General features: G+C 41.1%; 1 protein-coding gene across 1 annotated transcript; it reads right to left on the reverse strand.

The window, feature by feature from the left end:
- Positions 1 to 8,106: 8,106 nt before the first annotated feature.
- LOC142162140 (uncharacterized) lies at positions 8,107 to 44,272 on the reverse strand. Its single transcript, XM_075218456.1, has 11 exons — positions 43,928 to 44,272; positions 43,629 to 43,814; positions 42,867 to 43,559; positions 42,573 to 42,710; positions 40,179 to 40,243; positions 30,825 to 31,207; positions 30,367 to 30,632; positions 29,484 to 30,265; positions 29,088 to 29,339; positions 8,552 to 8,661; positions 8,107 to 8,270 (listed from the first exon to the last, which is right to left on the reverse strand). Exons 1-11 carry the CDS (start codon positions 44,270 to 44,272, stop codon positions 8,107 to 8,109), a joined length of 3,384 nt encoding a protein of 1,127 aa, XP_075074557.1.
- Between the last annotated feature and the right edge of the window lie 27,817 nt (positions 44,273 to 72,089).

Genomic DNA, 72,089 nt, shown 5'->3' on the forward strand with positions numbered 1-72,089 from the left:
GTTGTATTCTGACAAGTGAGGTACACCCTTTGCCCCTGCATTCCTATCGAATCTGGCTTTGTTGATGAGTCCTCGAGGATCCTATCCTTGATCTATTCTCCGATCATTGCGAGGTGGGTTGCGCCTCGCGGCGTTCCTCCTATCTCTGATGTACGACTGATATTTTTCTTTGCTTAATTTTGGTTCCTTTTCCATGAGCCTGTTTGGGTATACTGAGCCCGAGGGGGCTCCCAACTGGTCATCCTTGGCCCTGATTTATGACTGGTACCGATTGTGGACATCCAACCAGGTCACAGCTGGATACTCGATCAAATTCTATTTTAGGTGTTTTGAAGCCACCGAGCTTCGTTCATTCAGACATTGAGTGAAAGCATGCACTGCCCAGTCGTCGGAGACTGGCGGTAGCTCCATCCGTTCCATTTGAAAGAGAGACACGAATTCCCACAGCATCTCGTTCTCCCTTTGCTTAATTTTGAAAACGTTGGATTTCCTCGTCGCTACTTTGATGGCATCGGCATGTGACTTTACAAAGGAGTCTGCTAGCATGGCGAATGAATCTATGGAGTTAGGAGCCAAGTTGTGATACCACATCATGGCCCCTTCGAGAGTGTTTCCCCTAACTTTTTCGGCAATTCAGACTCGATCTCATCATTCTTTATATCATTGCCCTTTACCGCGCAAGTGTAGGTGGTAACATGTTCATTGGGGTCTGAGGTCTCGTTGTACTTTGGGAGTTTTGGCATTCTGAACTTTTTGGAATGGGTTTCGAGGCCGCTTCTTCGGGGAACGGCCTTTGTATGAACTTCTTCGAATCCACACCTTTCAGGACCGGGGGTGCGCCTAGGATCTGGTCGACCCTAGAGTTGTAGGTATCGACCTTCTTATTGTTGGCTTCTATCATTTTCTCGCCCGATTTGATCCTTTTGGTGAGGTCCTCAAGCATTTTTACGATGTCAGGGTCGGCTATCGATCCGTTACTGCTCGATCTCTCAGGTACCTATTCCACTGGGGGAGATGTCCCTGGTGCTACCGTGCTGGGAGTTTTCTGGTGACTTTGCAGTTGAGCAATAGCTAGTTGTGCCTGCAACATTTCGAAAATAACATGAAGGCTAACCTCACGTTCCTCCCTAATTGGGGTTTCCCGTGCTTCTTGTTGGTCCTCTTGGTGCACGCTCCTGTCAGTGTGGGAGCTTATATCGATGTGCTGGGGGTCGCATGAGACCGCATTCACGGGGACTGGCTCCGGTGTATTCCCAGGGTTTTGTGGTGGCACAACAATGCCTAGAACAACCACGCCGTTCTCCCCATGGTCCTCAAGATAGTTACTTTCATCTATGTTTACTGAGTTAGACATTTCGACCTGAAATCGAAGATCTTGGATAAGAAAAAATGTGAAAGATAACTTGCGTTATAGGACGAAACCAGCAAGAAAATAATCACTATTATTTTTAGCCCCACGCTGGGCGCCAAACTGTTTACCATGAAAATGGTAATAATAATTAAACTTATTGATGGGACTCTAAAAATACGTGATCTATTTTTATGCTAGTTGTTAAGCAGTTGATGCTAGGTATGTGAAGTTTAAAAGACGAAATACGAGCTAAAATGGAATTATAATTAAACTGGGGGGTTTACTATTCGGGCCTCGGACTGACCGATGAGGGGCCTCGAGGCCGATGCCTGGGCTCGGGCTTGAGCTATCGGGGATAATCGAGAAAGGGATAACAGTTAGGATATGATTAAGGGAGGCTCTTTATGTCCAATGGCAATCAATAAATGAAGAACAAGTATGAAGGCAATAAATATGAGCAAGAGTGTCACAAGAATATGTTAGAGAGAAACGAGAGAGAGAGAGAGAGAGAGAGAAAGAGTTATTATTTATCTCGTGTAGAATAGTTTGAGCAACAGCAGGAGAACTTTACAAAATGGCAAGGATCCCCTTTATATAGGAGGGGAATCCCAACATAGTACAGAATGCATCAATTGTAAAGGTGTGGAGATTGGACGGCTAGACGTGACACCAGGCTTTGCCAGTGCTATCTCCTCGCCTTGGGAACTCCTTGTCCCCAGCATCGTCGTTGGGTCGGGCGTAAATGTACGTCGAGGGAGAGAACTCGACCGCAACCCGGCAGCCTCGAGATCTCGAGATGACTTCCTGAAACACCTTATTGACGAGGAATTGGACCTTCCGATTTCACCATATACAGAACGCATGCAACAATATGTAGTGAAAGTCGACACTCTGCTCACATGGTTCAGGGAATGGTCAATTACCCACGTCCCCAGAGAAGAAAATGCGGAGGCAGATGCACTAGCAAATATGAGATCATCCACGATAACAAGGCCAATGTGTATTGGAATTTCCTACTCGTACTCTGTCAAATTCTAGTATAGTTTAAGATATAGTCCCATAGAGACTGGATAATCTATGCTACGGACTTGTAATATTTTAACTACTATTTAAGAGAATCAACTTGATAAAAAGTGAGTGAGGTTTAAAACTTGTTAATTACTTAAACAAAACAAATAACTTTTGGAAGATTTATAATTTTTAAAAAGAGTTGGGAGTCATTGAATCACTTGATAAAATTGCTATAATAAAATCTCAATTTCTACTTTTATTTCTAAAGAATAATTGCTTATTTCTAATACTATTATATTTTTCTCACTAAGAAATAACCAATTAATAACACTCCATGAGAATTATGTTAATTAATCAACTTAAGACTAGTGACGTTTAAACCGAAATATTTTTCTTGCTTGAATTGTGCTAAAAGAAAGTAAAAACTTCGCAAGAATATTTTTACTGAGGATCAATAATCTTGCCTACAATAATTCCTCTGTGAGAATTAATACTGAAGTAAGAAAGATTACTGGCTTGAAATAATAGTTTACTAAAAAATTACTTTCATTCTACTATTTTATTCATCAATTATATATTAATTTTGATCCGCGAGAGTTACAAAATTAATATATGAAGAACGTAGAGATAAAATATATAGACATGATAATAGAGTAATTAAAAACCATCATTTCCGCACAGTATGAAATGTAAATAAAAGTTTCAAGCCAAGAACATATAAAACTGAGATAGTATTATAAAATATATCAAGCTTCATCAACTATCCCAACGAAAAGAGATTACTCCATTATGGAGTAAGAAAAGCTAAAAAGGATATTTTAAATACTAGAAATATTTAAAAGACTAAGAAAATATTTTTACTGCAAAGAAAGAAGACCAAGACTAGTTCTTGTCTTACAAAGATTGGATTCCGTTATACATAGAGAGCTTGATATTTATAGAAAAAGATGAGTAGCTTTTGTCATGTTCCACTTTTGCGAATGTAAAAACCATGTATGCGAAGTGACCTTTGTGTATGTAGATTCTATATCTGCATCTATGGCACTTGTGCTTCACTCTTGACTTCATGAGTTAGTCTTGCAAATATAGGTTCCATGTATGCGAATATGACCTTTGCAAATATAGATTCCACACATGCATTTATTACTCTTTTGCTTCCATTCTTGACTTCATGAGTTAGACTTGCAAATGTAGGTTCCACGTATGCAAATGTGACATTTGCGTATATAGATTCCACATATGCATCTATAACTCTTTTGCTTCCATTCATGACTTCATAGGTTAGACTTGCAAATATAGGTTCCATGTATGCAAATGTGATCTTTGCAAATATAGATTCCATACATGCATCTATGACTCTTTTGCTTCCCTTCTTGACTTCATGAGTTAGACTTGCAAATGTAGGTTCCATGTATGCAAATGTGATATTTGCGTATATAGATTCCACATATGCATCTATAGATCTTTTACTTCCATTCTTGACTTCATGAGTTAGACTTGCAAATGTAGGTTCCATGTATGCATATGTGTCCTTTGTTCCATATTTGCGAATATGAAGATGATGTTTGCAACTGTGGCTTTGCTTCATTCCCTTGTCTTTTAGCCTCTTTCCTTCTTTTTCATAATTTCTTCTTCCTACAAGATTTATTAGAAAATATGTGAGGATAGGATATTATTATTCATATTTTATTTTAAAACCTATTTTTTACATATGAAATTACATGAATAATTTATATCCATCATACGGGAATGAAGGGATCAGACTCCGGCACGGTCATGCAACTTATGCATTCGGTATTGGATGCAGACAGTTATTACGAAGTAATGTGATCAATTTGGTCTGGGACTGGAGCAATGAGATCATTGACTATCTCGAGCACGGAAAATTGCCTGAAGATCCCAAGGCATCTCGGGCGCTGCGAACTAAAGCAGCTCATTACAGCTTCAAGGGAGGTCAATTGTACAGACAATCTTTCCAAGGCCTGTTGGCCCGATGTTTGGGGGCTTCCAAAGCTAACTATGTCATGAGAGAAGTCCACGAAGGGATCTACAAAAATCACTTGGGCGCGGATTCCTTAGTATTAAAGCTAATTAGAGCAGGGTACTACTAGCCCTGGATGGAACAAGACGCTAAGGCTTATGTTCAGAAATGTGATAACTGTTAATGCCACACACCGTTGGTACATCAACTGGCAGAGCTACTGCACCCAGTGTTGTCGCCCTGGCCATTCATGAAGCGGGGACTGGATATAGTCGGTCTGCTACCTCCAACCCTAGGTAAGGTAAGATTTCTTTTGATTTTAACTGACTATTTTTCTAAGTGGGTTGAAGCAAGTCCTTACCAAAAATTTGGCGAGTATGAAGTGGTAGATTTCTTGTGGGAAAATATAATTTGCAGATTCAGGATAATAAAAGATAGTAGCATGCGACAATGGGCCACAATTTATAGGCACAAAGGTTACAAAATTCTTTGAAGACTTGAAAATCAAAAGGATCATATCATAACCTAATCACCTAGTGTAAACGGTCAAGCAAAATCAACAAACAAGGTGATTATCCAAAATCTCAAAAAGAGATTGGAAGCAGCCAATGGCCAGAAAATTTACTAGGAATACTATAGGCATATTGAACAATGGCCAAATCAAGCACAGGGGAGACTCCTTTCTCTCTTGTATACGAAATAGAAGCCCTGATCCCGGTGGAAGTAGGGGAACTTACCTTGAGATATTTTCGGGCTGATGAAGAAACAAACAACGAAGCATTGCTGGTCAAATTGGAGTTACTCGATGAACGCAAGGACTTGGCGTATATGAGGATAGCAGCCCAAAAATAGAGAATGGAAAGATATTATAATCGAAGCGCCAACCTCCATTATTTCAAGTAGGAGACTTAGTTTTAAGGATAGTAACTCAGAACACCCGGGAGCTCAACGTAAGAAACCTAGGTCTGACGTGGGAAGGCCCCTACCAGGTTTCAACTGTCACCAGGAAAGGGTCATACGAATTGGAAAATTAAGACAGAGTAAAGTTGCTGATCAACTGGAATGTGGCACACCTCAAAAGGTACGATTGTTGACGAGCATTGCCCATACTGGAAATATGTGGTGCACTTTTTCTATTCGTCCAGTTTTTGTCCTAATTAGGTTTTTCTGGCAAGGTTTTTAACAAGTAAGCAACGAAAAGCATACTACGAAGAAAACATCGTCAACAGAAGTAAGACCTCTAAACAACAAGGCATGGAAGCGGAGAACTGCTACGGGACAGTTAGATAATCTTTTGCTCGATAGAAAAGTTCCTACCGGGAAGTAAAAGTTTGCTATCGGGCAAAGGTTACCCGATCATTCACAAGCGCAAGCCTGTGAGGAATTATTAGATAATCTTTGGCTCTATAGCAAAGTTCCTGAGGGGAAGTGAAGCTTGTTATTGAACTAAAGATTATCCAATCATTCACCAGTGGAATATTCAAAGGAGCAAAACTTCTAGTGTTCAAATTTGCATTCAAACACTGGGGGGAATGATTTTAGAATACGACAACAATGACTGCAACATCGACCGGGACTATGATATTCGGCAACAAAGTTCTACATCGGGACCGGCGACTGCGCGGCCAGCCCATAGAAACAAGTTGTACAAGTTTGCCAAAAGTAATGGAAATTTCTTATTAGCACAACAAATGCTTATGTACTTTTGAAAATGGAAGGAATAAAGTAAAGTCCTTTTATTTTTATCTTGTTTCTTGTCTGAACGATGAATTAATTTTATCATTTGAAAGTTAAACAAGTACTTCAAATGCTAGTGCCGTAATAAATAAAAGACGTCCTCTTCAAGAGCACCGTAAACATAAGAGGGTCCACTCTTATGAAACCCTTACAGTAAAGGGTTGACCCCGGAAGAACTTATGCCCGTCATTCAAATGCTATAGGGGAAAAATGCACCCAAAGCCTCACATAACTCAACACAAAAATAAAAACTTGTGCAATACTTAAACGAAAAAATGCTTCAATATACAACAAACATGCCAAGCAACACAAGTACAAAAGTATGGAAAAGAAAAAACAAAGTGACAAGAAAGCAAAAAGCTAAGCTACTACAGCCTCGGAATTCGGAGAAAGAGAAGCATTCGCACCCTAGGATAAGAAGGCGGATCTACCGCTGGATCAAGATCTTGGACTTCACCATCATCCCCTTCAGGTTCTTCTTCACTTCCCGAGAACACGAAACCAGAACCAGAAGAGTCAATGGCATCAGGTTGGACCGGGAGACCCCTTCGGGCGGTTGACTCCAGCTCACGGGTCTTGGCAATTTCGGCATCAAAGTCAATGACGCCCGCTCTGGCCTTTTCCAAGGTTTTTATCCCCATGTTATACATAGAATATGTTACTTCAACAATGAGGGAAGCCGCTCGGTGCTAAAGTTCTTTCTTAAGACGGTCAACCTCGATCGAAAGTTTATCCTGCCCAGATTTAGCGGCTTGGAGGCTGACATTAAGGCCATGGATAGTAGAGTTAAAAACTTTATTATGCTCTATGACTCTCTTATGCCTCTCTTCCAACCGAGCATACTTCTCCTAGGCAGCAGCAACTTTTTTAGCTTTGGAGTTCAAGGCTGCCTCCAAATTATTCAGTCTTTCAGTAGAGGCAGCCTCACGATGGGCAGCAGCAAAAATGACATTTTGGACCTCAGCCCACTTTGCCTTAGATTCTTCAAATTATACCCCTAATAGGGCGACTTCTTGGATAAGGGTATCACTACCTCTTGCTCGCTTTACTACAACCGAGCCTCCAACTCAATGGCCTCAGCAGCTTATGCTTCCAATTCCAGGAGGCAAGCATCAATTTGATCCCGCTCGGCCAATAATTGATCTTGCTCGGATGTGAGTTTCTCCTTGTCAAGGATCAACCTCTAAAGACCCTTAGAAGCAAGGAAGTTAGCCTGCAAAATAGAAGTACAAATTAAATCCTGCCATAATAAAGATAGAAGGGACAAAGATCGTACCGCCGTTGCGCTATGCATGGCATTGTTTATCACACACTCTCCCGAGATAGATTGTATTTTCCTATCCTTTTCTGAAGCTAGAGGCTTTATATAATTAGCAAGTTCTACCAGCTCGGACAATAGATGGTATCTGGTAGAAATCGAGAGGGAAACACTCATCCTCCTCTGAGGATCTTCGAAGGGGGCAAAATAATTATGCCCCAAATTCCCGTGAATTGGGGACTGGGGAAGAGGGACATCCTCCTCTTGGATGACTGCGGTCGGTGGAGATAATGTAGCAGTTGCTGGTGGCGAAGGCGAAGTTACTGAAGATGGAGATAAAACTGATGGTGTTATAGGTTGAGAAGTAGTTGAAGCAAAAGCATTGCTAGTTATTGGTTGCTCATCAACCGAGGACGGAAAAGACCCGGTACCCAGCCTCATGGTACAGGGAAGGGTGACTGGGACTCGGAAGCGAGACTTAGCATCTTCCATTGGCATCTCTACCACTCTCTCCCCAGAGTGCCTGGACTTCGTTCTCGATTGATGTAACTAGCTCAACAGATTGAACATCATATTGAGCTGATGAAGGTCGTCGTCTTCTATGTAGAGAAGCCTCCTCATCACTGGCTACTCCATCATCATCGATCACCATCGTGTCTATGGCTAGCTCGGACGTGACACTCATTACCATAGTATCCACGGCTGGCTTAGGTGAGGCGTTCTTCGCTTTTTATTTTTGCCCTTGGTCGTGGAGGAATGTCGCCTTTTTTATTGCTTGTTCTTCGGCCAGGGACTCCGAGAGGAAGTGCTTGCACCGGAAGCAGGCCTGATGACACCCGCTCGGGTGAAAGCCACCTGCAACAACCTCACTGCATCAGCAAGATAAACCAAAATGTCCTCATCGGGGACGGTAACAGAGCCCTGCAGAAGACCTGAATTCAACAGGAAAGAAAAGTTAACCAATTTTCCTATACGAAAAGTAAAAACAAGATAAGCTCAACCGATCATGATTTTTGGCCTTCCACCCGTATTTAAAGGCCATTTCTTTCCACTTGCGGGTCTCAGGTGTAGTGAAGTCTAAAATCTTTTGAACCCACTAGTCCAAGCCTTCAACCCTTGGTGGTGTCCACCGAGTTGCTGAAATAGTGAAAGAAGAAGGATCAATAAGATGGGATATTCTTTAACTAGAAGGAAAGACAGACGATAAACTTACGAGTACGGTTCCATGATTCAGGAAAGGATGGAGTCGTGGCCGGAATGATGTCCATGGTGGAAACTGCAACGAATTGCTCCATCCATCCATGGTCGTTGTCATCATTCATGCTGGTTAGAAAAGCATGGTGACCACATTTGCTGAAGTTTATCATTCCCCCACAAAAAATCTTGGGGGAATAAAGTTCTACCAGTCGAGCTAGGGATAACTCCTCTCCCATCTCCTAGCATAGACGCCAAAGACAAGCAACCGTCCGCCACACAGAAGGGCTCACCTATTCCAAGCAGACTTGGTAACGGAAGTGAAACTCCAAGATAACAGAGTCAAGCCCCTTGATCAATGAGAACGGGCCCAAAGTGAAGGGATACGTATAAACATACATAAAACCCTTCTTGGAAAAGATCACCCGCTCTTCTAGGTCAGGTCAATGATGTTCAAATCTTGACAACCACAGTCTTCCTTCAAAAAGGTATCTTCACTCCAATCAACAATCAAAAACTTTTTAGAGAGGGTCAGAGAATTTCCCTCCAAAAAAGGTATCTTCACTAACTTTTCGGTGACACAAGGATGTGTCACCAGAAAGCAGGGGGCTATCTATATAGGGTAAAATATATTCATATTAAATGCTCACATATTAAAACGACATGTGGGGCGAAGGTTGATAGAAAACAAGGCAAATGGCAATCAGGTCCGAAGGCAACAATCATGTTTTTTTCCGAAGGGAATGATCTTCATACAGACAAAATAATTGCCTGCCACCCAGTAATATTCTATAGTATTAAGTACGTAGTCCATTACAGAGAATATGGGATTCATTGCATACCGTTACACATTCTTCAATGGCCCCCATAATTGTCATTTAAGAGGGGCTTGATCCTAGGAAGAATTATAAATAGTAAGTTCAACAGTCATTGTAAGAAGAGAATTTTCTGATAAGCTTATGCTATATACTATTCAAAGCTCAATAATATTTTATCTTCTTACTTATTAATATCGTTACTATTATCTTCGGAAGCTCTGCTCCCGAAACTAGGATTTCTGTTGTTTTATCTCGATTTCAATGCTAAGTCTTACATTCTTGTTTAATTTATTTATCATTTTAGGATCAAATCGATTCACTTGTTTATACACCACGTATAAATTCAACTATACCGTTATATATATATATACTCAATATTTGGTTGAAAGGGTCACTAACATAATAGTTAAACATAGACAAAGGCGGTGAATAAAACCGTAGAAGAACAGATATAGCATTATTAGTAGAGTCAGACTTCTCTATATCAATATCATTATATAACAGTAATTCACTATAAAAGTCAAGTTTTCCTTATAACTGATTTTTTATGTTATATTTTACCTCTCTATAATAGTTTTTTACCTATAACAACAATATCCATATTTACAGAATGCTCTTTGTAAAATTACCCCTCTATATCAATCATATAGAATCTTTAAGATTACTAATATACTTCTAAAAATATGCACACAATCTTTTTCACTGAACAAAGTTTCTATCTTGCATAAGATATAAGATTTGAAGATTTGTATTTTCCATTAGATACCTTTTTGCTGAAAATTTGGGCATGAATCTTCGCAAATTCAAGCGTTATATCGGTAGTAAAAGAATAAAATCTATGAAACAACTATAACTACAAAATTCTTCTGTCAATCTTAAAAGATTTTATTTCCCTAGTAGCTTTAATGTGTGCATTAGAGCTTAAATCTTTGTACATTTATTATGAATTTATTAATAATGTATTAGCTTTCTTCAATATTTACCTAGTGAAATATGTATATCTTTTGAGATTTTAAATTTGAATAATTTTCTTATCTTTTATATATAATATTAAAAAATTAATTTTTGGATAAGTTTTATCTAAATAGCTAAAAAATATTTAAACGCCAAATACAATTATAGATATATAAAAGTTATTCACTATAAAAGCTAAAAAATATCGGAACAACAAAACTGTTATTAAAGAAGTTTGACTGTATAACTATGTCCATGTCAAGCTACCACTGAAGAGTTATCTATTAGTTATTGAAACTGATTAGTTATCCTCAACTAGAAATTTGTTTTTTTTCCTTTTTTTGAAGTTTGAATATTACATGCTAAAATATCGTTTATAGATTCTTTTTATATTTGATTTCATAGTGAATGAGGCAATGCGTGAAATTGACAAAAGGAGCAGCATGTTGTCCGATTATTCTTTCAAAAGATGACGTGAATCATCATGAATCATTTTCGAATATTATATATCAATGACATTTTCTATAGATTACGCTCAATTTTGAATTTTAAGTTTAAACAATATTAAAACTCGTTGATTTATTTTCAATGATGTGGACTGTGGATAATGTAACACTATATACAATTCGTCAATTATTTCAATGAAGCTTTGCTAACTAACTAATTCTTTTTCCTTTTTGTGTCAGTGATTTGCAATTTGGATTTTGAATTTTTTTTAATTTTAATATTGTAATTAGGTCGGAACATTTTTGGTTGTTTGAAAAGAGGGAAAGGACAATCACATATTATGAAGAGCCTCACAAATAGCCCAAGAAAACAAACAAACAATACAAAAACATTTATTCTTCATGTAAACAAGATCATTGTTTATCTAGTTTTTCTAATGCATAATTTAGCCATAAGGTTTCTTTCAAAATTACATCACCACAAACCTGTGGTGGCTTCAAATATTCATTGTAGTTTATATTAGGTCCTTACACCCAACAACGACAAAAAATACTGAAAATTTTGCTTGAGTTCGAATTGGTTTACAAGTTCACGCCCGCACTCGATGTCATGCACTATAAAGACGTTTGTGGATAAGCAATAAACCGTAAGCTATGTGTTACGATCCAACTGGTCGTTTTGAGCAATTGCGTCCAGCTTGGCAGTTTGAGGTCTCGAGCAGCTTCATATTATATGTATCGACTTGCGTGCATGGTTGGATTCTGTTTCCGAATGATTCAGAGTCAAATTGGAAGAAGGAAACTAGTTTTGGAAGCTTAAACGGTGAAAATTTGACCGGAAATGGACTTTTGAGTAAACAGCCACGGAATGGGTCGTGGGTGATCTCAACAGCTTCGTATGGTGATTTTGGATTTAGGCGCGCGTCCGGATTCGAATTTGGAGGTCCGTAGGGTAATTTGAGGCGTTTCGGCTAATGTTGGAAAAAAGTTGAAATTTGGAAAATGGAGAAGTTTGACCCATAGTTGACTTTTGTGATATTGGGTTAGAATGCGATTCCGAGAGTTGGAACAGCTCTGTTATGTCATTTTGAACTTGTCTGCAAAATTTGGCGTCATTCCGGGTTGATTTGATAGGTTTCGGCACGAGTTTTGAAAGTTGGAAGGTTTGAAAGTTCCTAAGTTCGATTCATGGAGTGATTCGTCGTTTCGACATTGTTTGATGTGATGTGTGACCTCGAGCGAGTTCGTGTTAGGTTATATAACTTGTTTGTGTGTTTAGACATAGTCCGGAGGACCTCGGGTGTGTTCCGGGTGGGCTACGGGTCATTTTCTCATTGTTTGGACTGCTGTATTCTGCTTCTGGTGTTCCTTCTCCGCGATCGCGAACAGCCTTTCGCGTCCGCGATGTGTTGTTGTTGGTTGCCTCTTTTTTCCTTCATCGCATTTGCATAGAAACTCCCGCGATCACGAAGGTCTGCTTTCCTATGCTTCGCGTTCGCGTAAGCTCCTGCCATTGTTTATCGCGTTTGCGTCCCTTTCTTTGCGATCACGAAGGGTATTTCTTGACAGCTTTTATTCTCTTCTCCGCGATCACGACCCAATCTCCATGATCGCAATGCATAAATCCCTGGGCAGAATAAATAGTACTCTATTCCGAGGGTTAGCCATTTTAAACATTTTTGGAGTTTTAGAGCTCGGTTTTGGGCGATTCCTTGTGGGTTTTTCAAGCAAAACGATTGGGTAAGTGTTCTCCACCTAGAATTGATTTTATTCAATGAATTTGTCTTCATTTTTATTATTTAATTTGTGATTTTGGTTGAATAAAATGTTGGTTTTGAAGAAATTCCTAAAATGAAAAATGATGATTTGAGAGGTTAAATGGTATCGGAATTTAATAAATTTTGTATGGTTGAACTCATATTGGAATGGGTATTTAGTTTTTGTAAAATTTATCGGGTTCCGAGGTGCCGGCCCGGGGCCGACTATTGGATCAATTTTTGGATTTTGTTAAAGATTGAGACTTTATGATCCGGGATAGTTTCTTATGTGTTTTATCTGTGCTTTGAAGTTATTTTGGTTAGATTTGAGCCATCCGTAGGTCTTTTCACCCGAAAAGTGCATTTTAGAGTATCGGTTTGTCATCTTTGAGGTAAGTATCTTGCCTAACCTTGTGTGGGGGATTTTCCCTTAGGAATTGAGTCTTCTATACTAATTGTGGTCCATGCATGCGAGGTAACGAGTATGTGCTCGGATTTATTTGTGGGAAATTTGCCTCTAGGGTTCTTGAGGCCTTATGTAGAAAGTATCCTATTATGATTGGGTTTCCTAATTGCTTAAATTGCCTCTATATGCTCCACATGACGTTGTTAGCTTTCCTCTAATTCTTACGTGATGCATTGACCCTTAATTGCCTTAATTGAAGTAATTGTCTTCCTTATTGTTTTGATACTTCTTGATTGTGAGTTCCTCTATGACTTCGTGCAAATATGTTACATGTCCAATTGTAGTGGTTACCGGTGTAGTTATCACGTGCTTATTATGTCTTGTTGTTTTGTTGAGGTTATCGTGCTTCTTGGTTTTTCCGTGACCCTTGTTATGTACTTGTTGATTCCCTTGTCGGGACATTATTGCTTATGATATTGTTTCCCTTACCGGGATATTGTTGTTATACTATTTTTCCCTTGCCGTGATGTTATTGTTATGATATTGTCTCCCTTGCCGGGATATTATTATTATACTCTTGTTCCCTTGCCGGGATTCTTTTATAATTAGTGTTGATAAATGAAATGGGAGCAGTTGCACGCCTGCAACGGTACCATATGAAATGGGAGCGGGTTGCATGCCTCAACAAGATATATGAAATGGGAGCGGGTTGCATGCCTGCAACAAGATATATGAAATGGGAGCGGGTTGCACTCCTGCAACAAGATATATGAAATGGGAACGGGTTGCATGCCTGCAACAAGATATATAAAATGGGAGCGAGTTGCACGCCTGCAACAAGATACATGAAATGGGTGCGGGTTGCATGCCTACAATAAGATACATGAAATGGGAACGAGTTGCACGCCTGCAACAAGATACATGAAATGGGTGCGGGTTGCATGCCTACAATAAGATACATGAAATGGGAACGAGTTGCACGCCTGCAACAAGAAAGAATGAAAGTGAATACTGATTCTTATGGTGAGAACCAGGGTAAAAGCACGAAGGGTGATACCGTGTACTTTCTGTTTGCTATGCTTATTTGTTGTTACCAATTCAAGTGTTTTAACTGTTCAGATTCCTTTACCGCTGTGATCCTTTGTGAAGGAACCCCATCGTGTTTTCAATACTTCGTCGTTTTTATATACATATTTTTCAGTACTTTAAAATTTCAATAATTGTTTCATTTCAATTCATTTAGTTACTCAATTAAGTTTTCTTAAACCGTCTAAGGTTGTATTTTACTTAAAAATGGAATTTCTACTAAGTTAATTTATTAAATTCCTTGTTAAAAGTAATAATTCATTCGATGTTGTATTTTAAGTGAAAATTATACTTTTTTTATTCAAATGATTTCTAAAAATAACTTCATCTTTTCTTGCTAAGTTCTTAATTGGTTTAGAAGTTGTACTCTACTTATTGTTATGTAAATTAGACTCCTTGAACATTTTAATTGCATTGGTTATAGACCCTATGAACCGAGTAACATGAGAACATTGTTGTGTAAAGCGAGATAGAAATATGTGGGCACAAGGTGTCGGGTGTGCTAAAAGTTTGGTAATTGAGGTTATGATATGAGACATCGAGTTTGAGCTGGAAATTGTGCATCAGAAATAATATGATTTATTGAGCTGACATCGCCTTCCTTGTTTGAGTACATTTATCTTTACTTGTCGGTATTCTAGCTATGTTGGTGCTAATGTATTTGGTTATCTTCGTTTCCACCCATGTTTCTCTTTATTGTTTCTACTGATTGTAGTTTGTTTTTTCCCTGTTGTTGATATTGCTATGTCATTTTTAGATTGATAGTTTATTATCAAATCCTGTTAAATTTATTTGACCAGTAGGTGTCTGGACTATTCCTCGTCACTACCCCACTGAGGTTAGTCTTGATACTTACTGGGAACCACCATGGTGTGCTCATACTACACTTTTGTACATTTTTATGTGTACAGATCCAGGTATTTGATCGGTAGTAGTTGTGCGGGTCGTTGCGGTGAAGACTCAAGGTAAACCTGCTACAGTGGAGTAGTGATGTATTTATTTTGTATAACTACTCTTAGAAAGGCTTGTGACTTGTACCACTGATTTTGGGAATTGTGTGACGATCCGGCACGTCGTCTCATGAGTTACCGCTCTGTTTCCCCCATTTCTGCTTCTTATTTATTTGTTTTATCGATTCTATAAGTGATCGGGTTGGTTGGCTCAGATTTGGAAAAGATTTGGTAAGGTTTGAGACACTTAGTCTCTTTTGAGGAAGCTTAAGTTGGAAAAGTCAACTAGATGTTGACTTATGTTTTAGAGGGCTCAGATGTGAATTCCGGTGGTTTGGATAGCTTTGGGAGGTGATTTAGGACTTAGGAGCGTGATCGGAATGTGTTTTGGAGGTCCAGAGTAGATTTAGGCTTGAATTAGCGAAATTGAAATTTTGACATTTTCTGGTTGATAGGCGAGATTTTGATATAGGGGTTGAAATGGAATTCCGGGAGTTGTATTAGTTCCGTTGTGTCATTTGGGATGTATGTGCTAAATTTCAGGTCATTCGGACGTAGTTTGGTTGGGTTTTTAATCAAAAGTGTAATAGAAGATTTTGGAAACTTAGGCTTGAATCCGATGTGTTTTGCTTGATCCGATGTTGTTTGGGGTGTTTTGAAGATTAGTATAAATTTGGATGATGGTATATGAGGTGGCTGTGCTTTTGGTTAAGGTCCCGGGGCCTCGAGTTGACTTCGGATGGTTGACGGAAAGAATTGAACTTTGGTTTGGCAGCTGAAGAGTGAAGTCTGCTGTCATAACCGCATCTGTGGTTGGGAGGTCACAGGTGCAACCCTCGCAGATGCGGAAAAGAAGTCGCAGAAGCGGAAGAAGCTAGGAAGGCTGTGACCGCAGAAGCGGTTGGTGAACCGCACCTGCGATGGTGCAGGTGTGGCTAGTGCATCGCAGATGTGGAATTTAGTGGCTTAAGAGAAAACCATAGAAGCGGTTCAAGGACCGCAAAAGCGGTATAAGGGCCGGAGATGCGAAATGTCTGGGCCAGAACATATAAATTCATTCCTTTGCGATTTTTGAGCTATTCCACCATTTCTAAGTCAGTTTTGGAGCATTTTGGGCAATTGTGAAGAGGGAATTCAAGGGAACTTCATTGAGGTAAGGATTTTGGACCTAAAATTTGTTCCTATGGTATTATTTCACGGATTAGAGCTGTAATTAATAGAATTTAAGGGTTAAAATTGGGGAAACTAGGGCTTGGTATTGGAGACTTAGACTTGAGGATTTGAGGGACCATTTGTGGTTAGATTTTGGTACTTTTGATATGTATGAACTCGTGGGGGAGATAAGGAACCTGTTGATGTGAATTTTATCGAATTCTGAGACGTGGGCCCAGGGGTCGGGTTTTGGGGACAGACTTGGTGTAGGATGCTTTAGAAAATATGAAGGTAATTCAGGAGAGGATCCATACAGCGTAGTCGAGACAAAAGAGTTATGCTGACAAGAAGGTTCGAGATGTGTCCTACATGGTTGGTAAGAAGGTTCTGTTGAAGGTTTTGCCCATGAAGGATGTTTTGAGATTTGGAAAGAAGGGTAAATTGAGTCCTTGGTTCATTAGGCCTTTTGAGGTGCTTCGGAGGATTGGGGAGGTGGCTTATGAGCTTGCTTTTCCACCCAGCTTGTCGAGTGTGCATCCGGTATTTCATTTTTCTATGCTCCGAAAGTATATTGGGGATCCATCTCATGTTCTTAATTTCAGCACGGTTCAGTTGGATGGTGATTTGACTTATGATGTGGAGCCAGCAGCTAGTTTGGAGCGTCAGGTTCAAAAGTTGAGGTCAAAGGATATAGCTTCAGTGAAAGTGCAGTGGAGAGTTCGGCCCATGGAGGAGGCTACCTGGGAGATCGAGCAGGAGATGCGGAGCAGATATCCTCACCTGTTTGAGGCTTCAGGTATGTTTCTTGACTCGTTCGAGGACGGATGTTTGTTTAAGAGGGAGAGGATGTGATGACCCGGCCAATCGTCTCAGGAGTTACCTCTTCGTTTCTCCCATTTCTGCTTCTTATTGCTTTGTTTATCAGTTCTATGAGTGATCAGGTTGGTTGGCTCGGGTTCGGAAAGGATTTGGTAAAGTTTGAGACACTTAGTCTCTTTTGAGGAAGCTTAAGTTGGAAAAGTCAACCAGATGTTGACTTATGTGTTAGAGGTTTCAGATGTTAATTCTGATGGTTCGGATAGCTTCGGTATGTGATTTGGGACTTAGGAGCGTGATCGGAATGTATTTGGAGGTCTGAAGTAGATTTAGGCTTGAATTGGCAAAATTGGAATTTTGGCATTTTCCGGTTGATAGGCGAGATTTTGATATAGGGGTCGGAATGGAATTCCGGGAGTTGCAGTAGTTCTGTTGTGTCATTTGGGATGTTTTTGCAAAATTTTAGGTCATTCAGAAGTAGTTTGGTTGGGTTTTTGATCAAAAGCGTAATTCGGAAGATTTTGGAAACTTAGGCTTGAATCCGATGTGTTTTGGTTGATCCGATGTCGTTAGGGGTGTTTTAAAGATTGGTATAAGTTTGGATGATTGTATATGAGGTTGTTATGGTTTTGGTTGAGGTCCTAGGGGCCTCGGGGTGACTTCAGATGGTTGACGGAAAGAATGGAACTTTGGTTTAGCAGCTGAAGAGTGAAGTCTGTTGTCATAACCGCATCTGCGGTTGGGAAGCCGCAGGTGCGACCCCCGCAGATGCGGAAAAGAAGTCGCAGAAGTAGAAGAAGCTAGGAAGGCTATGACCGCAAAAGCAGTTGGTGAACCGCATCTACGATGGCGCAGATGCGGCTAGTGCATCACAGATGCGGAATTTAGTGGCTTAAAGAAAAACCGCAGAAGCGGTTCAAGGACCGCAAAAGCGGTACCACAGATGTGAAATGCCTGGGCCAGAACATATAAATTCATTCCTTCGCGATTTTTGAGCTATCCCACCATTTCTAAGTCGGTTTTGGAGCATTTGGGCGATTTTGAAGAGGGAATTCAAAGGAACTTCATTGAGGTAAGGATTTTGGACCTAAAACTCGTTCATATGGTATTATTTCATGGATTAGAGCTATAATTAATGGAATTTAAGGGTTAAAATTGGGGAAACTAGGGCTTGGTATTGGAGACCTAGACATGAGGATTTGAGGGACCATTTGTGATCGAATTTTGGTACTTTTGATATGTATGGACTCGTGGGGAGATAAGGAACCTATTTATATGAATTTTATCGAATTTCGAAACGTGGGCCTGGGGGTCGGGCTTTTGTAATTTCGGAGTTTATGCTATAAATTGATTATTTTTGCTTGGGCTTCGTTCCCTTAACATATTTTGACGTCGTGATTCTGATTTTGGATAGATTTGACGCGAGTGGAGGCTGATTCGAGGGGCAAAGGCATCGCGGGCTAGAGTTCAGACCGAATTGAGGTGAGTAATGATTCTAAATATTGTCCTGAGGGTATGAAACCCCGGATTGCACATCGTTGTGCTATATTGAGGTGACGCACACGCTAGATGACGAGCGTGGGGTCATGCACTATTGGAGATTGTGACTTAGTCCATCCCAAATGACTATTTTACCGCGTATTTGACTAAAATTTATGTGCTATCATCATGTTTTGGGCTGAATGCCATATTTGAGCCCTGTACCAACTATTTGAACCCTTAGGGAATTTTTACTGATATTTCCTTACTGTTTTGACTGTATACTTGATCTCAGTCATGCTATATTCTACTGTTTTCATATCTCTGCCATGTTTATTCTGTTTTAACAAATGTTATTTTAAATGTTATTCTGGGCTGAGAATCATGTTTTACTGTTGCCCGAGTGGTTTGTGAGATTCTGACTGAGTAAGGCCGAGGGTCTATATTGTGAGAAAACACTAATTAAGATTACGAGGCCGAGGGCCTGAGATTTGTACGCCATGAGGTGGCTTGTTGATATGAGGCTGAGAGCCTATATGATTATGCCACGAGATGGCTTGATATTATGTTTGGGCCGTAAGGGGCCCCTCCAGGAGTCTGCATACCCCCAGTGAGCGCGGGTACCCATTGTGATGTGATATAGCCCGAAGGGCTGGTGTTGTTCTATGACATTGCCCGAGGGGCGATCCTTTATGTGTTTATCTTTCCTAGTTGCTTGTCATTTGCCCGCTTAATTGTTAAAAAGACATTTTATGAAGTTTAAACTGAACTAAAATGACTTTACATATCTTCACTGATTCACTGTTTTTACTGGCTTTTACTGCTTTATTATAGCCTATAATGTGCCTTACGTGATTTCATATTTCTCAGTCTTTATTTATGATTATTACTCACTGAGTTGGAGTACTCACTTTACTCTCTGCACCCCGTGTGCAGATTCAGGCGCTGCAGATCCTGCTTGCGAGGGTTGAGATCTCCCGACAGATTTTGGAGTCCACGAGGTAGCTGCTCGGCATCCGCAGCCCCGTGCTTCTCCCCCTTTATCTCATTTCCTTTCTCTTGTTAGTGATTCTGTAATAGCTTTGTAGACGCTTCACACTTGTAGTTTATTGATAGATGCTCATGACTGGTGACACTCCGGTATCGGGCTGTGTTGGTTTTATTTTCCGCAACTGTACTGTTCCACATTATCTATTTGGGATATTTATTATGTTTAAGACTTACCTGCATTATCTTAACTGCTTAAAGATGAATTTGGGAATGTGTCGGCTGGCCTTTTCTTCACGAGAGGCGCTATCACGATCGGGTTGGGGTTTAGGGTCGTGACAAGTTGGTATCAGAGCCTAGGTTACATAGGTCTCACGAGTCATGAGCAGGTTTAGTAGAGTCTTGGGGATCGGTACGGAGACGTCTGTATTTATCCTCGAGAAGTTGCAGAACCTTTAGGAAAAACTTCATATTCTTGAAATTCTTGTCGTGCGAATTTATTGATCCGAGTACTAAACTTCTATTATTCTATTCTCTCACAGATGGTGAGGACACACGATACCGGTTAGGATGGACGACCACAAGTACTACCAACTGTGGCCACTAGAGGCCGAGGACATGATCGTCGTCGCGGTAGGGGCAGAGGTGTGGCTCGCACAGTAGCTAGGGTAGCACCTACAGATCCACCAACCGCCCCAGTTCAGGATCAGGTCCCAGTTGTGGATGCTCCAGTAGCACCAGCTCAGGAACCAACTGTGCCTATTGTGATTCCGGGTCTTCAGGAGGCCCTGACTTAGATTCTATCAGTTTGCACTGGCCTAACTTAGGCGGTTTCAGTCACTACAGTCGTAGCTACTTCTCAGGATGGGGGAGTCAATTAGACTCCCGCCGCTCGCACACCTGAGCAGGTCGTGTAAGCACTTCAGATGTCGAGGGCACATCCAGCCCAGCCGGTTGCAGCTGCTCAAGACTATGTAGTTCCTACCATGCTAGAGGACGAGCAGCGTAGGTTGGAGAGGTTTGTTAGACTTCAGCCTCTGACCTTCAGTGATGCAGAGGGCGAGGATGCCCAGGGTTTCTTGGATAAGTGTCAGAGGATGCTTCGTACAACGAGTATTTTGGAGATCAACGGGGTCACTTTCACTACTTATCAGTTTTCTGGAGCTGCCTTCACTTGGTGGGAGACTTTTGAGAGGCGTAGGCCTGTTGGTGCAGCACCTCTTACCTGACAGCAGTTCTCCATTCTCTTTTTGGAGAAGTATGTGCTGCAGTCTTGCAGAGAGGAGCTGCGCAGGCAGTTTGAGTGGTTGTGTCAGGGAGAGATGACTATGACGCAAATATGAGATGAGGTTCTCAGAGTTATCTCATCATGCTATTTGGTTGGTTTTGACAGATAGAGAGAGGATTAGGAGGTTTATTGATGGCCTCACTTATCAGCTTCGTATTCTTACGACCAGGGAGAGGGTGACTGGTTCTACTTTTGAGGAGGTGGTAGACATTGCTCATGAGATTGAGTCTATTCGTCGCTAGGAGCAAGAGGAGAGGGAGGCCAAGAGGCCTCGAGGAACTGGTAGTTATAGTGGTGCCCCTTCGAGAGGTCAGTTTCAGCATGGCAGAGGTCGTCCATTCAGGCACGCTTAGCCAGCTTGCCCAGGTTATCGTGGGGCGTCATCGGGTCATGGTTCTCACAGTTCTCATCCGAGCCAGTCATCACTTAGTTCCCTTCCAGCTAGAGTTCATCCCGTGCTCCATCAATTCAGGGCTCTTCTATGCTAGGTGCATCTGCTAGTCATTCTGGTATGAGGGGTTCCCATCAGTCCCCTTCTCTAGCACCTGGGAGTTGCTATGAGTGTGGAGAGATGGGTCATATGTGGAGGCAGTGTCCTCATCATCTCGCAGGTCCATCTCAATCGAGGAATCAATCATCGGCTTCAATGCCAATTACTTCTTCATCACCCACCTAGCCAGCTAGGGCTGGAGGTCAGTCAGCTAGGGGTCGTCCTAGAGGGGGAGCTTGATCAGGTGGCAGTCAGGCCCATTTTTATGCACTTTCAGCTAGACCCGATGCTATTGCTTTCGATGTTGTTATCACAGGTATTGTTTTAGTCTACCATAGAGATGCCTCTGTATTATTTGATCCCGGTTCCACCTTTTTTTATGTGTCATCATACTTTGCTGGTTATTTAGGTATGCCCCATGAGTCTCTTGTTTCACCTGTTCATGTATCTACCCCGGTAGGCGATACTGATGTTATAGACCGTGTGTACCAGTTGTGTGTGGTGACTATTGGGGTCTGGAAACCCGAGTGGATCTTTTATTATTGTGTATGGTGGATTTCGATGTTATTTTGAGTATGGATTGGCTATCTCCGTGTCGTGCTATTATGGACTATCATGCTAAGATAATGACATTGGCTATACCGGGTGTGCCACGGATTGAGTGGTGAGGTTTGACTGATTATGTCCCCAGTAGGGTAATCTCGTTCTTGAAGGCCCAACATATGGTTGGGAAGGGTTGTCTTTCATATCTAGCTTTTGTGAGGGATGTCAGTGCAGAGACTCCCAGTATTGATTATGTTCCAGTTGTAAGGGATTTTCCTGATATGTTTCCTGCAAACCTGTCGGGCATGCTACTAGATAGGGATATTGACTTTGGTATTGATCTGGTGCCGAGTACTCAGCCTATTTCTATTCTGCCGTATCGCATGGCACCAACGGAGTTGAAGAAGTTAAAGGAGCAGCTTCAGGAACTCCTTGATAAGGGGTTCATTCGGCCTAGTGTGTCACCTTGGGGTGCGTCGGTTCTATTTGTGAAGAAGAAGGATGGCACTATGAGGATGTGCATTGATTATAGGCAATTGAACAAAGTAACAGTTAAGAACAAGTATCCTTTGCCTCGTATTGATGATTTATTCGACCAGCTTCAGGGAGCGAGAGTGTTTTCCAAGATTGATCTCCGTTCAGGTTATCATCAGTTGAAGATCAGGAATTTGGATATTCTTAAGACAGCTTTCAGGACCCGATATGGTCATTATGAGTTCTTGGTGATGTCTTTTGGGCTGACCAATATCTCAGCAGCGTTCATGCATTTGATGAATAGTGTGTTCTGGCCTTATCTCGACTCATTTGTCATAGTCTTCATTGATGATATTCTGGTATATTCACGTAGTCAGGAGGAGCATGTAGAGCATTTGAGAGTTGTGTTGCTGAGATTGAAGGAGGAGAAGCTTTATGCAAAATTCTCCAAGTGTGAGTTTTGGCTCAGTTCAGTGGCTTTCTTGGGGCATGTGGTGTCCAGTAAGGGTATTCAGGTTGATCCGAAGAAGATAGAGGCGGTTTAGAGTTGGCCCAGACCATTCTCAGCCATAGAGATTCGCAATTTTCTTGGTTTGGCAGGTTATTATCGCCGGTTTGTTTAGGGTTTCTCATCTATTGCATCGCCCTTGACCAAGTTGACTTAGAAGGGTGCTTCATTTGTATGGTCGGATGAGTGTGAGGAGAATTATTAGAAGCTCAAGACAGCTTTGACCATGGCTCTAGTGTTAGTTTTGCCATCAGATTCAGGTTCATACACCATGTATTGTGATGCTTTGAGAGTTGGTATTGGTTGTGTATTGATGTAGGAGAGTAGAGTTATTGCTTATGCTTCTCGTCAGTTGAAGCCCCATGAGAAGAACTACCCCGTTCATGATTTGGAGTTGGCTGCCATAGTTCACGCGTTGAAGATTTGGAGGCATTACTTGTATGGTGTGTCTTGTGAGGTGTTTACTGATCATCGTAGCCTCCAGCACTTTTTCAAGCAGAAGGATCTTAATTTGAGGCAGTGGAGGTGGTTGGAGTTGCTAAAGGATTATGATATTACTATTTTGTATCATCCGGGAAAGGCCAATGTGGTGGCCGATGCTTTAAGCCGAAAGGCGGTGAGTTTGGGGAGTTTGGCATATATTCCAGTTGGGGAGAGACCTTTTGTAGTTGATGTTCAGGCTTTGGCCAATCGGTTCGTGAGGTTAGATATTTCGGAGCCCAGTCGGATATTGGCTTGTGTGGTTTCTCGGTCTTCCGTATATGATCGCATCAGAGAGCGCCAGTATGATGATCCGCATTTGCTTGTCCTTAAGGACAGAGTTTAGCATGATGATACCAGAGAGGTGACCATTGGTGATGATGGGGTGTTGAGGATGTAGTGCCGGATTTGTGTGCCCAATGTAGATGGGCTTCGGGAGTTGATTCTGGAGGAGGCCCATAGCTCGCGGTATTCCATTCATCCAGGTGTTGCGAAGATGTATCAGGATTTGAGGCAACATTATTGGTGGTGGAGAATGAAGAAAGACATTGTGGGATTCGTAGCTCGGTGTCTCAATTGTCAGCAGGTGAAATATGAGCATCAGATATCGGGTGGCTTGCTTCAGCAGATGGATATTCCAGAGTGGAAGTGGAAGCGGATCACCATGGACTTTGTAGTTGGACTCTCACGGACTTTGAATAAGTTCGATGCTATTTGGGTGATTATGGATCGGCTAACCAAGTCCGCGCACTTCATTCCTGTGTGTACTACTTATTTTTTAGAGCGGCTGGCAGAGATCTATATCCGGGAGATTGTTCGATTGCATGGTGTCCCAGTTTCCATCATTTCAGATAGGGGCACTTAGTTTACTTTGCAGTTTTGGAGGTCTGTGTAGTGAGAGTTGGGTACTCAAGTTGAGTTGAGCACAGCTTTTTACCCTCAGACGGACGGGCAGTCCGAGCGCACTATTCAGATATTGGAGGACATGTTGCGTTCTTGTGTCATTGATTTCGGAGGGTCATGGGATCCGTTTCTACCGCTTGCAGAGATTGCTTATAACAACAACTACCAGTCGAGTTTAGCTCTATATGAAGCTTTGTATGGGAGGCGGTGTAGATCTCCAATTGGTTGGTTTGAGCCGGGTGAGGCTAGGCTATTGGGGACAGACTTGGTGTAGGATGCTTTAGAAAATATGAAGGTAATTCAGGAGAGGATCCATACAGCGTAGTCGAGACAAAAGAGTTATGCTGACAAGAAGGTTCGAGATGTGTCCTACATGGTTGGTAAGAAGGTTCTGTTGAAGGTTTTGCCCATGAAGGATGTTTTGAGATTTGGAAAGAAGGGTAAATTGAGTCCTTGGTTCATTAGGCCTTTTGAGGTGCTTCGGAGGATTGGGGAGGTGGCTTATGAGCTTGCTTTTCCACCCAGCTTGTCGAGTGTGCATCCGGTATTTCATTTTTCTATGCTCCGAAAGTATATTGGGGATCCATCTCATGTTCTTAATTTCAGCACGGTTCAGTTGGATGGTGATTTGACTTATGATGTGGAGCCAGCAGCTAGTTTGGAGCGTCAGGTTCAAAAGTTGAGGTCAAAGGATATAGCTTCAGTGAAAGTGCAGTGGAGAGTTCGGCCCATGGAGGAGGCTACCTGGGAGATCGAGCAGGAGATGCGGAGCAGATATCCTCACCTGTTTGAGGCTTCAGGTATGTTTCTTGACTCGTTCGAGGACGGATGTTTGTTTAAGAGGGAGAGGATGTGATGACCCGGCCAATCGTCTCAGGAGTTACCTCTTTGTTTCTCCCATTTCTGCTTCTTATTGCTTTGTTTATCAGTTCTATGAGTGATCAGGTTGGTTGGCTCGGGTTCGGAAAGGATTTGGTAAAGTTTGAGACACTTAGTCTCTTTTGAGGAAGCTTAAGTTGGAAAAGTCAACCAGATGTTGACTTATGTGTTAGAGGTTTCAGATGTTAATTCTGATGGTTCGGATAGCTTCGGGATGTGATTTGGGACTTAGGAGCGTGATCGGAATGTATTTGGAGGTCTGAAGTAGATTTAGGCTTGAATTGGCAAAATTGGAATTTTGGCATTTTCCGGTTGATAGGCGAGATTTTGATATAGGGGTCGGAATGGAATTCCGGGAGTTGCAGTAGTTCTGTTGTGTCATTTGGGATGTTTTTGCAAAATTTTAGGTCATTCGGAAGTAGTTTGGTTGGGTTTTTGATCAAAAGCGTAATTCGGAAGATTTTGGAAACTTAGGCTTGAATCCAATGTGTTTTGGTTGATCCGATGTCGTTAGGGGTGTTTTAAAGATTGGTATAAGTTTGGATGATTGTATATGAGGTTGTTATGCTTTTGGTTGAGGTCCTAGGGGCCTCGGGGTGACTTCGGATGGTTGACGGAAAGAATGGAACTTTGGTTTAGCAGCTGAAGAGTGAAGTCTGTTGTCATAACCGCATCTGCGGTTGGGAAGCCGCAGGTGCGACCCCCGCAGATGCGGAAAAGAAGTCGCAGAAGTAGAAGAAGCTAGGAAGGCTATGACCGCAAAAGCAGTTGGTGAACCGCATCTACGATGGCGCAGATGCGGCTAGTGCATCACAGATGCGGAATTTAGTGGCTTAAAGAAAAACCGCAGAAGCGGTTCAAGGACCGCAAAAGCGGTACCACAGATGTGAAATGCCTGGGCCAGAACATATAAATTCATTCCTTCGCTATTTTTGAGCTATCCCACCATTTCTAAGTCGGTTTTGGAGCATTTGGGCGATTTTGAAGAGGGAACTCAAAGGAACTTCATTGAGGCAAGGATTTTGGACCTAAAACTCGTTCCTATGGTATTATTTCATGGATTAGAGCTATAATTAATGGAATTTAAGGGTTAAAATTGGGGAAACTAGGGCTTGTTATTGGAGACCTAGACATGAGGATTTGAGGGACCATTTGTGATCGAATTTTGGTACTTTTGATATGTATGGACTCGTGGGGAGATAAGGAACCTATTGATGTGAATTTTATCGAATTCCGAGACGTGGGCCTGGGGGTCGGGCTTTTGTAATTTCGGAGTTTTGCTATAAATTGATTATTTTTGCTTGGGCTTCGTTCCCTTAACATATTTTGACGTCGTGATTCTGATTTTGGATAGATTTGACGCGAGTGGAGGCTGATTCGAGGGGCAAAGGCATCGCGGGCTAGAGTTCAGACCGAATTGAGGTGAGTAATGATTCTAAATATTGTCCTGAGGGTATGAAACCCCGGATTGCACATCGTTGTGCTATATTGAGGTGACGCACACACTAGATGACGAGCGTGGGGTCATGCACTATTGGGGATTGTGACTTAGTCCATCCCAAATGGCTGTTTTACCGCGTATTTGATTGAAAATTATTTGCTATCATCATGTTTTGGGCTGAATGTCATATTTGGGCCTTGTACCAACTATTTGAACCCTTAGGAAATTTTTACTGATATTTCCTCATTGTTTTGACTGTATACTTGAACTCAATCATGCTATATTCTACTGTTTTCATAACTCAGCCATGTTTACTTTATTTTAACACTTAAATGTTATTTTAAATGATATTCTGGGCTGAGCATCATGTTTTACTATTGTCCGAGTGGCTTGTGAGATTCTGACTGAGTAAGGCCGAGGGTCTATGTTGTGAGGAAACACTGATTAAGATTACGAGGCCGAGGGCCTGAGATTTGTACGTCTGTGTATGTATTTAATTTTTCTTTGTAACCACAGTTAGTTTAGCTATCTTAGTTAGTTAATCATAGTTAGCTAGTAGTTAGCTGTGTCCTAGCTGTCAAGTTAGTTGGAATTAGTTAGTGGAGTGGTACCCCACGTGTATATATGTACTATCAGAGTTTGCAATACAATACATGCTCTTATTCTCTTTTCCAAATCGATTTCCTTCTTCTTGTAGTTCATGTGAAGGTTCTAGAGATCATCAATGGAGTCTCTAACAAATGGTGAAGTTTGAGATTCCAAAGCCACAACTTGACAATATGTCAAAATAAATAGAGTGCCCTAAATATATGAATTATTAAGCAAACTAAAGCGAACTTTTTCATCTTCCGTAAAATAAAAAAGTAAAGAGAAAATAATATAATTAACATCAAAGAAAATATTGCATGAGCTTTACTATTATAGACAACAATATTTTAGCTCCACGCCATTTAAGGCTTTCTTCTTTTATGCGCAAGAAATACTATAAAAAGAAAGGGACATACACTATAATTTTGATCATTAATTAGATAAATAACATAGAAAGTGCAAAAGAAAGATAATTTCTCAAGTAGAGAGAGAATACCTTGACGCATAATCAGTCGGCTATATTTGAAACTTGGACTAAATTAAGCAATAGACTTTTCACCAAATCATATATAATTAAAAGACCATATAATAGAAAATGTTCCCTTGAATACCTTAAAATTTTAACACCAAAGGACAGCCAAAAATTTATATTTTTCATACTTTATATTTCATAAGATAGTTCTTATAGATCTATGATGTCATCACAATATGAATAGAAACAAACATAAGCTTACAAGTAATAACACCAATTATGGAAGTACCTTTCTAATACAATTAGGATAAACTTTGTAGGGTCAGTGTATGTGTAGTTTAAATAAAAAAAAATTAATCATTAGGCAAATTACAATTATAATATCATTTTTAATTATTACATAATTATATTTAATTAATTATAAGGCTATTTTGGTAATTCAACTTTTTAATTAAAGGTTTCCCACTTTTATAATAGTATAGATAGATAGATAGATAGATAAATAGATAGATAGATAGATAGATAGATAGATAGATAGATAGATAGATAGATAGATAGATAAATAGATGTAGATATAGATAGATAAATAGATAGATAGATAGATAGATAGATAGATAGATAGATAGATAGATAGATAGATATATTTTCGGGAACATCCAATAAAATTAAAACTATAAATAGAAGATCAGCGCGCAAGAATGACTAAAAGATAGTGTCACGACCCAACAATCCCTCCGAAGGAGTCGTGATGACACCTAGTCTCTAAACTAGGTAAGCCTAACATTAACTGAGATAACATTTATATTTTCTAACTTTAATTTAAATAACTCTTAACAATTTGCAATTTGTCATGACCCTAAACCTGAACCCGGTTCTGATGGTGCCTGTGAAGACAAGGCCAACCGACACATTTTCAAATTCATCTTTAAGCAGTTAAGATAATGCAGGTAAGTCTTAAACATAATAAATATCCCAAATAGATAATGTGGAACAATACAATTGCTGAAAATAAAACCAACACAGCCCGATACCGGAGTGTCACCAGTCATGAGCATCTATCAATAAACTACAAGTGTGAAGCGTCTACAAAGCTATTACAGAATCACTAACAAGATAAAGGAAATGAGATAAAGGGGGAGAAGCACGGGGCTACGGACGCCGAGCAACTACCTCGTGGACTCCAAAATCTGTCGGGAGCTCTCAACCCTCGCAAGCAGGATCTGCAGCACCTGAATCTGCACACGGGGTGCAGGGAGTAAAGTGAGTACTCCAACTCAGTGAGTAATAATCATAAATAAAGACTGAGAAATATGAAATCACGTAAGACACATTACAAGCTATAATAAAGCAGTAAAAGCCAGTAAAAACAGTGAATCAGTGAAGATATGTAAAGTCATTTTAGTTCAGTTTAAACTTCATAAAATGTCTTTTTAACAATTAAGCGGGTAACTGACAGGCAACTAGGAAAGATAAACACATAAAGGATCGCCCCTCGGGCAATGTCATAGAACAACACCAGCCCCTCGGGCTATATCTCACATCACAATGGGTACCCGCGCTCACTGGGGGTGTGCAGACTCCTGTAGGGGCCCCTTTCGCCCCCCCCCCCAAGTTGGAGATAAGGTTCTCACACCTAACTTGGTCAATATCGCAGAATGGTTGACACCAGTAAGAGCTTTAGTGAGTACATCTGCTAATTGTGCACCTGTACCAATATGATGAAGAGAAATCAACTTTTCTTGGAGTTTATCGCGCACAAAGTAACAATCAACCACGATGTGTTTTGTCCGTTCATGAAAAACAGGGTTGCAAGCTATATGTAGAGCAGATTGACTATCACAAAATACTGAGACAGGTATAGGATAGGGAATAGTGAGCTCATCGAACAATCTGCAAAGCCAAGTTAGTTCACCAACAATTTTCCTCAAGGATCTGTATTCTGTTTCTGCTGAAGATAGGGACACTGTTTCTTGCTTTTTGTACTTCTAACAAATTGGGCTATTTCCCAGCAGGACTATGTAGCTAGTAACTGACCTCCTAGAATCTGGACAAGAAACCCAGTTTGAGTCGCAATAACCCTTCAGAGTGCAGTCATGATCATTGGACAGAAAAACTCCTAGAGTTGGATCACTCTTCAGGTTTCTAAGTAAGTGAAAAGCTACCTTCAAATGTGGCTCCCTGGGGTCTTGCATGAACTGGCCGAGGTGTTGCACACTAAAGGCTATGTCAAGTCTGGTATTAGTGAGAAAGTTTAACGTGCCTACCAATTTTTTGTAGTAAGTAGGATTTGGCAGAGCTGCTCCTTCCTTGGCTCGGAGGTTTTCACTTAGATCAAGGGGAGAAGACAAGCTTCTATAAGAAAGACAATCATATTCTTTCAGTAAATCCAGTGCAAACCTTCTTTGAGATATTATCACTCCATCACTGGTATAAAGAACCTCTAAACCAAGAAAATAGTGTAGTTTCCCCAGGTCTTTTATTTTGAATTGATCATGCAGGAAGCATTTAACTTGTGCAATCTCTGAGATGTCTGTTCTAGTGATGATAACATCATCTACATACACAGCTGTGTAGATGGTAGAATATTCTGTTTTCTTGTAGAAGAGTGAGTAATCATTTAGAGAACATACATAGCCCGTTGAACAAAGTGCCTCAATCAACCTAGAGTACCAATGCCTGCTTGCCTGCTTAAGACCATATAAGGACTTATTTAACTTGCAAACTAAACTTGTAGAGCTGACTTCTAATCCTGGTGGTATTTGCATATAAACTTCTTCATGCAAGTCTCCATGTAAGAATGCATTATTCACATCCAACTGAAAGATGTGCCACTACTTCTTCACTGCAGTAGCTATGAGAGCTCTCAATGTTGTCATCTTCACTACAGGACTGAAAGTCTCTATATAATCTATGCTACTTGCTGAGTGTATCCCTTCACTACTAGCATATCCTTAAACCTTTCTACTGTTCTATCAACTCTGTGTTTAATTTTTTGTACCCACCTACAACCAATTTCCTGCTTTCCACTTGTCAAAGGCATTATGTCCCAGATGTGATTTGCATGCAGGGCTTCAAACTCCTGTGTCATTGCTGCTTGCCAGGCAAGATTGAGAGCAGTTTCCTCATTTGAAGATGGTTCAGAAACATTGCAAACATTCATTATAAGTAACTGACTATCATGGACTAAAGAGTCGGCAGGAACATGACTATGTAAAGAAAATAAAGCATCAAGGGAAGTTGGAGTGGTTGATGGGTTAGTAGATAGAGGAGTAGATGTTGGTTTCAACTAAGGTATGGAACAGATGTAGTCCTGCAGGTGTGCAGGTAACTTATGTTCTCTACCAAATCTCCTAGGCTCTAAGATAAGAGACTTACTTTGTGATGTGGAATCAAGAGGATTTTCTGGCAAAGCTTCAGGAGAGTGAGATTGTATTTCTGGAGAACCAGGTGAAAAATGGCTAACAGGTGAATGATCAGATAAGGGGTGATCATGTTCTGTCTCAGGAGTGCTTGGGCTTAGTGGACTGCCTGTTGTTGATTGAGATGTAGTAGTGTACAGGTCAGAGATGAAAGGTGGTAAAATTGGGAAAGAGGAGCCTGTGACAGGTGATACGGCAAAAGGAAAGACATTTTCATGAAAGGTTACATCTTTGGATATGTGAATTTTTCTGGTCTGCAAGTTCAGTACTTTATATCCTTTAGTTTCAAAGGGATATCCAATAAGCACATGAGGCATAGCTCTGGGATCAAACTTGTCCCTGTGAATTTTTGGTGTAGTGGGGAAACATATGCAATCAAAACTTCTCAAATGGGAGTAATTTGGTTTCTTTTTGTATAGGATTTCAAAAGGACATTTGTTGTTGAGGTATATAGTAGGGAGTCTATTGATAATGTAGGTGGCTATCATAACACACTCACCCCATTACCTTATACGTAGTCTTGATTGAAACAAAAGTGCTCTAGCTGTTTCTAGAAGATATCTATGTTTTCTTTCAACTACACCATTTTGCTGTGGTGTGTATGGACAAGTTCTTTAATGGATAATTACTTGAGTTTGAAAGAAGGAATTTGCTTCTGTACTGGTGAATTCCAAGCTATTATCTGATCTTTCTGACTTGATAGTCAGGTGAAACTAAGTTTTTACAAAGGATATGAAGGCTTTAAGGATCTGCAGGGCATTACCTTCACTGGACAAAAGGTGAGTCCATGTAGACCTACTATAATCATCTACCATGATTAAGAAGTACTTATAATTGTCATGTGTGGGGGCATGATAGGGTCCCCACAGATCAACATGTAAAAGATCAAAAACTTGTTTAGTGTTGCTGGTTTTGCTAGGAAAGGGTAATCTGGACTGTCTGGCCATGGGGCATATAGAACATAGAAAGGGTTGTTTATTATAGAAGGTAACAGGTATACTAGTGATATTTCTCATCTTTGCAAATGTCACGACCCTAAACCCGGACTCAATCGTGAAGGCGTCTCTCGTGAAGACAAGGTCAGCCGACACATTTCCAATTCTATTTTAAGCAATTAAACAATAAGCGTTTAGTCTTAAACATGATATAAATCCACAAGTAAGCAGTGACAATACAAACAATTTGTGGAATACAACCCAACACAGCCCGATACCGGGGTGTCACTAGTTACGAGCATCTACCAATTCTAACACAAGTTTGAAAAGTCTACAAAGCTATTACAAAGCCACTAATAAGGGAAAAGAAATGAGATAAAGGGGGAGAAGCACGGGACTGCGAACGCCAAGTAGCTACCTCGTGAACTCTGAAGTCTGCCGGGAGCTCTCAACTCGCACTAGCAGGATCCGCAATGCCTGAATCTGCACATGGGGTGCAGGGAGTAAAGTGAATACTCCAACTCAGTGAGTAATAATCGTAAATAAAGACTGAAAGCAAAAAATCGCGTAAGGCACATTACAGGATATAATGAAGCAGTAAAAGCTGGTAAAATAGTGAAGCAGTAAAGATGTGCAAAATTACCGAGTCAGTTTAAAACTTCATAAAAGTCCTTTTTAACAATTAAGCAAGTAAATGACAAGCAATAAGGAAGATAAGCACATAATGGTTCACCCCTTAGGCACAATGTCAACAAATCTGTCCCTCGGGTAATATCTCATAATAATACCAGCCCTCGGGCTATATCTCACATCAAAATGGGTACCCGCGCTCACTGGGGTATGCAGACTCTTGGAGGGGCCCCTTACGGCCCAAGCGCAATATCAAGCCATCTTGTGGCATTATCACTAGGCTCTCGGCCTCATATCAACATGCCACCTCGTGTCGTACATATCTCAAGCCCTCGGCCTCATAATCATAATCAGTGTTTCGTCACAATATAGGCCCTTGGCCTTACTCAGTCAAAATTCTCGCAAGCCACACGGGCAATAGTAAACGTGATTATCAGCCCAAAATATCATTTAAAAGATCATTTAAGTGTTAAAACAGGGTAAACATGGCTGAGTAATGAAAACAATGTAATATAGCATGACTGAGTTCAAGTATAAAGTCAAAACAGTGAGGAAATATCAATAAAAATCCCCTAAGGGTTCAAATAGTTGGAACGAGGCCCAAATATGGCATTCAACCCAAAACATGATGATAACAAATAGATTTCAGTCAAATACACGGTAAAATAGTCATTCGGGACAGACTAAGTCACAATCCCCAATAGTGCACGACCCTAAGCTTGTCATCTAGCATGTGTGTCACCTCAATATAGCACAACGAGGTGCAATCCAGGGTTTCATACCCTCAAGACGTCATTTACAATCATTACTCACCTCAATCCGGTCCAAACTCTAGCCCGCGACGCCTTTGCCCCTCGAATCAGCCTCCACTCGCATCGAATCTATCCAAAATCAGAATCACAACGTCAAAATATGCTAAGGGAACGAAGCCCAAGCAAAAATAATCAATTTATAGCATACATGCCGAAATTACCAAAACTCGTCCGCCGGGCCCACACCTCGAAATTTGATAAAAGTCACATCAATAGATTCCTTATCTCCCCACGAGTTCATACATATCAAAAGTACCAAAATCTGACCACAAATGATCCCTCAAATCCTCAAGTTTAGGTCTCCAACACCAAGCCCTAGTTTCCCCAATTTTAACCCTTAAATTCCATTAATTATAGCTCCAATCCGTGAAATAATACCATAAGAACGAGTTTTAGGTCCAAAATCCTTACCTCAATGAAGTTCCCTTGAAATCCTTCTTCAAAATAGTCCAAAAAGCTCCAAAGCCGACTTAAAAATGGTGGAATAGCTCAAAAATTGTGAAGGAAACAATCTATATATTCTGGCCCAGGGATTTTGCATCTGCGGCCCAATTCCCGCTTCTATGGTACCGCATTTGCGGTCAACGAATCGCTTTTGCGGTTTTCACTTAAGTTACCAATATCGCATCTGTGATGCACCAACCGCATATGAGCCATCGCAGGTGCAGTTCACCAATCGCTTCTGTGGTCACAGCCTTTCCAGCCTATCTGCGCTTCTGCGACCAATCGTCCGCATATGCGGCGTCGCACCTGCTGTCCCGAATCCGCAGGTGCGGAAACAACAGAAGTAGCAAATCTGCAACTTCACCAAAGTTCCAAACTTCTCCGTCAACCATACGAAGTCACCCCGAGGCCCCCGGGACCTCAACCAAAAACACAAACATACCCCCATAACCTTATTCAAACTTATACCAACCTTCAAAACACCTCAAACAACATCAAATAAACCAAAACACATCGGATTCAAGCCTAAGTTTCCAAAATCTTCCGAATTCTGCTTTTGATCAAAAACCCAACCAAACCACATTCGAATGACTAGAAATTTTGCACACATCCCAAATGACACAACGGAACTGCTGCAACTCTCAGAATTTCATTCCGACCCCTATATCAAAATCTCACCTATCAATCGAAAAACGCCAAAAATCCAATTTCACCAATTCAAGCCTAAATCTACTCCGGGCCTCCAAACTTCATTTTGATCACACTCTTAAGTCCCAAATCACTTCCCGAAGCTACTCGAACCATCGAAAATCACATCCGAACCCTCTAACGCATAAGTCAATATCCGGTTGACTTTTCCAACTTAAGCTTCCTCAAAAGAGATTAAGTGTCTCAAACCTTACCAAATCCTTTCCGAACCCGAAACCGAACCAACCCGCTCACTCATAGAACCGATAGACAAAGCAATAAGAAGCAGAACTGGGGGAATCGGAGCGGTAACTCATGAGACGACTGGTCGGGTCGTCACATCTTCCCCAACTTAAACAAACATTCATCCTCGAACGAGTCAAGAAACATACCTGAAGCCTCAAACAGGTGAGGATATCTGCTCCGTATCTCCCGCTCGGTCTCCCAAGTAGCCTCCTCCACAGGCCGACCTCTCCACTACACTTTCACTGAAGCTATATCTTTTGATCTCAACTTTCGAACTTGATGCTCCAAAATAGTTGTTGGCTGCACATCATATGTCAAATCACCATCCCATTGAACTGTGCTGAAATCCAGAACATGAGACGGATCCCCAATATACTTCCGGAGCATAGAAACATGAAATACCGGATGCATACTCAACAAGCTGGATGGCAAAGCAAGCTCTTAAGTCACCTCCCCAATCCTCCAAAGCACCTCAAAAGGTCCAATGAACCGAGGACTCAATTTACCTTTCTTTACAAACCTCATGACACCGTTCATGGGTAAAACCTTCAATAGAACCTTCTCACCAACCATGTAGGACACATCCCAAACCTTCCTATCAGCATAACTCTTTTGTCTCGACTGCGCTGTACGAAGCCTCTCCTGAATCACCTTCACCTTGTCTAAGGCATCTTGCACCAAGTCTGTCCCCAATATCCTAGCCTCACCCGGCCCAAACCAATCAACTGGAGATCTACACCGCCTCTCATACAAAGCCTCATATGGAACCATTTGAATACTCGACTGGTAGCTGTGTTATAAGCAAACTTTGCAAGCGGTAGAAATGGATCCCATGACCCTCCGAAATCAATGACACAAGCACGCAACATGTCCTCCAATATCTGAATAGTGAGCTTAGACTGCCCGTCCGTATGAGGGTAAAAAGCTGTGCTCAACTCAACTTGAGTACCCAACTCTTGCTGTACAGACCTCCAAAACTGCAAAGTAAACTGAGTGCCCCTATCTGAAATGATGGAAACTAGGACACTATGCAAACGAACAATCTCCTGGATATAGATCCATGCTAACCGCTCTAAAGAATCGGTAGTACACACAGGAATGAAGTGTGCGGACTTGGTCAGCCAATCCACAATCACCCAAATAGCATCGAACTTCTTCAAAGTCCATGGAAGTCCAACTACAAAGTCCATAGTGATCCTCTCCCACTTCCACTATGGAATATCCATCCGCTGAAGCAAGCCACCTAGTCTCTGATGCTCTTATTTCACCTGCTAACAATTGAGACACTGAGCTACAAATCCTATAATATCCTTCTTTATTCTCCTCCACCAATAATGTTGTCTCAGATTCTGATACATATTCGCGGCACCCGGATGAATGGAATACCGCGAGCTATGGGCCTCCTCCAAAATCAACTCCCGAAGCCCATCTATATTGGGCACACATACTCAGCCCTGCATCCTCAACACCCCATCATCACCAATAGTCGCATATCTTACATCATCGTGCTGAATTCTGTCCTTAAGGACAAGCAAGAGTGGATCATCGTACTGGCGCTCTCTGATGCGATCACATAAGGAAGACCGAGAAACTACATATGCCAATACCCGACTGGACTCCAAAATATCTAACCTCACGAACCGATTAGCCAAGGCTTGAACATCAACTGCAAGAGGTCTCTCCCCAACTGGAATATATGTCAAACTCCCCATACTCACCGCTTTTCTGCTCAAAGCATCAGCCACCACATTAGCCTTCCCCGGATGGTACAATATAGTAATATCATAATCCTTTAGCAACTCCAACCACCTCTGCTACCTCAAATTAAGATCCTTCTGCTTGAACAAGTGCTGGAGGCTACGATGATCAGTAAACACCTCATAAGACACACCATACAAGTAATGCCTCCAAATCTTCAACGCGTGAACAATGGTAGCCAACTCTAAATTATGAACAGGGTAGTTCTTCTCATGGGGCTTCAACTGGCGAGAAGCATAAGCAATAACTCTACCCTCCTGCATCAATACACAACCAATACTAACTCTCAAAGCATCACAATACACGGTATATAAACCTGAAGCTGATGGCAAAACTAATACTGGAGTTGTGGTCAAGACTGTCTTGAGTTTCTGAAAGCTCTCCTCACACTCATCCCAACATACAAATGAAGTACCCTTCTGAGTCAACGTGGTCAAGGGCGATGCGATAAATGAGAAACCCTGAACAAATCAGCGATAATAACCTACCAAACCAAGAAAGCTGCAAATCTCAGTGGTTAAGGATGGTTTGGACCAACTCTGAACCGCCTCTATCTTCTTCGGATCAAGCTGAATACCCTCACTGGACACCACATGCCCCAATAAAGCCATTAAACCGAGCCAAAGCTCACACTTGGTGAATTTTGCATAAAGCTTCTCCTCCCTCAATCTCTGCAACACAACTTTCAAATGCTCTGCATGCTCCGCCTAACTACGCGAATACACCAGAATATCATCAATGAAGACTATGACAAACTAGTTGAGATAAATCCGGAACACGCTGTTCATCAAATGCATAAACGTTGCTGGGGCATTGGTCAGCCCAAAGGATATCACCAAGAACTCATAATGACCATATCGGGTCCTGAAAGTTGTCTTAAGAATATCCGAGTCCCTGATCTTCAACTGGTGATAACCTAAACAGAGATAAATCTTGGAGAACACTCTCGCTCCCGGAAGCTGGTCGAATAAATCATCAATGCGAGGCAAAGGATACTTGTTCTTAACTATTACTTTGTTCAATTGCCTATAATCAATGCGCATCCTCATAGTGTCATCCTTCTTCTTCATAAATATAACTGGTGCACCTTAAGGTGACATACTAGGCCGAATGAACCCTTTATCAAGGAGTTCCTGAAGCTGCTCCTTTAACTCTTTCAACTCCGCTGGTGCCATACAATACGATAAAATAGAAATGGGCTGAGTGCCCGGTACCAGGTCAATACCAAAGTCAATATCCCTGTCCGGTGGCATGCCCGATAGTCTGCAGGAAACACATCGGAAAATCCCTTACAATTGTAACAGAATTAGTACTGGGAGTGTCAGCATCGACATCCCTCGCTAAGGCTAAATACGAAAGACAACCTTTCCCAACCATATGTTGGGCCTTCAAAAATGAGATCACTCTATTGGGAACATAATCAGTCACACCTCGCCACTCAATCCGTGGCATACCCGGTATAGCCAATGTGACTATCTTGGCATTACAGTCCAGAATAGCACGACATGGAGATAATCAATCCATGCCCAAAATGGCATCGAAATCCACCATACATAATAATAAAAGATCCACTCGGGTCTCCAGACCCCCATTAGTCACCACACACGACCGGTACACACGGTCTACAACAACAGTATCGCCCATCGGGGTAGATACATGAACAGATGAAGCAAGAAACTCACGGAGCATACCCAAATAATGAGCAAAATATGATGACACATAAGAAAAGGTGGAACCGAGATCAAATAATATAGAGGCATCTCTGTGGAAGACTGAAACAATATATGTGATAACAACATCGGAAGCAATAGTATCAGGTCTAGCTGGAAGTGCATAGAAACGGGCCTGACCGCCGCCTGAGTGACCTCCCTCTCTAGGGTGACCCTTAGCTGACTGACCTCCACCCCTAGCTGCCTGGGTGGGTGGTGGTGAAGTAACTAGCGCTGAAGCCGATGACTGACCCCTCTACTGAGATGAACCCGCAAGATGACGAGGACACTGCCTCCATATATGACCCATCTCTCCACACTCATAGCAGCTCCTAGGCACTGGAGACGGGGATTGAAGGAAACCCCTAGCACCGGAGTGACTAGCAGATACACCTGGAATAGAAGAGCCCTGAACTAATAGAGTACATGATGAACTCTGAGCTAGAAGGGCACTAAGCGATGACTGGCCCTGATGAGAACTGTGAGAACCATGACCCGATGACCCCCATGATAACCTAGGCGAGCTGGCTGAGCATGCCTGAATGGACGGCCTCTGCCGTGCTGAAACCAACATCTCGAAGGAGCACCACTATAACTACCAGATCCTCGAAGCATCTTGGCCTCCCTCTCCTCTCGCTCCTGGCGATAAACAAACTCAATCTCCCGAGCAATGTCTACAACCTCCTCAAAGGTAGGACCAATGACCCCTTCTCTGGTCATGAGAATACGAAGCTAATAAGTGAGGCCATTAACAAACCTTTTAATCATCTCTCTATCTGTCGGAACCAACCAAATCGCATGACGAGCTAACTCAGAGAACCTCATCTCATACTGCGTTACTGTCATCTCTCCCGGATGCAACCACTCAAACTGCCTACGCAGCTCCTCTCTGCGACTGCAACACATACTTCTCTAGAAAGAGAACGGATAACTGCTACAAGGCAAGAGGTGCTGCACAACCAGGCCTACGCCTCTCGAAAGCCTCCCACCAAGTGAAGGCAGCTCTAGAAAACTGATAAGTAGTGAAAGCGACCCCGCTAGTCTCCAGAATACCCATTGTACGAAGCATCCTCTAACACTTATCCAAGAAACTATGGGCATCCTTGCCCTCTACACCACTGAAGATCGGAGGCTGAAGTCTACCAAACCTCTCCAACCTACGCTGCTCATCCTCTGGAATGGTAGGAACTACATAATCTCGAGCAGCTGTAACCGGCTAGGCTGGATGTGCCCCCAGTGTCTGAAGTCCCTGCATGACCTACTCAGGTGTGCGAGCAGCCGGAGTCTGATTGCCTCCCCCAGCCTAAGAAGTAGTTGCGGCTATAGTGACTGAAATCGCCTGAGCTAGGCCAGTACAAACTGATAGAATCTGAGCCAAGGCCTCCTGACGACCCGGAATCACAATGGGCATAGTTGGTGCCTGACCTAGTGCTGTTGGAGCATCCACAACTGGGACCTGATCCTGAACTGGGGCGGTCGGTGGGTTTGCAGATGCTGCCCTAGCTGTTGTGCGAGCCACACCTATACCCCTACCACGACCACGACCGTGTCCTCGGCCTCTAGTGGCCCCAGCTGGTGGTACTAGTGGACGTCCATCCTGACCGGTAGCGCGTGTCCTTACCATCAAGAATGTGAAGCTTTTCCTAAAGGTTCTGCAGCTTCTCGAGGATAAATACAGACGTCTCTGTACCGATCCGCGAGACTCTATTAAACCTGCTCATGACTCGTGAGACCTATGTAACCTAGGCTTTGATACCAACTTGTCACGACCCTAAATCCGGACCCAGTCGTGATGGCGACTCTCGTGAAGACAAGGTCAGCCGACACATTTCCAATTCTATTTTAATCAATTAAACAATAAGCATTTAGTCTTAAACATGATATAAATCTACAAGTAAGTAGTGAAAATACAAACAATTTGCGGAATACAACCCAACACAGCCCGATATTGGGGTGTCACTAGTCACGAGCATCTACTAATTCTAACACAAGTCTGAAAAGTCTAAAAAGCTATTACAAAGCCACTAATAAGGGAAAAGAAATGAGATAAAGGGGGAGAAGCACGGGACTGCGGGCGCCAAGAAGTTACCTCGTGAACTCCAAACTCTGCCGGGAGCTCTCAACTCGCGCTAGCTGGATCAGCAACTCCTGAATCTGCACACAAGGTGCAAGGAGTAAAGTGAGTACTCCAACTCAGTGAGTAATAATCATAAATAAAGACTGAAAGCAAGAAATCACGTAAGGCACATTACATGCTATAGTAAAGCAGTAAAGATGTTCAAAATTATTGAGTTCAGTTTAAAACTTCATAAAAGGCCTTTTTAACAATTAAGCAGGTAAATGACAGACAATAAGGAAGATAAGCACATAAAGGTTCGCCCCTCGGGCACAATATCAACAAATCCGCCCCTCAGGCAATATCTCAAAACAATACCAGCCCCTCGGGCTATATCTCACATCACAATGGGTACCCGCGCTAACTGGGGGTGTGCATACTCCTGGAGGGGCCCCTTACAGCCCAAGCGCAATATCAAGCCATCTCGTGGCATCATCACTAGGCTCTCGGCCTCATATCAACAAGCCACCTCGTGGCGTACATATCTCAAGCCCTCGGCCTCATAATCATAATCAGTGTTTCCTCACAATATAGGCCCTCGACCTTACTAAGTCCAAATCCTCGCAAGCCATTCGAGCAACAGTAAACGTGATTCTCAGCCCAAAATATCATTTAAAAGATTATTTAAGTGTTAAAACAAGGTAAATATAGCTAAGTTATGAAAACAATAGAATATAGCATGACTGAGTTCAAGTGTAAAGTCAAAACAGTGAGGAAATATCAATAAAAATCCCCTAAGGGTTCAAATAATTGGCACGAGGCCCAAATAAGGCATTCAGCCCAAAACATGATGATAGCAAATAGATTTCAGTCAAATACGCGGTAAAATAGTCATTTGGGACGGACTAAGTAATCAATTTATAGCATACATGCCGAAATTACCAAAACTTGACCGTCGGGCCCACACCTCGAAATTCGATAAAACTCACATCAATAGATTCCTTATCTCCCCACGAGTTCATACATATCAAAAGTACCAAAATCTGACCACAAATGGTCCCTCAAATCCTCAAGTCTAGGTCTCCAATATCAAGCCATAGTTTCCCCAATTTTAACCTTTAAATTCCATTAATTATAGCTCTAATCCATGAAATAATACCATAAGAACGAGTTTTAGGTCCAAAATTCTTACCTCAATAAAGTTCCCTTGAAATCCTTCTTCAAAATCGTCCAAAAAGCTCTAAAGCCGACTTAAAAATGGTGGAATAGCTCAAAAATCACGAAGGAAACAATTTATATGTTCTGGCCAAGGGACTTCGCATCTGCGGCCCAATTCCCGCTTCTGTGGTACCGAATTTGCGGTAAACGAACCGCTTCTGCGGTTTTCACTTAGGTTACCAATATCGCATCTGTGATGCACCAACCGCACCTGCGCCATCGCAAGTGCAGTTCACCAACCGCTTCCGTGGTCACAGCCTTTCCATCTTATCTCTGCTTCTGCGACCAATCATCTGCATATGCGGCGTCGCACCTGCGGTCCCCAATCCGCAGGTGCGGAAACAACAGAAGCAGCAAATCTGCAGCTTCACAAAAATTCCAAACTTCTCCGTCAACCATCCGAAATCACCCCGAGTCCCTCGGGATCTCAACCAAAAATACAAACATACCCCATAACCTTATTCAAACTTATGCCAACCTTCAAAACACCTCAAACAACATCGAATCAGCCAAAACACATCGAAATATAGCCTAAGTTTCCAAAATCTTCCAAATTTCGCCTTTGATCAAAAACCCAACCAAACCACGTTTGAATGACCTGAAATTTTGCACACACAGCCCAAATGACACAACAAAATTATTGCAACTCTTGAAATTCCATTCCGACCCCTATATCAAAATCTCATCTATCAACCGGAAAATGCCAAAAATCCAATTTCGTCAATTCATGCCTAAATCTACTTCGGACCTCCAAACTTCATTCTGATCATGCTCCTAAGTCCCAAATCACCTCCCGAAGCTATCTGAACCATCAAAACTCATATCCGATCTCTCTAACACATAAGTCAATATCTGGTTGACTTTTTCAACTTAAGCTTCCTCAAAAGAGACTAACTGTCTCAAACCTTACCAAATTCTTTCCGAACCAGAACCAACCAACCCGATCACACATAGAACCGATAGACAAAGCAATAAAAACAGAACTGGGGAAATCGGAGCGGTAACTCATGAGACGACTGACCGGGCCATCACAGCAAAAGGAACATGGCCTAATCTATTATGCCATAACACATTAACATCATCTTTGTGAGACAAGAAAGAATCAAAGTCATGTGTTTTATTGCATATGGAATTATTTATACTTGAGGAAGAAGGACTCTATAAGGAACTGTGATTATAGATACTAGATAGAGTTTTCAAACTATGTACATCACAAGCATGACAAGAAATAGGAAATGAAGAAACAGATGTAGAACAAGCACTGGCATTCTTCAAACAAAGGGAGCACAAGAGATACAGGCCATCCCTAATCTTACCAATCTCTAGAGGCCTCTTCATTGAAGGGGCCTGCATCAGACAACATGCGTCAGTAAAGGCTATCAAGGATTTAAGCTGTGCAATTAAAGAGGATATGGATAAGAGATTAAACTTGAAAGAGGGAACAAACATGACTTTGTGTAGGGTGATATGAGGAGCAAGATTTATACTACCAATTTCTGTTACCTTAACTCTATAGCCATTTGGGAGAGTAACTAGCAAAGGATAGGGTAAGATCCTAATATCAACTAAGGTAGTTTTATTGAAGGTCAAGTGGTTTGAGGCTCCTGAGTCTAAAATCCATGTGTTAGTCCAAGTTCTGAAACATTTACAAGATAACTTGCCAAAATCAATATAGGATGTACAAGTTATTATATCTTCAAAGTTCATGTTTCCTGCAGCAAGGTTTACAGTTCCAGCCCCATGACTTGTGTTCTGAGAACATTCTCCTCCACTACTGGTGTTGAAGTGCTGAAGTATGTTGATCAACTGGCTGTATTGCTCCTTGGACAGATTCAAATTTTGATTTTCATCCTTAGGTCCAAATTCCTCAGTTCTGGCTGAGATCTCATCAGATAGGTTGGAGTGTGCATCGGCCACAACTCTTTTGTTCCTGTTGTACCTAGGGTTCTGATTGTTGTTTGAAGTCTGGGGATAACCATGAAGTTTGAAACACTTGTATTTGGTATGTCCTACACGTTTGCAGTAGTCACAAAAAGGTCTTGACCTATTTGTGTTTGGGAAATTAGAATTAGGAGTGTAGTTAGTCCTGAAGTTATTGTTCCTGGAATTGTTGGCATTTCTTGCAGCATTAACATGTAGTGACATTGACTCTACAACCATATGATTTGAAGGTCTCATCTCACGTTGTTTTTCATCCTGAATTAGCAGATAGAAAGCTTATGCCATTGAAGGAAAAGGATTCATCATAAGAATGTTACCTCTCACAGCAGTGTACACCTCATTGAGCCCCATGAGGAATTGAATCAATCTTCTATCTTGTTCAGCCTTGTGCATACCTTCCTTAGCACCACATATACACTGACAGTTGCATTGAGTTTTGGCACTCAAAGTGCTTAACTCTTCCCAGAATTTCTTCAACTGAGTGTAATAACTTGTGATGTCCAGAACACCCTGAGACATATCATTAATCTGTTTTGGATCTGATACAATCTCGCACCATTAATTTGTTCATATCGATCCTCCAACTCTCTCCATAATTCAATAGCGTTATTTGCATATTCTACACTATCCACTATTTCCTTTGAAAGTAAATTTAGAATCCATGAAGTCACCATATCATCACACCTTTCCCATTGTCTAAACTTAGGAGATTGGGGATCTGGACGCTTACACTCTCCACTAATGAAACCAGTCTTATTTTTTACAGAAAGACCACACAAAACTGCACGCCTCCAGGATCTATATCCAATTCCACTAAAAGTCACACTAACTAGCATAGCTCCAGGATTATCCGACAGATGTAGGTAGAGAGGATCACTGGGATCTAGAACAGAATTGACGGTAGGTTCAACATTTTCGACATTAGCAGTATTATTATTGTTTACATTGGTTTGATCAACAACAACCATATTAAGAAATTCAAGGAACTCAGAGTAAAAAAGAGAAGGAGAAAATTTAGGAAAATGAAATCGAAGGCAAGGTGAAGCTCACACTGTGTGGATCGATTGAGAATTGAATCAAAACGAACAACACAGCTCAAATTGCTTGATTTATGAGTTGACTAAGTCGGAGATTCTTCTGCTCTGATACCATGTCAAGTTGTGGATTTGGAATCTCAAACTTCGCCATTTGTTAGAGACTCCATTGATGAGCTCTAGAACCTTCACATGAACTAGGAGAAGAAGGAAATCGATATGGAAAAGAGAATAAGAGCGTGTATTTTATTGCAAACTCTGATAGTTCATATATACACGTGGGGTACCACTCCACTAACTAATTCCAACTAACTTGACAGCTAGAATACAGCTAACTACCAACTAACTATGATTAACTAACTACTAACTATGATTAACTAACTAAGCTAGCTAAACTAACTGTGGTTAAAAAGAAAAATTAAATACAAACACAGTATGTACAGCTATATTTCAATACATATTTTTTTGTATGCTTATTTTATTATATAACATCTGTGTCCGGTGAAGTTCTCTCACTATTCTCATTGAATATAGCAGTTAATTCTTCTTTTGGATTTTCAATCTTCTTAATTAAAAGATGACTACTTTTTTTATTAAAGTCAGTAATATTGTAGATATGCTTTCAATAAATCTTGACCATATGTAACATTATAACGAAAGGTCAGTTGAGATATATAGATGCTTATTATACGGGATGATGTAGTTATCAGGAGTTTGTTCTAGGTGCATGTTGGAACCAAAAACAGGTGAAAAATAGAAGGTTAACGATATAGACATAGTTGATTAATAAAAATATGATTGATGCTAATATGAGGTAAAAGAATTTGGAGTGACGCAAAACATGTGATGATGAATATGGTGTCTGCAAACGCACATTGATTTGTTACATTAAGTTGTTATATTAAGTGGAGTAGTATTGTCTAAGATAAGAATTGAAATGTTCGGTCACGTAAATAATTGACCGAAGATTTACGTGCTATCACGTACATAGAGATTAGTCATTATAAAAGCATAAATATAATGTCGGTTTACAAAAATAACCTTATACCATTAAGCATAATAACTCATAATAAAAGGACATAACCAAAATTCTAGATATTAGCCTTCTAATCCTATTGGTTTTACGACATAATATTACACGTTAGGAATCCTACTTGATTACCTTTAGGAATCCTATAAGTATAATTACTTTTCGACTGTCTAATTTATATAAAATTGAACAAGTAAATATCTTTAGTCATGTAATCTTATTACATTTAGGATATACTTCTTAAAAATTACTATTACTAATTTAATTTGAAAAAGTATATAATGACATTACTAATTTAATTTGAGAATGTATTATATTGTCCAAATCCATTTAGAAAAAGGAGAGAATATATTATTATAAAAGCATAAATACAATATTAACATACCAAAATAGCCCTAAAATATTAAACGAAAGAACTCATAGGGAAAGGGCATAACTGCAATAACTTATTTTTTGGACTACAATATCTTATATGCTACTTTTTAATATTTAAGGTTTAAAAATTAATAAAAAATTTCTATTAAATTCTTATTAAAAATATGTAGAAAAGTTTAATAGAATAAATTTCATCAGAATCCCCCGTATTAACAATACATTACCACTTCATAATGTCCAATGCCAAAAAAGAATTAAGTAATATTAAATGGACTGTATAAAGAGTTGACCTCAAGAAAAAAAAATACCCTCGTGATAATATATTTTTATATTATATTTTGAACTATTTTTCTACTTAAATAATATTATTTTATTAAAATTTCATGTAATATTAAAAAATACTAAATTATTAAACAACAATTAAGAAAATATTTAAGAATATAAATGTATGAGAAAGAGAAGAAAATGATTGGTAAGAGTCAATACCACTAATAATTCTACAAACATAAAGATCTAAAGTGAAATGTCATATCAATATTTTACTCTTTGAAAATAAAATTTATGGTGGATAAAATTATAATTAATATTAAATATTCAAAACAAGAGATGAACTAAGATTAAAATCTGAATCAACATAGAATAAATTATTTTTTATGTTAAAATCAAATAATTAAATCTTTTAATTAATTATTTAGCAAGAGAATCCAATTCAATTATTTTTTAAATTCATCACATGAGTAAAATTCTTATTCAAGTTAAAACAAATCTTCGGGTACGTATTCCATAAAATGACGTTAGAATACAAAGTAAAAAGGTTAATATATTATTAAGAATCAAAATGCTATACAAGTGTTTTAGGAAGCACAGTCAAAGCTAAATACTAAACAAGAACAAGCTTTTAAGACTGTATTTTAAAGAGTCGGCTCTGCTATGACGGGGTTATTCTTTGGTCGCAATTGCGAGTTCGCATTTGCGAACATAACATCGCAAATGCGATATCTGCGCTTGTGCAAAATCAAACTTAGACGAAATTTTCTTCATTTTTTCAAACTCCCTCAAACCCTAAGCTCTCTTGGGCGATTTTTCAAAGAAAAGTTCTTCTACAAATGGATTGTAAGTCAATTCTAACTCATTTTTTTTAATCTATAACATCTTGTCACATGATTTCAATTCAAAATCAAGGGTTTTCATGGGGAAATTGAGTGTTTTGGGTAGAACTTAGAATTTTCAAATTTTGGGGATTTGGACCTCGATTTGAGGTCCAATTTCAAAACAAATTATATATTTGAGTTCGTAGGGGAATGTGTAATCGAATTTTTGTTTGAACCTTGGGTTTTGACCATATGGGCCCGGGGTCAATTTTGACTTTTTGGAAATCATTTGAAAACCTATTTTCATGCATTAGAATTGATTCATTTAGCATTTATTAATATTATTAAGTAAATTATGGCTAGATACAAGCGAATTGATGGTGGAAACAAGAGGTAAAGCGGTAGTTGAGGCTTAATTGTGTTCGTGGCATTGGGGTAAGTATTTGGTCTAATCTTAGCTTGAGGGATTAGGAGTTGTGTCATGTTTGCTATGTGTTAATTGTTGAGTACGAAATATAGATGTGGTGACGAGTATCTATACGTCGGTGTCAAGCATGCCCGTGAGTCTTATACTATAATTAACGTGACTCTGTTTCATATTGTCCATGCTTTATATGATGATTTCTATAGTTGAACAAAGCTTGTGGAAGTATTATTGGTAATTGAACATTGTAGAGAGTTGGCTCAAGCTGAGAATTGAGTTGTGAAGTAATTGTGGAAAAGAGAAGATGTTTATGATATTGTCTCCCTTGCCAGGATGTTATTGCTTTTGATATTATCTCCCTTGTCGGGATGCTATTACTCATGATATTGTTCCCCTTGTCGGGATATTGTTGTTATGCTATTGTTCCCTTGCCGGGATTTTATTGTGATATTATTAATTCCCTTGCCCAAATTGCTTTGTGATTGTTGCTTGGGTGAGGAAGAGTGTAAAGCATGAAGGGCGATGCCGTGCATGATTTTGAGAGTGTTAATGCACGAAGGGTGATGTCATGCCGATATTGTGAGGTAAAAGCACGAAGGGTGATTTTGTGCCGCATGATGTACAATGTCGTGCCATGATATGAGTGATAATGCGCGAAGGATAATTCCGTGCCATGATTATGTGAGGTAAAAGCACAAAGAGTGATGTCGTGCCGATTCTAATGATTTTTATGGTGAGGATGAGAGTATAAGCACGAAGGGTAAAGCCGTGCACTTGTTATTGAGTTCTTGATTCTTGCTGATAATTGAATTATGGATTTCTTTACATTCTTCTATTGGTTTTCTATTGTTACCTGATATTCCTCGCAGCATGTTTTCCCCCTCCTATCTTTAACTGTAAATTTCTGCCTTTATTTTTCCGTTATATATGATTTACCTGCACAGGTTTATTTGGTAATCTTATCCTAGCCTCGTTACTACTTCGCCGAGGATAGGCTAGGTATTTACCAGCACATGGGGTCGGTTGTGCTGATACTACACTCTGCACTATGTGCAGATCCCGGTGCTGCAGCTTTTGGACCACAGTGAGGTTGTTGCCTTCAGTCCATCAGGCGACCCGAGGTAGTCCTGTAGGTATCCGAAGGCCTTGGCATCCCCTTCCTATCTAGTTTTTCTTATGTTCTTTATTATAGTAGAGCCAGACATGTATCTATTTTGTTCGGACCCTATTTGTAGTATTCTTAGACAGTCTGTGAGATTGTGACTCCAGTTCTGGGTAGCTTATGTTTATGGATTTGTATCGGTATTATTTTAAGTTGTTGCATTTCATTCTTCCGCTTTATTATTTCCTCTGTTTATAAAATGTTAACTCACAATTGTTAAGAGATTAAATATTAAAAGGATTAATTAATTGAAATAATTGTCTTGGCTAGCTTTCACTAGTAGGTACCATCACGACTCCCGAGGGTGGAAAATTTGGATCGTGACAAGTTGGTATCAGAGCTCTAGGTTGCTTAGGTCTCATAATTCACGAGCAAGCTTAGTAGAGTCTGAGGGATCGGTACGGAGAAGTTTGTATTTATCCCCAAGAGGCTACAGAGTTAGGAAAAACCTCACATCTATTCTTTCTTGTCGTGCGACTTGATTTATCAACGCTAATTGAATTTCCACTCTATTCTTTCATAGATGGTGAGAATGCATACCGCTTCATCAGCTGATTAGCATCTCGAGTCCCCAGTAGTAGCTCCTGCAAGGGTTAGAGGCCGAGGCTGTGTTAGGGCTCGAGGCAGAGGCAGGGCTCAGCCCAGAGCTCGAGCAGCAGCACCAGCGGTGGAGTCTCAGGTTGAGTTTAACAATAAGGTTCCAGCCCAGACAATTCCAACAGGACCAGCTCAGGTCCCAGAGGGGTTCATCACCACCCCGGTACTTCAGGATGCTCTGGTCCGTTTAGTGGGCCTTATGAAGAGTGTTGCCCATGCAGGCTTGCTTCCTATAGTACCAGCCACCTATCAGGCTGGAGGAGAAGTCCAGACTCCTGCTACTCACACTCCGAAGCAGATGGCTCCCCAGTTTCAGACTCCAGCATCTCAGCCAGTTGGGGTAGTTCAGCTTGGTGTTGTGGCATAGACCGGTGAGGGGCCAACTATGTCTGCTGATGCCTTGTGGAGATTGGACAGGTTCACCAAGCTTTTCACTACTACTTCTGATGGTATATCTTTTGAGGATCCCTAGGATTATTTGGACAGTTGTCATGAGGTTCTTCGGAACATGGGGATAGTGGAGACCAATGGGGTCGACTTTGTTGCTTTTCATTTGTCTGGATCCGCCAAGACTTGGTGGAGAGATTATTGTCTGGCTAGACCAGCTGGGTCACCAGCTTTGACTTGGGATCAGTTTTCTCAGCTATTTTTGGAGAAGTTCCTTCCTATCACTCAGAGGGAGAACTATTGGAGGTAGTTTGAGCGTCTCCGGCAGGGTTCTATAATTGTCACTCAGTACGAGACCAAATTCATTGACTTGGCCCATCATGCTTTTCTTATACTTCCCACTGAGAGAGAGATAGAGAGAGAGGAAGTGAGGAGGTTCATTGAGGGACTCGTTTAGCCTATTCAATTGCAGATGGCTAAGGATACAGGGAACGCGATTTCTTTTCAGGATGCAGCTAATGTAGTCAGGAGAGTTGAGATGGTTCTATCACAGGGGGTGGTCAGGGGTCTAACAAGAGGCCTCATCATTCGGGTAGGTTCAGTGGTGCCTCATCTGGAGGCAGGGATTTTTTTGGTAGGGCCATCTTTCCAGGCCATTTCGTTTAGCACTTCAGGCTTCTCACGGTGCTCCAAGTGGTCGTGGTTGTCATATGCAGTATTTAGATCAGTTGCCCTATAGTGCACCGCCAGCTCCTATCAGTGCACCTCTGCTCTAGAGTTTTCAGAGTGGTTATTCAAGTCGTCAGGGTCAGCAGCCGAGGGCTTGTTATACTTGTGGTAATACAAGGCATATTGCTAAATATTGCCCTCGAGCACCGAGTAGCTCTCAGCATCAGGGTTCCCATTCCATGGTTCAGGCACCGAGTATTCCACCGCCCGCTCAGCTAGCTAGAGGTAGAGGTAGAGGTTCTAGAGGTGGAGGTAGAGGTATTAGAGGTGGAAGTCAGGCTGCTAGAGGTGGAGTCCAGCCAGCAGGAGGTCATCCCAAAGATGTAGTTCAGAGTGGTGGGACCCAGCCTCGATGTTATGCTTTTTCAGCCAGGCCTGAGGCTGAGGCTTCCGATACGGTTATCACAAGTACTGATCTGGTTTGTAGTAGAGGTGTTTCTATTCTATTTGATCTAGGATTTAAATACTCATGTGTGTCATCTTATTTTGCACTGTATCTGGTCATGTCTAGTGATTCCTTGAGTGCTCCTATATATGTGTCTATACAGGTGGGTGATTCTATTGTGGTAGATCGTGTCCATCATTCATGTATAGTTGTGATTGGGGGTCTTGAGACTCAAGTAGATTTGTTACTTCAGGATATGGTTGATTTTGTTGTCATATTAGGGATGGACTAGTTATCATCTAACCATGCTATCTTGGACTGTCATGCCAAGATTGTGACCTTAGCCTTGTCAGGTTTACCTCGTTTAGAGTGGAGAGGGACTCCTGGTCATTCTACCCGTAGGGTTATCTCATATATGAAGGCTCAGCGTATGGTCAAGAAGGGGTGTTTGGCCTATTTGGCATATGTTCGTGATTCTAGTGCCGAGGTTCCTTCTATGGATTCTGTGCCTATTGTTCGTGAGTTTCCTGAGGTATTTCCTTCAGACCTGTCAAGTTTGTCACCCGACAAGGATATTGACTTCTGCATTGATTAGGCTTCGGGCACTCAGCCCATTTCTATCTCACCGTATCGTATGGCCCCGCCTGAGTTGAAAGAATTGAAGGAGAAGTTGCAAGACTTGCTTGATAAAGGCTTTATTAGACCTAGTGTCTCGCCTAGGGGTGCGCCAGTGTTGTTTGTTAAGAATAAGGACGGATCGATGAGGATGTGTATAGATTACCGGTAGTTGAACAAGGTTACAATCAAGAATAAATATCCATTGTCGAGAATTGATGATTTGATTGGTTAGCTTCAGGGTGACAAGGTATTTTCGAAGATTAACTTGAGATCTGGCTAGCATCAGTTGAGGATTAGGGCATCCGATGTCCCTAAGACATCTTTCTGCACTCGGTACGGGCATTATAAGTTCTTGGTGATGTCATTCAGAGACAAATACCCCAGCAGCTTTCATGGATTTGATGAATCGGGTGTTCAAGCCTTACTTAGATTCATTCGTGATAGTCTTCATTGATGATATTTTGATCTATTCCTGCAGTCGGGAGGAGCATGAGCAGCATCTGAGAGTTATTCTTCAGATTTTGAGAGATAGTCAGTTGTATGCTAAGTTTTCAAAGTATGAGTTCTGGTTGAGTTCAGTTGCATTCTTGGGTCACGTTGTTTCGGCAAAGGGTATTCAGGTGGATCCGAAGAAGATAGAGGCAGTCAAGAACTGGCCTACACATGCATCAGCTACAAAGATCCGGAGTTTCTTGGGTTTGGCACACTATTATCGTCGGTTTGTGGAGGGGTTTTCATCTATTGCAGCCCCGATGACTAGGTTGACCCAGAAGGGTGCCCAGTTCAGGTGGTCGGACGAATGTGAGGTGAGCTTTCGAAAGCTCAAGACAGCTTTGACTATGGCACCGGTGTTGGTATTGCCTACAGGTTCAGGGCCTTATACAGTTTATTGTGGAGTATCTCGTATTGGACTTGGTGCGGTGTTGATGTAGGATGGCAAGGTCATTGCTTATGCTTTGCGACAGTTGAAGATTCATGAGAAGAATTATCCAGTTCATGATTTGGAGTTAGAAGCCATTGTTCACGCGTTAAAGATTTGGAGGCACTTTTTATATGGCGTATCATGTGAGGTGTTCACGGATCACGAGATTCTACAGTATTTGTTCAAGCAGAAGGAGCTAAATTTGAGGTAGAAAAGGTGGTTGGAGCTATTGAAAGACTATGATATCACCATCTTATATCATCCGGGAAAGGCCAATGTGGCGGCCGATGTTTTGAGTAGAAAGTCAGCCAGTATGGGCAGTCTTGTATATATTCCAGTCGGGAAGATACCGCTTATTTTGGATGTTCAGGCTTTGGCCAATCAGTTCGTGAGGTTGGATATTTCTGAGCCCGGTCGTGTGTTACTTGCACAGTCGCTCATTCTTCATCATTTGAGCATATCCGAGATCGGCAGTATGATGATCCTCATTTGCTTATCCTTAGAGAAACAGTACGGCACGGAGGTGCCAAGCAGGTTACGGTTGGAGATGATGGAGTTTTGAGGATGCAGGGTCGTATTTGTGTGCCTAATGTGGATGGTCTTCGAGAGTTGATTTTAGAGGAGGCCCACAATTCCCGGTACTCTATTCATCTGGGCATTGCTAAGATGTATCAGGATTTGCGGTAGCATTATTGGTGGAGGAGGATGAAGAAGGATATTGTTGCATATGTGGCTCGGTGTTTGAATTGTCAGCAGGTAAAGTACGAGCATTAGAGACCTGGTGGTTTGTTCCAGAAGATTGAGATTCCTGAGTGGAAGTGGGAGAGTATCACTATGGACTTTGTTGTTGGACTCCCACGGACTCAGAGGAAGTTCGATGCAGTGTGGGTTATTGTTGATAGGCTGACCAAGTCAGCACATTTCATTCTTGTGGCAGTTTCCTATTCTTCTGAGAGGTTAGCTGAGATCTATATCCGGGAGATTGTTCATCTTTATGGTGTGCCCGTGTCTATCATTTCGGACTGAGGTACGCAGTTTACCTCACATTTCTAGAGGGCAGTGTAGCCTGAGTTGGGCACACGGGTCGAGTTAAGCACAACATTTCATCCTCAGATGGACGGGCAGTCCGAGCGTACTATTCATATTATGGAAGAAATGCTCCGAGCTTGTGTCATTGACTTTGGATCCTCTTTGGATCAGTTCTTGCCTTTAGCGGAGTTTGCCTACAACAATAGCTACCAGACGAGCATCTAGATGGCTCCTTATGAGGCTTTATATGGTACGCGGTGTCGGTCGTCAGTTGGATGGTTTGAGCCGGGAGAGGCTCGGTTGTTGGGTACGGATCTAGTACAGGATGCCTTAGACAAGGTTAATATTATTAAGGATAGGCCTCGTACAACTCAGTCCAGGCAAAAGAGTTATGTCGATCGTAAGGTTCGTGATATGGCATTCATGGTGGGCGAGAGGGTGTTGCTTCGGGTGTTGCCTATGAAGGGAATGATGAGATTTGGGAAGAGGGGCAAGCTTATTCCTAGATTCATTGGCCCGTTTGAGATTCTTGATCGAGTGGGAGAGGTGGCTTACAGACTTGCATTGCTGCCGAGTTTATCAACCATGCATCCAGTGTTTCATGTCCATGCTTCGGAAGTATCACAGCGATCCATCCCATGTGTTAGACTTTAGTACCGTCCAGTTGGACAAAGACTTGTCCTATGAGGAGGAGCTGGTAGATATTCTAGACCAGCAGGTTTGTCAGTTGAGATCGACGAGTTTCCCTTCTATTCATGTTCGGTGGAGAAACCAGCCTGCTGAGGCTCCTACCTGGGAGTCCGAGTTCGATATGCAGAGCCGATATCCCCATCTTTTCTCCGACTCAGGTACTTTTCTTATGTCCGTTCGAGGACGAACGGTTGTTTTAGAGGTGGAGAGTGTGATGACCTTTTGAAAGTAAATTTTGTGTTCTGAGGCCTTAAAACCTCTTTTTGTCTCACCTCGATTTGCGTGCGTAGTTTAGGTGCGTTTTCAGAAAATTTTAATGTGAAAACTAAGTGAAATAAGGAATTTGGCTTTTAAAATTGAATAAAGTTGAGTTTGGTCAACATTCTTGGTAAACATACCTGGACCCGTAATCCGATAGTCGCGTAGGGTCCGTAGAAAACTTTGGGACTTGGGAGTATGCTTGGAATCGAATTCCGTGGTCCCAAGACCGAGAAATGAATTTTTAAAGAAAATTATTTTCTAAAAAATATAAAGGTTTTTAGAAGTGAATTGATGCATTTTCTTGATGGTATCGGGCCCGAATCTTGGTTCCGGAGCCCGGTACAAGTTTGAAATAATAATTAAGTTAGAATCTGTGAAGTTTGGTAAGAATTGGAGTCCATTTAGTATTAATCGGACCTTTATTTGAGAAATTGAAAATTTTAATGTTCTTGAGTGATTTCATTAACTTGAGGCTTAATTCATAGTTGTTGATGTTATTTTGATGATTTGATCGCACGAGCAAGTCCGTATGATGTTTTTGGACTTGTGTGCATGTTTGGTTTGGAGCCCCGAGGGCTCGGGTGAGTTTTGGATAGGCCGCGGAGTGAAATTGGACTTAGAAAAACTGTTGGTGTATTGCATGTCTGCAGGCTTCGCAATTGGAAGCCTGGCTCGCAAATGTGAACTCGTATTTGCGACTAACCATCGCATTTTCGATGACTAGGTAGTGGGTGACCTTCGCATTTGCGAAGCTCCAGTCGCAAAAGCGACTCCAACAGTGTTCGCAATTGCGAATAGTCGTTCGCATTTACGAGGTTAACAGGGCAGGCCTTCCTTCGCAATTGCGAAGTTTTGGCCGCAATTGCGAGTTCACATTTGCGAACATAACATCGCAAATGCGATATCTGCGCCTGTGCAAAATCAAACTTAGACGTAATTTTCTTCATTTTTCAAACTCCCTCAAACCCTAAGCTCTCTTGGGCGTTTTTTCAAAGAAAAGTTCTTCTCCAAATCGATTGTAAGTCATTTCTAACTCATTTTCTGTAATCTATAACATCTTTTCACATGATTTCAATTCAAAATCAAGGGTTTTCATGGGATAAATTGGATGTTTTGGGTAGAACTTAGAATTTTCAAATTTTGGGGATTTGGACTTCGATTTGAGGTCCGATTTCAAAACAAATTATATATTTGAGTTCGTGGGGGAATGGGTAATCGGGTTTTGGTTCGAACCTTGGGTTTTGATCATGTGGGCCCGGGTCAATTTTTGACTTTTTGGAAAAATCATTTTAAAACTTATTTTCATGCATTAGAATTGATTCATTTAGCATTTATTAATATTATTAAGTAAATTATGGCTAGACACAAGCGAATTGGTGGTGAAAACAAGAGGTAAAGCAGCAGTTGAGGCTTGATTGTGTTCGTGACATTGAGGTAAGTGTTTGGTCTAACCTTAGCTTGAGGGATTAGGAGTTGTGTCATATTTGCTATGTGTTAATTGTTGAGTACGACATATAGGAGTGGTGACGAGTATCTATACATCGGTGTCAAGCATGCCCGTGAGTCTTATACTATGATTAACGTTTCATATTGTTCATACTTTATATGATGATTTCTATTGTTGAATAAGGCTTGTGGAAGTATTATTGGTAATTGCACATTGTTGAGCGTTGGCTCAAGTTGAGAATGGAGTTGTGAAGTAATTGTGAAAAAGAGAATATGTTTATGATATTGTCTCCTTTGCCCCGGGATGTTATTGATTTTGATATTATCTCCCTTGCCGGGATGCTATTACTCATGATATTGTTCCCCTTGCCGGGATATTATTGTTATGCTATTGTTCCCTAGCTGGGATTTTATTGTGATATTACTAATTCCCTTGTCCAAATTGCTTTGTAATTGTTGCTTGGGTAAGGAAGAGTGTAAAGCACGAAGGGTGATGCCGTGCATGATTTTGAGAGTGTTAATGCACGAACGGTGATGTCGTGCCGATATTGTGAGGTAAAAGCACGAAGGGTGATGCCGTGCTGCACGATGTACAATGTCGCGCCATGATATGAGTGATAATGCATGAAGGATAATTTCGTGCCTTGATTACATGAGGTAAAAGTACGAAGGGTGATGACGTGCCGATTCTAATGATTTTTATGGTGAGGATGAGGGTAAAAGCACGAAGGGTGATGTCGTGCACATGTTATTGAGTTCTTGATTCTTGCTGATAATTGAATTATGGATTTCTTTAAATTCTTCTATTGGTTTTCTGTTGTTACCTGATATTCCCCTCAACATGTTTTCCCCCTCCTATATTTAACTGTAAATTTCTGCCTTTATTTTTCCATTGTATATGATTTAACTGCACAGGTTTATTTGGTAATCTTGTCCTAGCCTCGTCACTACTTCGCCGAGGTTAGGCTAGGCACTTACCAGCACATGGGGTCGGTTATACTGATACTACACTCTGCACTGTGTGCAGATCCCGATGCTGCAGCTTTTGGACCACAGTGAGGTTGCTGCCTTCAGTCCATCAGGAGATCCGAGGTAGTCCTGCAGGCGTCCGTAGGCCTTGGCGTCCCCTTTTTATCTAGTTATTCTTCTGTTCTTTACTATTTCAGAGACACACATGTATCTATTTTGTTTGGACCCTATTTGTAGTATTCTTAGACAATCTGTGAGATTGTGACACCAGTTCTTGGTAGCTTATGTTTATGGATTTGTATCGGTATTATTTTAAGTTGTTGCATTTCATTCTTCCGCTTTATTATTTCCGTTGTTTATAAAATGTTAACTCATAATTGTTAAGAGATTAAAAATGAAAATGATTTATTAATTGGAATAATTAGCTTGCCTAGCTTTCACTAGTAGGCGCCATCACGACTCCCGATGGTGGAAAATCTGGATCGTGACATCTGGCCTCAGATGAAAAAGATTCAACTGATAAGAAATATAAAGTAAAAGCAGATTCGATATTCAGTGTCTTCTTGCTTCGTGTCGGAAACGAATAAAAGCATATAATAAAAGATGATTTGGTTCTTCCTGAACACTTGGTTATCAATCCCAATAGTAATAGTATGCATTTGATAAGATAAATATTTCTATCATTAGATTAAAACGCAATTTGTGCAAATCGCATGATAGAATTAAAAGGACATTTTAGCTAGCAGTAATGAATATGTTGATTGCAAAATTTTATAGCAAAACAAAATAATTTTCTGTTTTTGACTCAGCAGAAAATGATACCAATAATTACAACCAAGAAGAATACTTAAATACTTTAATACCAAATGGCCTTCTACCATACCTGTTTGTTATCAAGTTTATTATTTTTTACATATGTTAGTGTCACCATATATATAATATACTAATTTGATCTTCCATTGTATATAGGTTGATTTTGAAGAAAAATGTGTTGTCATGCTACTGAAAAATTTAAATACGCCGAATAGCTTATGTAATAGCACACAGATGGTATATAGAAGTTTTGACAATAACGTCACACATGCATAAATTATGATACTGGTCAATGTGCTTCTAAGTATATTCTTATCTCTGAATTCAACTTTTGTCTTTCGAAACTAAAGAATATCCTTTTAAATTTGTGTGAAAATAATTTTTAGTATGTTTATGTTTTGCAAATATAATAAATAAAATACAAGAACAAACATCCTAAATATTTGAACTATATTTATCGCGATGTGTTTTATTGCACGAATAACTGTATGTAGCACTTTCGAGAGGGATATCAAGATCGACAAGAAGAGTTTTGGTTAAGGCAGAGCAACCAAAGCATTAGGAGGAAACATGCACAAAAAAATATTGTCCACAAAGAAGTGTTCGTTAAAATACCATCATATTAAATAATTTTAAACTATAATACATAATTATCTAACTAACATGATAAAATTGATCATTTGTGTAAGTTTTGATGATGTTCTTTTATTTTAAATTCATGTATTATACTAATGTAATGATATTTTTCGGCATTTAGATGATTGTTGTATTAGTATACATAAAATTTCTCTTATTAATTAAATTTTATTGTTCCTTCATATAAATAAATATTTAAATCATCACGTATATATATATATATATATATATATATATGAATATTTTTGTATTTTTTTTTAATTCTTTTTTCAAAAGAATGCAATTGTAGTAATGGCGCGGGCTAGTCGCATTTTAGCCTAGTAATTGAAAAATAATCAGTGTCATAAAGTTTTAAATTCTATAAGTGAAACTCCATGGCATATATCGTAGATATTCATGACCGATGAAATTTAAAACTCCATAAGAGTGTCCATGGCTATTTTAAGTAGTAATGGCTGAAAAAGGCTATTGGCTCCCCTCAAAGGATCAAAACGATCAGTGGATCATAGAGAAGCTTATGTCTTTGAGCCCAGTGCTTATGAGATGAAATATACAAAATTGCTTGTACATTTGGACTTGTCCATATCCTACACGTACACGGTGACCTTTTGACAAACGTCATTGAAAGAAGAAGTGATACGACTCATACTCAAGACTCAAGAGTGTGGCAGAGTTGTTTGGAATTCGTCTATGTTTCTTAAAATGAAAAACCTGAGCATTTTACTACCCTTAGTTAGCATACACAATGTCAATAATTAGCTGGAGCAGTATGTTTCAATTCAAACACCCGATGCCTCAAGCAAAAATAACAAACTGACCTAAACATAACTTCCCAACTTCTTTAGGAATAAAAGATTAAAAAGTTTTGACTAAGAAAATGAGGTAGATGAAAAATAAGGGATTTTTTTTTCAAATAAAATACAATAAACATCCTTATGCTAACTCATCAGGTTGGAGTCTTAGACCTTTATCAAAAAACCTAACAACTTCTCAACTGGACCAAAGAATGACCTGCCCTGTTGTATATATTTTGTATATATAATTTGCCTACAATTATATTAGTTGTATATATTTTGTATGCCGTTTCTGCACCCGACATATAAAATATATACAATTTCTTTATGTCTTCCTCTCATTCGAGTTTCAAACTGAATTTCTAACCAAAACCACCTCGAATTATAAACTCCAAAGAATATTTTCTATCATTTGCAACAACACTCAATCAAACATATTAACAAATTTGCAAAATTCAATTTTTAAATTTAAAGCTACGAAGCTTTTTAATGATGGCTAATAGAGTATAATCTCTTAACTAATCACATAAATTTGCTTATCAATTTCCTATTCTGAACAATTTGTGTAATCATGCTTCTGTTTTTTCTTTTTTACCAGATTTTCTATGATGTTTGCAGTAGCATCGCTCTTCCTAAATTAATAGCTTCCTCTTAATTTCCATCACCAAATTTGACATTTTTCGTGGGGTTTGGTGTTTTTTCCGAAGCATGTCTACATCCATAAGTGTATGTTTTTCCCATAGAAGTTTAAAGATGCATTGTCAACGCGAATACAATATTTTGTATATAATTGGTAAACTGTATATCGACTTGTAATTAAATTAAAACTTCAATAGTGAGGGTAAATAAGTTTCAAAAATAATATAAATAAGTAAAAATCTCTTCTAGAAACTTATATTTGATTAAATAATAGAAATAGCCACAAATAGACAATATCTATCAATAATTAGCTATTACCAAAAATAGCCATAAAAAATTATCAATAATATAGAACATTCAAGAAGCCTAGGCAAAAATATTTTTTTTCAATTCGTATATATGGAATTTGTTAAAAATATATACAAAATTTGAGAGAGACCGGAGGTGATTTGGACTAATTAGGAGTTAAAATTCGTTATATCCAACATTAAAAATATAGGCAAAAAAGTTTTTTCTTCTCAATGAGTATGATTGCAATTTGTTAAAAACACATTGATGAGGCAATATACAAAATTTGAGGAAGACTAAAGGTGATTTGGACTAGTTTTGAATCAAAATTCCTAATTGAGATTGAGTTTAAAAATTTCTCTACAACATATGTATCTCACATATAGGTGTATACATGAATATATATGGGATACACATAGGGTGTATTTGGTATGAAGGAAAATATTTTTCAATTTTTCCATGTTTGGTTGGCTTAAATATTTTGAAAAATATTTTCCTCATCAACTCATTTTCTTCCCTATTAAGATAAAGGAAAACATTTTCCAAAACTCTTTTTCAATCTTCCCCATCCTATTCGTTATCCCTACCAACCCCCACCAACCCATCCCCACACCTCTACCCCCACCCACCCACCCCCTACCCTACCCCACCCTACCCTCGACCCCCACCACCCACGCCTAATAGAAATCTATAATATATTAAAAGCACAAAGCCCCTATTAAAATGTCTTTGTCTTTTTTACCCTCTAAAAATTAATTTCACACTAGACAAAATAGTCATTTAATTATTTCTCTAGTTTTATAGACTTTGAAATCAATTAAAATTTTACTTATTATATTTTTTCTTATTTGAACTATATAAAAGTCTTAATATTTGGATTTTAACTGACATGTAACGTATTAATTAAATCAAAAACCAACGGTACCATCCAAAGCAAAGCTACACTATCATCGTTAAATATCCTCCGAAAATTCTAAAAAGTAAAACAAAAGCAAGAAAAAGAATTTGAATTGAATATTGCTATTATTTAAAACTTTTAAATAAAATAATATTTAGGATTCTAAATTCATAATTTACCACTTTTACTTTTTTGAAACTTCTTACCCTCTAAATTAATTAAAAATGAATTTTATTTCCAGCTAAAAAATATAAATAGTTCAGAATAACATCGAAACCTGGACAAATCATAGAAGAAAGAAAACAAGCTGGTCAAGCCAAATATGTACTGTTGAGTTATTCAGCAGACAAATATTTTTCATTTTGCTTATAATTTTGGGAAACTTTGGAGGAAATATTTAAAAATACAAAATTGATTATTCGGTCGAAATTAATTGTATTATTTTCAGTTATGGAGCTCAAATTTCAATGTTCTCGTGTGAAAAAGTAAATCAACATTGTACACGGCGAATTCGGGGGCCCGATTTCCCCGTCATAAGGACCGTCTCGTGGTCATGTCCCTCGAAGCCCGAAGCCAAGGTCGAGACTCATCCTCGAGGTTCGACATATATCGGTCCAAAGGATATCGCATTCCGACAAATATAGTGGGCTACAGCAGGCGATGGGGGAGTTCCCAAGGCATGCGGCTTAACCTGACAAGGTTGGTCTATCCGGGGCCTATATTTAAAATGTCACGTCTAGCCATCCTATCTTCATACCTTTACGGTTAACACGTTTTGTATTATAACGGATTCCCCTACTATATAAAGGGGATCTCCATCACTTTGTAGGCTCGGCTGATGTTGCTCCATTTCTCCACAAGTGCAATAATATATTTCTCTCTCTCTTCTTTCTAACTTGCTCGTTCTCGCTGGCCCGAGGCCACTTTAATATTTATTGCTATCTTACTTGTTCTTTATTTTATTGCTTGGCATTGGGGTATAACAAGCCTTATTTAATCATATCTTAGTTGTTATTCTATTCTCGACTGCCCCCGATAGCTCGAGCTCGACCCTGACGTCGACCCGTAGGTCCCCCATCAATCAGTCATATATCCAGGCAGCAGGCCCCTCGGTTTGATTACTGCCTCGTTTTAGCTTGCATTTCATCATTAAACTTCATATTCTTAGCATCAACTGCTCTAAACAACTAGCTCGATAATAGATCACGTATTAGAATTTCATTTATAAATTTAGTTGTTGTTACCATTTTCACGGTAAACAGTTTGGCGCCCACCGTGGGGCTAAAAATAATAGTGATTATTTTCTTGCTGGTTTTATTCCAAAAACGCAAGTTATCTTTCACACTTTTTCTTGCCCAAGATCTGTTCTTTCAAGACGGAACGCCTGGCTCGACTAGTGAAATGGGAAGCCGGAACCTCAAAGGCGACAGAGAAAAGGGCACGATCGACCTAGAGACCGGTGTCCACATGATTATTGGGGGAACCAATGTTCCCCGAGGACCCGTGTCCAAATGAACGAGAACATCTGCTATAGAAGAGGGACCGGCCCGAGAACGCTTACCCGAAGAAGCCCTCATATTCAGCGAAGAGGATCTCGAGGATATGATGGAACCGCACAACGACACGCCAGTAATCTCGTTTCTCTCAAACAACACCAGGATAAAGCGTGTGCTCGTGGATCCAGGCAGCTCGGTCAACATAATCGGGTCAGAAGTAGTAGAACAGCTAGGGCTGCTCAACCAAGTTGTTCCCACCCCTCGAGTTCTCCACCGCTTCAACATGATCGGAGAAGAAATGAAGGGAGAGATCACCCTCCGGATCAACACGTCTGGCACAACTCAGAACACCAAGTTTCAGGTCATTGACGACGACATGAGATACAATGCCTTACTTGGTAGGCCTTGGATACACAACATAAGGGCAGTGCCCTCGACCTTGCACTAGGTGATAAGGTTTCCCACAAGGGATTACGTCACAACCATATGCGGAGAACAGCGGGCAGCAAAGGAAATGTTCGCGGTCCACCACGAGACGCCAACCCCCACATGCCCGGCCTCGGACAAGGAGGGAAGCGTGCAGACCCTTGAAGACGATGAGGAAGACTTCTTCACCCCCCGAACCTTCGTCGCCCCCGAGGAATCTGATGCGACCAAGTCAACAGTCGAAGAGCTGGAGCAGACCGTTTTGATCAAACACCTCCCGGATCGCAAGATATACTTGGGAACGGGGCTGACCCCCGAACTCAGGACATGGTTTATTCAATTTCTTAGTAACAATATCGACTGTTTCGTCTGGTCCCACTTAGATATGACAGGTATCCCACCGGAAATAACCTCCAACAGACTAAGCATTGACCCCAAATTCAAACCCGTGAAGCAAAAGAGAAGGCCACAGTCCGAGGTAAAACATGCCTTCATCAAAGAGGAAGTAGCAAAACCTTTTAAAATCGGATCCATTAGGGAGGTAAAGTATCTCGAATGGCTAGCTAACATAGTGGTAGTGCCAAAAAAGGGGAACAAGCTAAGGATGTGCGTAGACTATAAAGATTTGAACAAAGCATGCCCCAAAGATTCCTTCCCGTTGCCAAACATCGATCGCCTGATCGATGCTACGGCTGGCCACGAGACCCTCACTTTCCTCGATGCCTACTCGGGTACAATCAAATCCAGATGGACCTTGAGGACAGGGAAAAGACCTCATTCATCACGAAGTACGGTACATATTGTTATAATATAATGCCCTTCGGGCTAAAAAATGCGGAAGCAACATACCAACGCCTAGTTAATAAAATGTTCGAGCACCAAGTAGGTAAACCAATAAAGGTATATATTGATGATATGCTAGTCAAATCCCTGCGCGCAGAGGACCATCTGACCCATTTACAGGAAACTTTTGACATCCTCAGAAGCTACAACATGAAGCTCAACCCTGAGAAGTGTGCCTTCGGAGTAGGCTCGGGAAAATTCCTGGGCTTCATGGTTTCAAACAGGGGGATTGAAATCAATCCCGACAAAATAAAGTCCATCGAAGAAATCACGGTGTGAACAACGTAAAGGCCGTACAACGGCTGACAGGGCGGATCGTGGCCTTGGTCAGATTCATATCGAGATCATCAGACAAAAGCCACCATTTCTTTGCCCTACTCAAAAAAAAGAACAACTTCGAATGGACTCCAGAATGCCAATATGCCCTAGAAGAACTGAAACGGTACCTATCTAGCTCGCATTTGCTGCACACACCCAAGGAGGATGAAACGCTATACCTATACCTGGCCATGTCCGAAATAGCGGTAAGCTGCGTACTGGTCCGAGAAGATCAAGGTACACAATTTCCTATTTATTATGTAAGCCGAACCTTGAGGGACGCCGAAACCCGATAACCACATCTGGAAAAATTGGCTCTCGCACTAATAAGCGCCTCGCGCAAGCTGAAGCCTTACTTTCAATGCCACCGAATCTGCGTCCTGTTGACTTATCCCCTCCAGAGTGTACTGCACAAACCTGAGTTATCGGGTAGATTGGCCAAATGGGCCATTGAACTCGGGGGGTATGATATCAAGTATCAACCTCGGACGGCCATCAAGTCCCAAATCCTAGCGGATTTCGTGGCCGACTTCTCGCCATCCCTCGTGCCCAAGGTAGAGAAGGAGCTTCTGGTAAAATCAGGCACGTCCTCCGGGGTAAGGACCCTATTCACAGATGGTGACACAAACGTAAGAGGATCCGGACTCGGTATAGTCCTAAAGCCGCCCGTCGGCAGCATAATCAGGCAATCCTTAAAAACCACAAAGCTAACTAATAATGAAGCCTAGTACGAGGCTATGATTACAGGTTTGGAGTTGGCCAAACGTCTGGGAGCTGAGACTGTCGAGGCAAAATGCGATTCGCTCCTCGTGGTAAGCCAAGTAAACGGAAGCTACGAAGCCCGAGAAGACAAGATGCAAAAGTATTAGGACAAAATCCAAATCATATTACGTCGCTTCAAAGAATGGACCTTGGTCCATGTGCTCCGGGAGCAGAATAGCGAGGTTGCTGCCCTCGCAAACCTGGGGTCTTCCGCTGAAGAAGAAGACCTGCTCCCCGGAACCGTCGTCCAACTGTTCAAATCTGTGGTCGGGGAAGGTCATGCGGAAATTAACTCCACCAGCCTGACATGGGATTGGAGAAACAAATACATCATTTATCTAAAGGACGGGAAGCTACTCACAGATCCAAAAGAATCGAGGGCCCTGCAAACCAAAGCGACCCAGTTCTCCCTCGACAAAAATGAGTCTCTCTATAGGAGAACTTTCGATGGCCTCCTGGCGATATGCTTGGGACCGGGCGACACAAATTATGTGCTCTGAGAGATCCACGAGGGCACATGTGAAAATCACTCCGGGGCCGATTCCTTAGTCCGAAAGGTGATCAGAGCGGGCTACTATTGGGACAGCATGGAAAAAGACACCAGAGAATTCGTCCGAAAATGCGACAAGTGTCAGAGGTTCACTCCCATGATCCACCAGCCCGGTGAACAACTGCATTTCGTTCTATCACCATGGTCATTCATGAAGTGGGGGATGGACATCGTCGGCCCTTTGCCGACGGCGCCAGGTAAGGCCAGATTCATTCTATTTATGACTGATTACTTCTCAAAATGGGTGGAAGCGCATGCCTTCGAGAAAATAAGAGAGAAGGAAGTCATCAATTTTATATGGGAACACATCATATACCAGTTCGGGATCCCGTCCGAAATAACATGCGACAACGGGAGGCAATTCATCGGGAGCAAGGTAACAGAGTTCCTTGAAGACAACAAAATCAAGAGAATCCCGTTGACGCCATACGACCCGTGTGCGAACGGCCAAGCCAAATCTATGAATAAAACCATCATTCAAAACTTGAAAAATAAGTTGGAAAGCGCCAAGGGGAAATGGAGAGAAACGTTGCCCGAGGTACTGCGGGCATATCGGACAACTCCAAAATCGAGCACCGGGGAGACACCCTTCTCTCTAGTATATGGCGCTGAAGCACTGATACTAGTGGAAGTCGGGGAACCAAGCGCCAGATTCTGGCACACTAATAAGGGATCAAACAACAAAGCCATGGCAACGGCTCTCGAGTTGCTCGATGAAAGATGGGAAGCCTCGCTGGTTCAGATGGCTGCCCAGAAGTAGAAAATCAAAAGATACTACAATATAAGAACGAATCTCCAATACTTCGGAATCGGAGACTTGGTCCTAAAGAAGGTCACTCTCAACACTAGAAACCCTAATGAAGGGAAGCTGGGCTAAAATTGGGAAGGGTCATACCGTATCCTTGGGATAGTTGGCAAAGGATCCTATAAGCTTGGTACCATGGAGGGCGAGCAGCTTCCGAGTAACTGGAATGTATCGATGCTTAAGTGGTATTACTGCTAGGCCGTCTAGTTGTGAAACCCCACAAATATCCTCAAGCCAATGTCGTACTCTTTTCCTTCGATCGGGTTTTTTTATCCCGAAACGGGTTTTTGCCTGCAAGGTTTTTAACGAGGCGACGTCCATGCACTTCCCAAGAAGGATTCGAAGAGCCTACCGGGTTTCCTTTTCAACCAGCCTCGCCCCAGGAAAATGACGAATGAGGCTTCGATAGGAAAGAACGTACCGGATCGAACGGTCCGAGGAGCCGCGCCTGCACGGGCCGAGCTCGCAAAAAACAAAACAGCATGTATTTATGCCAAGCAATAAAGAATATCTTCTGGAATCTCGTACTCCAAAAAAAGGGATTTCAACATACTCACGGTTAAGGACTCTCCACCAAATGCGTCCTGAAATAATCGGAGACTTAGCATCAACAATTTGGCACCCGCACGACCCCGGGGTCGGAACTCCGGGCTCATAAAACTCCAACAAGGTAACTCCGAGCTCATGAATAATGGCCTTCAGGCCTAAGCAAACTCGATGACTCGGAGACTGTCGCCAATTGCCATGCACTGGAAACCCCGAAATTGTAAGACCCCGAGTGGGCAAATTTGGTATAACCAGATCTATTCTACAAAGCAACACAAACTGTAAGACCTCAACAGTCATGATAAAACTGTAAGACCTCAACAGTCATGATAAAACTGTAAGACCTCAACAGGCATGACAAACTGTAAGACCTCAACAGGCATGAAAATCCCAAAGTTTAGGCTATACGTCGCATTTGTAAGAATCCTGAAAGGGCATACCCTCGATGTAGATGCCTAAACTATTACTCGGGATCAAAAATGGCTCCGTCCAAACACACATGACTACGGTCAAAATGGCTGATACAACCAAATTAACGCGACTTGGGGATGCCCGACCATCGCTAAACAAAATCCAGGCTATTACTTCGAATATACTTCGGAAATAACCAGTTAAAGCAGGCTTCCCTCAACAGGCAAAAACAAGCTTCGACCATGTCAGCTCCAAATCACAAGGCGTCGATCTACTCGACTTGCGAGCTAAAAATCTTCCGAGGTGCTTAAACATCGCCGATAACGACTTGAAATCGAGGTTCTTCCAGAACCCACGACGGGTCAGGCAAAATTATTTCAAAAGACCTTAACAAGCGGAACACAAAGCCTACAAAAATCCCATGGGCAAAAGCGTAAGAGTCATTGTCGCCAGCCAAAACGAGCCTCCGGGCCACACACTAAAATGTCTCAACGACCAAAACAGCGTAAGAGCCACTGTCACCAGCTTGAAAATTGACAACTTGAGGATTAAAATGAGCTCGAGTCGTTACCCGATTCGGAGACCGGATCCAAAATAGTTAACTATAAAAGCCTCAGGGCCACATATCAAAAGGTCACAACGACCAAACAACATAAGAGCCACTATCACCGGTTTGAAGATCAGAAAAACTTGAGGGTCAATTAAAGCTCGAGTCACAATGTGACTCGGAGACTGGACCCAAAATAGTTGAAATAACAAACGCCCAAGGGCAAGAAATAAAAACCATCATCGTCCGCCTATACAGGCGCGAAAAAACTTGAGGGTTAATTAAAGCTCAAGTCGCAACGCGACTCGGAGACTGAACCCAAAACAAGCCAAATACAAATGCCCAAGGGCAAGGGAAAAGAACCGTCATCGCCCAACCGCGCAGACACAGGAAAGCAGAAATCAATAAGGCTCGGGACAAACCCGTCCCGAAAACCCAACGCAAAACGGCTGGGAAAAAGAGCAAGGGCCCTCATGGTGGTTCACATCGGAAGCCGCATCAACCAGTCGCATGACAATTCCCGAGCTAGCCTAAACAGGCCACATGGCTATATTGCGGGTCTAAGGTTTGTTCGCCAATCCTTGTTGAATTTAGAGCGGAAAGGGAATAAGGGAAACAAAGCCACGGGATTCTCCTCATACATATGCCGAAATAAAAGTACTGTATACAAACAGGGAGATCAACAGGAAAAAACAACAGATCCTAATCTATTGTCGAACTGACGGCCTCAAAAGTTGCATCTGGGCGATTACGAATCCCCCGACGGCCCTTTCTCGATGGCGTCCTCCTTCTCCGGGGATCCACCCCCATTTTTTACCCCGCTCGAGCTTCCTTCCAATGCGCCCTCGATGGTCAGCATTTGGGGACCTGGCCAAACACGATCCACGGCTCGAGGTAAAGTTGGGCTAGCCCCCTCGAACACCCTCTCAATGCAAGAATCTGCGACGACCACTCCTCCCTCATACAAAGATACAAGTTCCTTAGCCTCAACTTTGATCCGAAATAGTACAACCACCAGCTCGGAATGGAGGCTCTTATACTTGCCGCCATCCTCCTTCGCGTCTTGGAGCTGACTCTAAATCAAGGCAACTCTTCCCCTGAGGCTGTCCCTTTCGAAAGACACCTCACTCGCATGCCGACTAAGCTCGGAGATTTCAGCATCTCTGGCCCGAAGCTCCCATCTCAGTAGGGCGTTCTCCTTCTCAAACTGCACAAATCGGGGCCCAAGGATTTAAAAGCGATGGAATTTCACAAGGGCTCAAATGACAGTTAAAAATAAGGGATGAATAACCTGTTCGGTGAAATAGGCTTTCTCACACTCGCGACAACTCACCTCGTGTTGATACTGGGCGAGGGCCTGGTTATAAAGCGCTTCGACCTGGAACCACATAAAAAATTAAAAAAAAGAGTTAAGAGGATAAAATGGAGCAGCCCGAAGCAGCAGACAAGGCTAGATGAAGGCGTTGACCTTGGAACTACCCTCAAGAATGATTGTCGGCCTCCCGAGTACGTCTCCGCCTTTTATCAGTGCTCCCGCCACGGAAGGCTCCTTACAAGACTCATCTTGCATTCCGGAAGATGAAAGGATCACCCCATTTGGAGAATTAACAATATCCAACGGGCTAACGGGGTTAGCCTGAATCTCCATCCTCTGTTCATCTCGGGTCCCAGATCGAGGTCCCTCCAAACTGCCTGCCAAGGGCGTCCTGGTTCGAGGAGGACTCCGGCCACTTGCCAATTCAAGGGCAGTGCTCGATACCCCATCCATTGCCCCACCAGCCCCAAAGAGAATAGGTAGGTGTACACACTCAGAAAGCCGGCCTTATAAGCCGTAATATCTTCATCCCCAGCGGGAATCTCCACGAGCAAAGTATCTCCCTAGCAATAGTCGGCCTTCACTCTTTTGATGTCCGTTATAGAGCTGATGTACCGAGTTACAGGCTCGCGATGCCCTGACTTCGAGAAGGGTCTCTCGGCCCTAAAATCGGAGTCATCATAAAGGGTCCCGGAATGCACTCCTCATCACGGAGGGGAGTGGCCACTTCACCTTGAGATAAGAACGAAGAGGATGAGCCCGCAACCTCCTGGGAAGCATAAGTGGAAATACTCGTCATCCTTGGGGAACTCTGAGGAAAGAAGAAAATGGGGGTTGCGTCCCTGAGAAAGAGCGAGAACGAGGGGAAACAGACTTCATTAAGGATTTTGAACACGAGATGGAATCTATAAAGGAAGAGACGAGTATTTATAAAAGCACCATGGGTACATTGAAGGAAGCCAACCGCCGCAGTCAATGCTGAAATCTGCAGAAACGGTGTACGTAATACGCCTTGACATCTTGTATCTGTTCGCAAGGGCATCAGCGGAAGCAGGGGTTCAAAACCGTTTCTTATCATTTCTTGTCGCCTTCACTCTAAGAAATGCGGAGACTATCTGTACACGGCGAATCTGGGGGCCCGATTTCCCCGTCATAAGGACCGTCTCGCGGTCATGTCCCTCGAAGCTCGAAGCCAAGGTCGAGACTCATCTTCGAGGTTAACATATATCGGTCCAAAGGATATCGCTTTCCGACAAATATAGCGGGCTACAACAGGCGAGGGGGAGTTCCCAAGGCACGCGGCTTAACCTGACAAGGTTGGTCTATCCGGGGCCTATTTTTAAGATGTCACGTCTAGCCATCCTATCTCCATACCTTTACGGTTAACACGTTTTGTATTATAACGGATTCCTCTCCTATACAAAGGGGATCCCCATCACTTTGTAGGCTCGTCTGATGTTGCTCCATTTCTCCACAAGTGCAATAATATCTCTCTCTCTCTCTTTCTCTCTCTTCTTTCTAACTTGCTCGTTCTCGCTGGCCCGAGGCTACTTTAATATTTATCGTTATCTTACTTGTTCTTCATTTTATTGCTTGGCAATGGGTATAACAAGCCCTATTTAATCATATCTTAACTGTTATTCTATTCTCGACTGCCCCCGATAGCTCTAGCTCGAGCTCGACCCTGACGTCGACCCCGAGGTCCACCATCGATCAGTCTTATATCCGGGCAGTAGGCTCCTCGGTTTGATTACTGCCTCGTTTTAGCTTGCATTTCATCGTTAAACTTCATATTCTTAGCATCAACTGCTCTAAACAACTAGCTCGAGAATAGATCACGTATTTTTAGAATCCCATTTACAAATTTAATTATTGTTAACATTTTCACGGTAAACAAGCATACTAGTTCCTTTGGGTTTATTTGAATTTTTAGAAGAATAATTGAATTCTTAAAGGAAAATAGAGTTGTGAAAACGATGAGGGGGACATGAAACATGGGGGAGGGTAGGTATGAGAAGAGTATCATAGAAAATTATATTCCAAAAAAAAAAATCTACTCTCTAATAATCAAACACTAAAAAATATTTTTCGGAAAAAGTTTTCCATTCACCAACCAAACATAGGAAAATAAGTGATAACACCATTTATTTTCCAAGAAAACAATTTCCAGGAAAATGTTTTTCAAACTTCATACCAAACACACCCATATTTGCTAATCTTTTTCCTAATGTTTTCAATAGTATTTTATGAATTTGCTAATTTTAATAGCAGTTTAGCTCTAAAAGGCCTAAATTGGCAGTTTCCTTCTTATAATTTTCATTATTTCTTGTACTTGATGAATTCCTATTAGATGCCATGAATATCTAAAATAGTTAAAAAAGACAGCAGAATAAAGCAACCACATCGAGTTGAACAAATTCATATGTTGGAGATAGGTGCAACAACGTATTTGGGAATCGGAGCATGTCTCTTACGGTTATTGGGGGCCAATTTTTAATTCGCAAATTTTCGGAGTGGTGGGTTGTGGGTTTTCCTGCAAATTAGGAAAGGGCAACAATAGGTTTTTCCTCTAAAATTTGGATGATTGTACAGGCTGATTAGTTAGTACTACAAAAACACAAAAATAGAGTTTATTTTGTGCAGTGAAAATAAAAATACAAAAAAGAGATATAATACGTATATGTTTTTTTTTTAGTAGACAGGATCAAAGTTGTATTTACTGGAGTAGCTTTTAAGCACCTCAAGTCCTCAACAAGCTACAATACCGACGAAAGGTTCAACCCAGTCAGTCCACAAGCACATGTCCAATTAGGGGTATTTAATGGGCGGGTTAAACAGATTTTGGACGGACTAAAATAGGCTGAATTAATAAATTGGTAGGTCATTGACCAATCCAAAAGTTATTAGATCGAGATGAATTGGATTAAGATAGGCTAAAATTTGGATCATAACCTAACCCGCCCAAACTCTTATCAAACTTCAATTAACACTCTCTCCATTCCAATTTATGTGAACCTGTTTGACTGGGCACAGAGTTTAAGAAAAAATGAAGACTTTTGAAATTTGTGGTCCTAAACAAGTTAAAAAGGGGCCCAGAGTATTTGTGTGGTTATAAAAGCTTCTCATTAGGGGTAGAGTTGTAAGTTTATACTAAATTGTTTCCAAATTTAGAAAGGGTTCATTCTTTTTGGAACGGACCAAAAGGAAATAGATTCATATAAACTGGAACGGAAGGAGCAGTACTTTTCATCAAAAATTTTGTATAATTACCAAGTAAGACTTTTTTCTTTTGTTATGGTCATATATAATATATCAAACAAAAAAGGATTGTTTCGAAAATACTTTGAAAAAGTTACTCATGGATCATTTTGGGTTAAAAATCGTAAAAATTACACTGGCGTCCTATTCGGTCGCCCTCATTTAACCTATATCCACTTTTTAAAAAAGTTTTGACCTGTACCCACTGTTTAAACAACTTCAGGCCTCTTTCTCCTCCTCCTTCTCCTCCTTCGTTTTTTGAATACTGAAGATTGAGATATTGTTATGTGT

This window comes from Nicotiana tabacum, chromosome 7 (assembly GCF_000715075.1).
Source record: "Nicotiana tabacum cultivar K326 chromosome 7, ASM71507v2, whole genome shotgun sequence".
NCBI lineage: Eukaryota > Viridiplantae > Streptophyta > Magnoliopsida > Solanales > Solanaceae > Nicotiana > Nicotiana tabacum.

Bases quoted from the DNA above. Each gene is read 5' to 3' on its own strand.
- LOC142162140 (XM_075218456.1), bottom strand. From the start codon at position 44,272: ATGGTTGTTGTTGATCAAACCAATGTAAACAATAATAATACTGCTAAT. The intron at 29,340-29,483 runs GTCAGTTACTAG...TTGGCTTTGCAG, and splicing joins TCTTGTCCAGATTCTAGGAG to ATTGTTCGATGAGCTCACTA. The intron at 8,271-8,551 runs GTAAGTTTATCG...TGTTGAATTCAG, and splicing joins TGAATCATGGAACCGTACTC to GTCTTCTGCAGGGCTCTGTT.